The following is a 72,089-nucleotide window of genomic DNA, read 5'->3' as shown; positions in this document are numbered from 1 at the left end:
AGGAGAAAATAAAACAGCAGTCGGACAAAATAGTCATGGTGAAAAATGTTTCAGCTCAATTATCATATTGCTATTGGGTGTAGACATTTTTAGCATTTCTACCCATGTCTAAAACTTCACACTTTCTATAAAAGAAACATAAATATTTAGGCCCTGATTCACAAAGGTAAACTTAGACCAAAAGTCTAACTTTATTATGAGTGAAGTTAGACTTTTGGTCTAAGTTTAGACTTTTGGTGTATGTTTAGACCAAAAGTCTAATTTTACTATGAGTAAAGTTAGACTTTTGGTGTACGTTTAGACTTTCAATGTAAGTTTAGATGAAAAGTTTAAACTTGGACCAAAAGTCTAACTTTACTATGACTTTTGTTCTAAGTTTATCTTTGTGAATCAGGCCCTTAGAATTTAGAGACAGAATAAATTAAACTATAGAAACAGAAGCATATAATAATATAGTATGAAGAAAGTAGAAAAGTGTGAACTCATAATGTAAAGGATCTAGAAGAGTCTGAGGGGAAAAACTATAGTGTTTACCACATCCCTGGAAAATTCCCAAAGTAACCAGTAAAGACAGAGCAACCAAGTTTTCTTTCAGCCGCCTATTGAACATTTCTAAACTAAAAAAATGCACAAATATTTATCTATTATGAATGTGTTTTGCACAAATATTTATCTACTATGAATGTGTTTTGTCAAAACAGAAGAGCATGCTATAAACATTGCACATTTTCATGCAGAAATGAAAAAGGTCTGTGCATCCAAAAGCATGGGTTACACAAAAATACCCATATTTATCTCCAACAAAATGTTTAAGTCTACTTTACGAACTGGGTGGCTCTTTTGCTTGCCTTACCTGCCACCCCATTTCAATACAAATTTATACCTGTGAAGAAAGTCGATTTCTCGTAAAGGTTTTGGAAGGTCTTTGCTGCCAGCAAGGGTGGCAGGACTCTACTTTGCTGCCCGATGTTTTGGAGGCCATGGATAAGCTCTAGATGTGTTTTGAAGAACTGCTTGCTGTCCGGGGAGCTATGTCTAGACCAAACTGCTTGACTTAGTAGAAGGTCAAGCTCCATGGTGAACACCTACAGAGCACAGCCAAACCCTGCAACCAACCCAGTGCTTAATTTGAGCCGGTGCTAACCACTTAGGCCAGCGGTTTCTGCACATGGCCAAAGGTTGTCCACTGCGCTGAATAAGTACAAGGCAGCTGAATGCAGTATATCATAAAATATCTAGAAAATTACTGAAAAAAAGCTAAAGTTAGCTATGGTTCCATAAACCCATATTCAAAAAAGCATGACATTTATCAATTATGACGCACACTACAACACACCGTCCGCCATGCTCAATATGCCATTTTGCCAGTGGCACAGGTAAAGAGGCTTAATAGCACTATCGAAACATGGCTGACAGTGAATGTTATGATGTGTCTAATATGTAGTTAAGAGTGTCAAAATTTCAAAACAATATGTTTGTTTAAAAAAAAACATTCTGTCTGTAGAAGACAGAGATTGCACCTCTCGTCCGTCAACAATGGTAATACATAGCATTTGCTAGTACTGTTTACGGCTGCTGTGCTTTCATGTATATTAAGTATTACAGGTATTTAAGCAGACTAACAGCAGAATCCTGTTGTTCAGGGCCATTGTGTTAATCAGTTATGATCATGGGTATGGAGTAGGTCCTTAAAACCAGGATAGACAGACAGATAGATAGATAGATAGATAGATAGATAGATAGATAGATAGATAGATAGATAGATAGATAGATAGATAGACGATACTTACAGCTTGTGTAACAGAGATAAACCGATCGTAGGTGATAAGCAGAATACTATACACTGAAGATAAGCAAACAGTAGAATCCACAGCTAACCACAGTTTGCAGGCAAACCTTCCATTCGGCCACCTTCCTGTAAGTGTAGGGTATATATACCATGGGATAGAGAAGAAACCTGCAAAATAATACATTTCTTTTGATATTTTCAAACTCATCCGTTTAATAAAATATGTGCCGATTAATGCAATTTATTTTATGATTTTTATCTTAGAAAATAAAATCACAAAACTGCTTTCAAGCACAAGACTCGTGTATGAAAACGGTCATAGTTTGCCATGGTCTCGTTAGGCATATTTCCCAAAGTGTGAAACTTGTTTAAATAATTAAGTGCAAACCATTTTTGTTTATTGCACCTCCAGATACAATGTGCCTTATAATGCTCTGAGACTGCAGATTATTTTTGTGTGGGTAAAGTTATGGCAAATGTCAGAGTGCTACGTTTTTAATCCTTTTTCTTAGCCATGTGAATTGCAAATATAGGTCCATAGGAGATTCGTAACTGAAGGGTCATTTCATGTATACTTTTAGAAATCTGCACTCACATGTTTTAATATCTCACTTAAGCACATATTTCAGAATTTTAAAAATCCACAAAGGTAAGTACGAACACTCAGGGTAACCTGTGATAGTCAGAGCTTTCCACTAGTATGCCGGTAAACCTTTTGTCAGTTTCTACTTTTTTCTATGTGAAAGGCTTTCTGCTTGCACAGTTGTGCCAAGGATACCACTACACACGTTAAATAGCCTTCTTATTTTCGCAACTGCTCTATTTCATTTTCATATCACAAAGGGAAAACATTTTTTCAATTGGAGAAACCACTTACACTAGACCCCCTACCATTGTGATGGTATTCACTGCCCAATGCCACCTTTTAAAAAATGTTTCTCTTGCTCATAGCAGTGCTTAATTTGTGCTTGTTGTTTCCGGTGCTGAGCACCAGCACTTATTTTTGAGGTGCCGGGGTTATTCTTCTGCCTCAAGCATTTGCTGCGAGCAAAAGACACATATAAGAAAGACGGAGGAAGGGGAAAACGAAAAAACGTCACAAAGGGAGAAAGTAGAAAGCTGCAAGAGTGAGCTGAAGGGGGCGGAAGTGGCTTTATATGGATTGAAGAGGCCCGAGATCGCTTCAGGAATACGCCACCTCAATATTCCGCGTTCACACATTTAATTGCAGCGGCCGCGTGTTTAAGAGGAGGGCTTTGGGTACCGGCACCTTTTTAATTACAAATTAAGCACTGTCTCAGAGCAACTAATAGTATGAGTAGGGCAGAATGTAATTTACTCCTGCCCTTAACTGCAGTAATTTCGGACGGTTTCCAGTGTGTAAATAGGTCAGAAACAAATGCATTAATATAGAGATGTTTCCATACTTGCAAGGCAAAGGCAATCTCCACTCCCTCACCCTGGAATGAAAAGTCTGAATTTATGAACATCAGGCCTTGGTGTGCACTTGCAAAAACGACACTTTGGTGAGTGAAAGTGCTAATTTCTTTGGGGTGAGTTGGGTTTGCTGGCGCATAACAGGCATCAAACGTCAGAGCAATCCACCTGGACACCAATGCCTAGTCACAAACCTCAGCAGCTCCTCAAGGGCAACAGTAATACACTCTGATATTTCACTTCTCAGGATGGCCAAAAACAGAAAAAGTGTGTTTTACTTTCTCAAGTCCTGTGCGGTATCAAGATCTGTAAGTATATTGTGGTCAATAATGACTATTTATGTATTATGCAATAACTTTAAAATTATTTTTAATTTATTAGCTGTGGTACTGCAGCCTAGCTCAATGGAACCCATTTTATTAATCCCTAACAAACAAAAGTACGAGTTAAAGACATCAAGAATTTTAATTTATGCTTTCCAGTTTGCATGTAGATGTTTGCAGGTGGTAATACATCTGTTGAGATATTCTACCCATGACCAGCAGGCTAAATAAGGCTCTCTCTAACGCAAATTAACAGTGAAGCTTTCTTACATGGGACACAGATTTAACAGAGCCCTATTGCCACAGGAGCATCACTTTTCGCGACGCTCAGGTGGTGCTAACCAGTTCTCTATATTTACATGGAGGCGTAGCGCCACTTTTTGTGGCTTAACACCTTCTTCTAAGTTTTCTGTACCAGAGGGGTGTGCAATGGATGTTGCTGTGGGCATTCCATCACAACACCCATTGCTTTTGAAACTGCCCCAGATTTACGAGAAATTGTAAATCTGTGGCACTACCAAAAACTAATGCCACCCCTGGGGTGGCGTTAGCATGGCAAAACAAGAAGGAATGTTTTGATTCCTCCTAGCTTTTTGCGTTTTCTATGTGTGCTGCATTCTGCACTATGGTGCAAGGATGCCTGCATTGGCACAGGTAGTTTAATTTAGCACCCGTGCAGGAGGAAATGCAGAGCTGCTCTGTATTATTGTAAATATAGCACAACCCTGTGTTTCAAAACTGGCGCAGCGCGGCACTGCTGATTTTGGCGCAGTACCGCGCTGTGCCAGTTTCCTGTAAATCTGGCCCTTAGACTACAAACCATTGTCTTTCAGTTTGCAGCCAATGCCCTTAAGCAGGCCCTTTCGCCCCCTAGGCCACTTCACGATGATTCACACTTGACCATAGATGACACACAGTTGCAGGTTTCCATAGCAATCAATCACCCACCTGTACAGTCCTAAGTCTACAGCAGGAGCTGTAACTCTCCAAACACTTTTCAAATGTGTTCTGTTTCTGAACCATAAAGATAGCTAGAGTGGCCTTATTGTTGCATTTTTCCTTGATATCAATTTTCTTAGGGGGTGTACTTTGTTAAAATATTTCATGCATACTTCTATACTATAGACTGACTGTCAGTGGGATCTGCTATGCATGACTCCACCCCTCATAACTAAAACATTTTGAGCTTTGTCACCCCCCAATTTGTGACTTCCTAGAGTAAATGTTTTCCAATTCCTACACTGGCTCTATCTCCATTTTCTGAGTCCCATATGAGGCAAGCCACTATGAAAGTTTGATGTAATCACTACACATTTGGTAATGGTGTTAGCAGAGACAAAAGCCCAAACTGAAAACAGTAAAATAGGCATTACTCCTCTGTGACTGAAACCCCACTATAGATGTGCTGAAAATGTTAGCTTTCATTGCTGTTCTAGTTTCATTAGGAGGGGATACATTATGTAGAATCCCTCTGAAATGTGTCTTTCCGTGACAGATGACCTTGTATTTAGCATCTTCCTCTGCACTTTAGCTAAACATCTTTTTGATGTAGACTTCTCACTCCTGCTGCGATAGAAGGGCATTGTTTGACCTGGCAGCCTTGTGTAGTTTCCTCTGTATTTTTGCCTCTGCTTCCTGTGTTTTTGACTGTGTGCTGGACTTTGTTCAGTTGGTTTTTGGTACTCTAAGCACTTTACCACTGCTGACCAGAGCTAAAGTGCAAGTGCTTCCTTTGTAATTTGTGTTATGATTGGTTATCCCTGATTTGCATATTTGATTTACTATTAAGTCCCTAGAAAAGTGCACTAAAGGTGTTCAGGGCCTGTAAATCAAATGTTACCAGTGGGCCTGCAGCACTGATTGTGCCAACCCATATGATTAGCCCTGTAAACATATCCCAGACCTACCACTGCAATGTCTGTGTGTGCAGTTCTTCACTGCCAATTAGACCTGGCAAGTGTACCCATTGCCAGGCCCAAACCTTCCCTTTTACTACATGTGAGCCAGCCGTAAGGTAGGCCCTATCTACCCCTATGGGCAGCATGCAGTTATTAAAAGGTAGGACATGTACTGGTGTGTCTTACATGTCCTGATAGTGAAATTCCTCAAGATTCAGTTTTTACAGTTGTAAGGCTTATCTCTGTCATAGGTGAACATGGGGACTGCCTTTAAATATCTTTACAGTGCTGTTTCTCATTGGAGCAGATAGAGATATGGAGTTTTAAGCCTGTGAACTCACAAATTAAAAATATATCTTTTGGTAAAGTTGGTTTTGTCAGTTTTAAAATGCCATATTTAGAAAGTGGGCATTTGTTTGCATAACATTTTTGTGCCTCTGCCTCCTTGTGGGATCCACGTCTGCGTCAGAGTGACAGTTGGGCTGTTTGTGAATTTCCTCCAGACAGTGACACAAAGGGAGCTGAGGAGTGTCCTGCATATCCCGATGAGTCTCCTGGGCTAGAGTGGGGATGGAGGAGCTGACACTTACACCTGAAAGGGCTCTGCCTGTCCTCACACAATTCAGACTCCAACCTCCTGGTGTGTGTCTGGGGCCAGGCCTGGGCAAGGCAGGATCTTGACAACCAATTCACAAAAAGAGAGTATATGGGAGAGAGGGCAAAGGCAAATGAAGAACACAACCGTACTCAGCTCCCAAAATCACTACAAAATCACAACAAGCAGTACGGGGTTCTTTTAGTGTAACGAGGGATAGAAAAATGGTGTATCAATTATAACACCAGATCCCTCGTTGATCCTCAATCAAGGTGCTGAGGAGGGTCTGGAGGTCACGGTGGGGAACTCAAAGGGGAGGGGAATTTCCTTTACGGACTAGGTGGTCTCACACACTATATAGTGTCATGCTTCATCATATGACCACCTAGCTCCACCCAGGTAGAACAGTGCCACCTGGGTGGACTCAACCTCACTGTTAAAGGAACAGGAGGGAGTGCGTAAATTAATTCTGGTTCTGGAAATAGAGTGATCCAGCTAAACTAGGGAAATAAAAACACCTACACAGATACCTGTGTGAATATTTAATAAAAGGTTCTGTTTGATGTGGTTAAAAAAGTGGAGATTGGGACACCTCTGTGAGAGCAAGGACTCACAGGGTCACCTATCTAGGAGGAAGGAGCCAACACGTTTCTGCCCTCAGTAATGAGCTCTGGAAAGTCTCGGGGCATTCATCAGGGCAAAGGATCCCTGCTACCCATGCTCAGTTATGAATAAGTGCAGAAAAAATAATAATATACAGGGGGGCCTACCTTGCCAGGGTACTACCTGGGAGGGGGCCTGAAGGAAATAAAACAAACCAACAATGAGAATAACATTGTGACACAGCAATGCACAGCAAACCACAGCACACGTGAGGCAGAAGTAATGCAGCAAACAGAATTACTGGGTGCATAAGGCATACATCATATAATATATGGTCAAAAATCCCAACTGGGAGGAGGACAATAAAACTGGGACGAAAAGCAAGACGTTCTTACCCTGTCGATAAAGGCTACTAGCCTCTGATGTCCTGGAGAGTGAGTGTCCCCTTATTGTCGGACACTAAGGTTCAGGAGAGGGGGAAACAATAATAAACAACAAAGTGAAGATAAAAATAAAAATAGGAATAAGAACAGGACAAAGAGGAACGGCCTCTGAAGATGTGGTAAAAGGACACCTACTTGGATGCAAGACACGAAAGGCGCCTCACCTAGAGAGGAGGCAGAAGAAAGAAGAAGGAGGAGAAATGGAAGTAAAAGCAGTGGAGAAGAGAGAGAATGGAAGGAAGATTTAGAAGAAAAAGAAGATAAAAAGGAGGTAAAAAGGAGGATTTAGAAGATAAAGAAGTAAAAAGGAAAAAAGAGAGGGGAACAAGGGAGACAAGAGAGAAAGGACAGGCTAAGAAAGAGCAGAGGAAAAGGGGAGAAAACAGAGAAGAAGTGGGTGGAGGAAAACAAAATGCAAAGAAAAAGAAAAAGAAATGAGAGAGAAAAAAGGAATGAGAGAGAAGAGGGCTTGTTGGCATCTTATCTGTATATGTCCAGAGGAGGCCGAATCACTCACTGCATCAAAGGTGGGCGCTCACTATAGGTGTGTGCAGTTCTTCACTGCCAATTAGACCTGGCAAGTGTACCCATTGCCAGGCCCAAACCTTCCCTTTTACTACATGTGAGCCAGCCCTAAGGTAGGCCGTATCTACCCCAATGGGCAGCGTGCAGTTATTAAAAGGTAGGACATGTACTGGTGTGTCTTACATGTCCTGATAGTGAAATGCCTCAAGTTTCAGTTTTTACAGTTGTAAGGCTTATCTCTCTCATAGGTGAACATGGGGACTGCCTTTAAATATCTTTACAGTGCTGTTTCTCATTGGGAGCAGATAGAGATATGGAGTTTTAAGCCTGTGAACTCACAATTTAAAAATATATCTTTTGGTAAAGTTGGTTTTGTCAGTTTTAAAATGCCATATTTGGAAAGTGGGCATTTGTTTGCATAACCTTTCTGTGCCTCTGCCTCCTTGTGGGATCCACGTCAGGGTCAGACTGACAGTTGGGCTGTTTGTGAATTTCCTCCAGACAGTGACACAAAGGGAGCTGAGGAGTGTCCTGCATATCCCAATGAGTCTCCTGGGCTAGAGTGGGGATGGAGGCGCTGACACTTACACCTGAAAGGGCTCTGCCTGTCCTCACACAATTCAGACTCCAACCTCCTGGTGTGTGTCTGGGGCCAGGCCTGGGCAAGGCAGGATCTTGACAACCAATTCACAAAAAGAGAGTATATGGGAGAGAGGGCAAAGGCAAATGAAGAACACAACCGTACTCAGCTTCCAAAATCACTACAAAATCACAACAAGGAGTACGGGGTTCTTTTAGTGTAACGAGGGATAGAAAAATGGTGTATCAATTATAACACCAGATCCCTCGTTGATCCTCAATCAAGGTGCTGAGGAGGGTCTGGAGGTCACGGTGGGGAACTCAAAGGGGAGGGGAATTTCCTTTACGGACTAGGTGGTCTCACACACTATATAGTGTCATGCTTCATCATATGACCACCTAGCTCCACCCAGGTAGAACAGTGCCACCTGGGTGGACTCAACCTCACTGTTAAAGGAACAGGAGGGAGTGCGTAAATTAATTCTGGTTCTGGAAATAGAATGATCCAGCTAAACTAGGGAAATAAAAACACCTACACAGATACCTGTGTGAATATTTAATAAAAGGTTCTGTTTGATGTGGTTAAAAAAGTGGAGATTGGGACACCTCTGTGAGAGCAAGGACTCACAGGGTCACCTATCTAGGAGGAAGGAGCCGACATGTTTCTGCCCTCAGTAATGAGCTCTGGAAAGTCTCGGGCATTCATCAGGGCAAAGGATCCCTGCTACTCATGCTCAGTTATGAATAAGTGCAGAAAAAATCATAATATATAGGGGGGCCTACCTTGCCAGGGTACTACCTGGGAGGGGGCCTGATGGAAATAAAACAAACCAACAATGAGAATAACATTGTGACAAAGCAATGCACAGCAAACCACAGCACACGTGAGGCAGAAGTCATGCAGCAAACAGAATTACTGGGTGCATAAGGCATACATCATATAATATATGGGCAAAAATCCCAACTGGGAGGAGGACAATAAAACTGGGACGAAAAGCAAGACGTTCTTACCCGGTCCATAAAGGCTACTAGCCTCTGATGTCCTGGAGAGTGAGTGTCCCCTTATTGTCGGACACTAAGGTTCAGGAGAGGGGGAAACAATAATAAACAACAAAGTGAAGATAAAAATAAAAATAGGAATAAGAACAGGACAAAGAGGAACGGCCTCTGAAGATGTGGTAAAAGGACACCTACTTGGATGCAAGACACGAAAGGCGCCTCACCTAGAGAGGAGGCAGAAGAAAGAAGAAGGATGAGAAATGGAAGTAAAAGCAGTGGAGAAGAGAGAGAATGGAAGGAAGATTTAGAAGAAAAAGAAGATAAAAAGGAGGTAAAAAGGAGGATTTAGAAGATAAAGAAGAAAAAAGGAAAAAAGAGAGGGGAAGAAGGGAGACAAGAGAGAAAGGACAGGCTAAGAAAGAGCAGAGGAAAAGGGGAGAAAACAGAGAAGAAGTGGGTGGAGGAAAACAAAAGGCAAAGAAAAAGAAAAAGAAATGAGAGAGAAAAAAGGAATGAGAGAGAAGAGGGCTTGTTGGCATCTTATCTGTATATGTCCAGAGGAGGCCGGATCCCTCACTGCATCAAAGGTGGGCGCTCACTATACGTGTGTGCAGTTCTTCACTGCCAATTAGACCTGGCAAGTGTACCCATTGCCAGGCCCAAACCTTCCCTTTTACTACATGTGAGCTAGCCCTAAGGTAGGCCCTATCTACCCCAATGGGCAGCGTGCAGTTATTAAAAGGTAGGACATGTACTGGTGTGTCTTACATGTCCTGATAGTGAAATGCCTCAAGATTCAGTTTTTACAGTTGTAAGGCTTATCTCTCTCATAGGTGAACATGGGGACTGCCTTTAAATATCTTTACAGTGCTGTTTCTCATTGGGAGCAGATAGAGATGTGGAGTTTTAAGCCTGTGAACTCACAATTTAAAAATATATCTTTTGGTAAAGTTGGTTTTGTCAGTTTTAAAATGCCATATTTGGAAAGTGGGCATTTGTTTGCATAACCTTTCTGTGCCTCTGCCTCCTTGTGGGATTCACGTCTGGGTCAGACTGACAGTTGGGCTGTTTGTGAATTTCCTCCAGACAGTGACACAAAGGGAGCTGAGGAGTGTCCTGCATATCCCGATGAGTCTCCTGGGCTAGAGTGGGGATGGAGGAGCTGACACTTACACCTGAAAGGGCTCTGCCTGTTCTCACACAATTCAGACTCCAACCTCCTGGTGTGTGTCTGGGGCCAGGCCTGGGCAAGGCAGGATCTTGACAACCAATTCACAAAAAGAGAGTATATGGGAGAGAGGGCAAAGGCAAATGAAGAACACAACCTTACTCAGCTCCCAAAATCACTACAAAATCACAACAAGGAGTACGGGGTTCTTTTAGTGTAACGAGGGATAGAAAAATGGTGTATCAATTATAACACCAGATCCCTCGTTGATCCTCAATCAAGGTGCTGAGGAGGGTCTGGAGGTCACGGTGGGGAACTCAAAGGGGAGGGGAATTTCCTTTACGGACTAGGTGGTCTCACACACTATATAGTGTCATGCTTCATCATATGACCACCTAGCTCCACCCAGGTAGTACAGTGCCACCTGGGTGGACTCAACCTCACTGTTAAAGGAACAGGAGGGAGTGCGTAAATTAATTCTGGTTCTGGAAATAGAGTGATCCAGCTAAACTAAGGAAATAAAAACACCTACACAGATACCTGTGTGAATATTTAATAAAAGGTTCTGTTTGATGTGGTTAAAAAAGTGGAGATTGGGACACCTCTGTGAGAGCAAGGACTCACAGGATCACCTATCTAGGAGGAAGGAGCCGACATGTTTCTGCCCTCAGTAATGAGCTCTGGAAAGTCTCGGGGCATTCATCAGGGCAAAGGATCCCTGCTACTCATGCTCAGTTATGAATAAGTGCAGAAAAAATCATAATATATAGGGGGGCCTACCTTGCCAGGGTACTACCTGGGAGGGGGCCTGATGGAAATAAAACAAACCAACAATGAGAATAACATTGTGACACAGCAATGCACAGCAAACCACAGCACACGTGAGGCAGAAGTCATGCAGCAAACAGAATTACTGGGTGCATAAGGCATACATCATATAATATATGGGCAAAAATCCCAACTGGGAGGAGGACAATAAAACTGGGACGAAAAGCAAGATGTTCTTACCCTGTCCATAAAGGCTACTAGCCTCTGAGGTCCTGGAGAGTGAGTGTCCCCTTATTGTCAGACACTAAGGTTCAGGAGAGGGGGAAACAATAATAAACAACAAAGTGAAGATAAAAATTAAAATAGGAATAAGAACAGGACAAAGAGGAACGGCCTCTGAAGATGTGGTAAAAGGACACCTACTTGGATGCAAGACACGAAAGGCGCCTCACCTAGAGAGGAGGCAGAAGAAAGAAGAAGGAGGAGAAATGGAAGTAAAAGCAGTGGAGAAGAGAGAGAATGGAAGGAAGATTTAGAAGAAAAAGAAGATAAAAAGGAGGTAAAAAGGAGGATTTAGAAGATAAAGAAGAAAAAAGGAAAAAAGAGAGGGGAACAAGGGAGACAAGAGAGAAAGGACAGGCTAAGAAAGAGCAGAGGAAAAGGGGAGAAAACAGAGAAGAAGTGGGTGGAGGAAAACAAAAGGCAAAGAAAAAGAAATGAGAGAGAAAAAAGGAATGAGAGAGAAGAGGGCTTGTTGGCATCTTATCTGTATATGTCCAGAGGAGGCCGGATCACTCACTGCATCAAAGGTGGGCGCTCACTATACGTGTGTGCAGTTCTTCACTGCCAATTAGACCTGGCAAGTGTACCCATTGCCAGGCCCAAACCTTCCCTTTTACTACATGTGAGCCAGCCCTAAGGTAGGCCGTATCTATCCCAATGGGCAGCGTGCAGTTATTAAAAGGTAGGACATGTACTGGTGTGTCTTACATGTCCTGATAGTGAAATGCCTCAAGATTCAGTTTTTACAGTTGTAAGGCTTATCTCTCTCATAGGTGAACATGGGGATTGCCTTTAAATATCTTTACAGTGCTGTTTCTCATTGGGAGCAGATAGAGATGTGGAGTTTTAAGCCTGTGAACTCACAATTTAAAAATATATCTTTTGGTAAAGTTGGTTTTGTCAGTTTTAAAATGCCATATTTGGAAAGTGGGCATTTGTTTGCATAACCTTTCTGTGCCTCTGCCTCCTTGTGGGATCCACGTCTGGGTCAGACTGACAGTTGGGCTGTTTGTGAATTTCCTCCAGACAGTGACACAAAGGGAGCTGAGGAGTGTCCTGCATATCCCGATGAGTCTCCTGGGCTAGAGTGGGGATGGAGGAGCTGACACTTACACCTGAAAGGGCTCTGCCTGTCCTCACACAATTCAGACTCCAACCTCCTGGTGTGTGTCTGGGGCCAGGCCTGGGCAAGGCAGGATCTTGACAACCAATTCACAAAAAGAGAGTATATGGGAGAGAGGGCAAAGGCAAATGAAGAACACAACCGTACTCAGCTCCCAAAATCACTACAAAATCACAACAAGGAGTACGGGGTTCTTTTAGTGTAACGAGGGATAGAAAAATGGTGTATCAATTATAACACCAGATCCCTCGTTGATCCTCAATCAAGGTGCTGAGGAGGGTCTGGAGGTCACGGTGGGGAACTCAAAGGGGAGGGGAATTTCCTTTACGGACTAGGTGGTCTCACACACTATATAGTGTCATGCTTCATCATATGACCACCTAGCTCCACCCAGGTAGAACAGTGCCACCTGGGTGGACTCAACCTCACTGTTAAAGGAACAGGAGGGAGTGCGTAAATTAATTCTGGTTCTGGAAATAGAGTGATCCAGCTAAACTAGGGAAATAAAAACACCTACACAGATACCTGTGTGAATATTTAATAAAAGGTTCTGTTTGATGTGGTTAAAAAAGTGGAGATTGGGACACCTCTGTGAGAGCAAGGACTCACAGGGTCACCTATCTAGGAGGAAGGAGCTGACATGTTTCTGCCCTCAGTAATGAGCTCTGGAAAGTCTTGGGGCATTCATCAGGGCAAAGGATCCCTGCTACTCATGCTCAGTTATGAATAAGTGCAGAAAAAATCATAATATATAGGGGGGCCTACCTTGCCAGGGTACTACCTGGGAGGGGGCCTGATGGAAATAAAACAAACCAACAATGAGAATAACATTGTGACACAGCAATGCACAGCAAACCACAGCACACGTGAGGCAGAAGTCATGCAGCAAACAGAATTACTGGGTGCATAAGGCATACATCATATAATATATGGGCAAAAATCCCAACTGGGAGGAGGACAATAAAACTGGGACGAAAAGCAAGACGTTCTTACCCTGTCCATAAAGGCTACTAGCCTCTGATGTCCTGGAGAGTGAGTGTCCCCTTATTGTCGGACACTAAGGTTCAGGAGAGGGGGAAACAATAATAAACAACAAAGTGAAGATAAAAATAAAAATAGGAATAAGAACAGGACAAAGAGGAACGGCCTCTGAAGATGTGGTAAAAGGACACCTACTTAGATGCAAGACACGAAAGGCGCGTCACCTAGAGAGGAGGCAGAAGAAAGAAGAAGGAGGAGAAATGGAAGTAAAAGCAGTGGAGAAGAGAGAGAATGGAAGGAAGATTTAGAAGAAAAAGAAGATAAAAAGGAGGTAACAAGGAAGATTTAGAAGATAAAGAAGAAAAAAGGAAAAAAGAGAGGGGAACAAGGGAGACAAGAGAGAAAGGACAGGCTAAGAAAGAGCAGAGGAAAAGGGGAGAAAACAGAGAAGAAGTGGGTGGAGGAAAACAAAAGGCAAAGAAAAAGAAAAAGAAATGAGAGAGAAAAAAGGAATGAGATAGAAGAGGGCTTGTTGGCATCTTATCTGTATATGTCCAGAGGAGGCCGGATCACTCACTGCATCAAAGGTGGGCGCTCACTATACGTGTGTGCAGTTCTTCACTGCCAATTAGACCTGGCAAGTGTACCCATTGCCAGGCCCAAACCTTCCCTTTTACTACATGTGAGCCAGCCCTAAGGTAGGCCCTATCTACCCCAATGGGCAGCGTGCAGTTATTAAAAGGTAGGACATGTACTGGTGTGTCTTACATGTCCTGATAGTGAAATGCCTCAAGATTCAGTTTTTACAGTTGTAAGGCTTATCTCTCTCATAGGTGAACATGGGGACTGCCTTTAAATATCTTTACAGTGCTGTTTCTCATTGGGAGCAGATAGAGATGTGGAGTTTTAAGCCTGTGAACTCACAATTTAAAAATATATCTTTTGGTAAAGTTGGTTTTGTCAGTTTTAAAATGCCATATTTGGAAAGTGGGCATTTGTTTGCATAACCTTTCTGTGCCTCTGCCTCCTTGTGGGATCCACGTCTGGGTCAGACTGACAGTTGGGCTGTTTGTGAATTTCCTCCAGACAGTGACACAAAGGGAGCTGAGGAGTGTCCTGCATATCCCGATGAGTCTCCTGGGCTAGAGTGGGGATGGAGGAGCTGACACTTACACCTGAAAGGGCTCTGCCTGTCCTCACACAATTCAGACTCCAACCTCCTGGTGTGTGTCTGGGGCCAGGCCTGGGCAAGGCAGGATCTTGACAACCAATTCACAAAAAGAGAGTATATGGGAGAGAGGGCAAAGGCAAATGAAGAACACAACCGTACTCAGCTCCCAAAATCACTACAAAATCACAACAAGGAGTACGGGGTTCTTTTAGTGTAACGAGGGATAGAAAAATGGTGTATCAATTATAACACCAGATCCCTCGTTGATCCTCAATCAAGGTGCTGAGGAGGGTCTGGAGGTCACGGTGGGGAACTCAAAGGGGAGGGGAATTTCCTTTACGGACTAGGTGGTCTCACACACTATATAGTGTCATGCTTCATCATATGACCACCTAGCTCCACCCAGGTAGAACAGTGCCACCTGGGTGGACTCAACCTCACTGTTAAAGGAACAGGAGGGAGTGCGTAAATTTATTCTGGTTCTGGAAATAGAGTGATCCAGCTAAACTAGGGAAATAAAAACACCTACACAGATACCTGTGTGAATATTTAATAAAAGGTTCTGTTTGATGTGGTTAAAAAAGTGGAGATTGGGACACCTCTGTGAGAGCAAGGACTCACAGGGTCACCTATCTAGGAAGAAGGAGCCGACATGTTTCTGCCCTCAGTAATGAGCTCTGGAAAGTCTCGGGGCATTCATCAGGGCAAAGGATCCCTGCTACTCATGCTCAGTTATGAATAAGTGCAGAAAAAATTATAATATATAGGGGGGCCTACCTTCCCAGGGTACTACCTGGGAGGGGGCCTGATGGAAATAAAACAAACCAACAATGAGAATAACATTGTGACACAGCAATGCACAGCAAACCACAGCACACGTGAGGCAGAAGTCATGCAGCAAACAGAATTACTGGGTGCATAAGGCATACATCATATAATATATGGGCAAAAATCCCAACTGGGAGGAGGACAATAAAACTGGGACGAAAAGCAAGACGTTCTTACCCTGTCCATAAAGGCTACTAGCCTCTGATGTCCTGGAGAGTGAGTGTCCCCTTATTGTCGGACACTAAGGTTCAGGAGAGGGGGAAACAATAATAAACAACAAAGTGAAGATAAAAATAAAAATAGGAATAAGAACAGGACAAAGAGGAACGGCCTCTGAAGATGTGGTAAAAGGACACCTACTTGGATGCAAGACACGAAAGGCGCCTCACCTAGAGAGGAGGCAGAAGAAAGAAGAAGGAGGAGAAATGGAAGTAAAAGCAGTGGAGAAGAGAGAGAATGGAAGGAAGATTTAGAAGAAAAAGAAGATAAAAAGGAGGTAAAAAGGAAGATTTAGAAGATAAAGAAGAAAAAAGGAAAAAAGAGAGGGGAACAAGGGAGACAAGAGAGAAAGGACAGGCTAAGAAAGAGCAGAGGAAAAGGGGAGAAAACAGAGAAGAAGTGGGTGGAGGAAAACAAAAGGCAAAGAAAAAGAAAAAGAAATGAGAGAGAAAAAAGGAATGAGAGAGAAGAGGGCTTGTTGGCATCTTATCTGTATATGTCCAGAGGAGGCCGGATCACTCACTGCATCAAAAGTGGGCGCTCACTATACGTGTGTGCAGTTCTTCACTGCCAATTAGACCTGGCAAGTGTACCCATTGCCAGGCCCAAACCTTCCCTTTTACTACATGTGAGCCAGCCCTAAGGTAGGCCCTATCTACCCCAATGGGCAGCGTGCAGTTATTAAAAGGTAGGACATGTACTGGTGTGTCTTACATGTCCTGATAGTGAAATGCCTCAAGATTCAGTTTTTACAGTTGTAAGGCTTATCTCTCTCATAGGTGAACATGGGGACTGCCTTTAAATATCTTTACAGTGCTGTTTCTCATTGGGAGCAGATAGAGATGTTGAGTTTTAGGCCTGTGAACTCACAATTTAAAAATATATCTTTTGGTAAAGTTGGTTTTGTCAGTTTTAAAATGCCATATTTGGAAAGTGGGCATTTGTTTGCATAACCTTTCTGTGCCTCTGCCTCCTTGTGGGATCCACGTCTGGGTCAGACTGACAGTTGGGCTGTTTGTGAATTTCCTCCAGACAGTGACACAAAGGGAGCTGAGGAGTGTCCTGCATATCCCGATGAGTCTCCTGGGCTAGAGTGGGGATGGAGGAGCTGACACTTACACCTGAAAGGGCTCTGCCTGTCCTCACACAATTCAGACTCCAACCTCCTGGTGTGTGTCTGGGGCCAGGCCTGGGCAAGGCAGGATCTTGACAACCAATTCACAAAAAGAGAGTATATGGGAGAGAGGGCAAAGGCAAATGAAGAACACAACCGTACTCAGCTCCCAAAATCACTACAAAATCACAACAAGGAGTACGGGGTTCTTTTAGTGTAACGAGGGATAGAAAAATGGTGTATCAATTATAACACCAGATCCCTCGTTGATCCTCAATCAAGGTGCTGAGGAGGGTCTGGAGGTCACGGTGGGGAACTCAAAGGGGAGGGGAATTTCCTTTACGGACTAGGTGGTCTCACACACTATATAGTGTCATGCTTCATCATATGACCACCTAGCTCCACCCAGGTAGAACAGTGCCACCTGGGTGGACTCAACCTCACTGTTAAAGGAACAGGAGGGAGTGCGTAAATTTATTCTGGTTCTGGAAATAGAGTGATCCAGCTAAACTAGGGAAATAAAAACACCTACACAGATACCTGTGTGAATATTTAATAAAAGGTTCTGTTTGATGTGGTTAAAAAAGTGGAGATTGGGACACCTCTGTGAGAGCAAGGACTCACAGGGTCACCTATCTAGGAGGAAGGAGCCGACATGTTTCTGCCCTCAGTAATGAGCTCTGGAAAGTCTCGGGGCATTCATCAGGGCAAAGGATCCCTGCTACTCATGCTCAGTTATGAATAAGTGCAGAAAAAATCATAATATATAGGGGGGCCTACCTTGCCAGGGTACTACCTGGGAGGGGGCCTGATGGAAATAAAACAAACCAACAATGAGAATAACATTGTGACACAGCAATGCACAGCAAACCACAGCACACGTGAGGCAGAAGTCATGCAGCAAACAGAATTACTGGGTGCATAAGGCATACATCATATAATATATGGGCAAAAATCCCAACTGGGAGGAGGACAATAAAACTGGGACGAAAAGCAAGACGTTCTTACCCTGTCCATAAAGGCTACTAGCCTCTGATGTCCTGGAGAGTGAGTGTCCCCTTATTGTCGGACACTAAGGTTCAGGAGAGGGGGAAACAATAATAAACAACAAAGTGAAGATAAAAATAAAAATAGGAATAAGAACAGGACAAAGAGGAACGGCCTCTGAAGATGTGGTAAAAGGACACCTACTTGGATGCAAGACACGAAAGGCGCCTCACCTAGAGAGGAGGCAGAAGAAAGAAGAAGGAGGAGAAATGGAAGTAAAAGCAGTGGAGAAGAGAGAGAATGGAAGGAAGATTTAGAAGAAAAAGAAGATAAAAAGGAGGTAACAAGGAAGATTTAGAAGATAAAGAAGAAAAAAGGAAAAAAGAGAGGGGAACAAGGGAGACAAGAGAGAAAGGACAGGCTAAGAAAGAGCAGAGGAAAAGGGGAGAAAACAGAGAAGAAGTGGGTGGAGGAAAACAAAAGGCAAAGAAAAAGAAAAAGAAATGAGAGAGAAAAAAGGAATGAGAGAGAAGAGGGCTTGTTGGCATCTTATCTGTATATGTCCAGAGGAGGCCGGATCACTCACTGCATCAAAGGTGGGCGCTCACTATACGTGTGTGCAGTTCTTCACTGCCAATTAGACCTGGCAAGTGTACCCATTGCCAGGCCCAAACCTTCCCTTTTACTACATGTGAGCCAGCCCTAAGGTAGGCCCTATCTACCCCAATGGGCAGCGTGCAGTTATTAAAAGGTAGGACATGTACTGGTGTGTCTTACATGTCCTGATAGTGAAATGCCTCAAGATTCAGTTTTTACAGTTGTAAGGCTTATCTCTCTCATAGGTGAACATGGGGACTGCCTTTAAATATCTTTACAGTGCTGTTTCTCATTGGGAGCAGATAGAGATGTGGAGTTTTAAGCCTGTGAACTCACAATTTAAAAATATATCTTTTGGTAAAGTTGGTTTTGTCAGTTTTAAAATGCCATATTTGGAAAGTGGGCATTTGTTTACATAACCTTTCTGTGCCTCTGCCTCCTTGTGGGATCCACGTCTGGGTCAGACTGACAGTTGGGCTGTTTGTGAATTTCCTCCAGACAGTGACACAAAGGGAGCTGAGGAGTGTCCTGCATATCCCGATGAGTCTCCTGGGCTAGAGTGGGGATGGAGGAGCTGACACTTACACCTGAAAGGGCTCTGCCTGTCCTCACACAATTCAGACTCCAACCTCCTGGTGTGTGTCTGGGGCCAGGCCTGGGCAAGGCAGGATCTTGACAACCAATTCACAAAAAGAGAGTATATGGGAGAGAGGGCAAAGGCAAATGAAGAACACAACCGTACTCAGCTCCCAAAATCACTACAAAATCACAACAAGGAGTACGGGGTTCTTTTAGTGTAACGAGGGATAGAAAAATGGTGTATCAATTATAACACCAGATCCCTCGTTGATCCTCAATCAAGGTGCTGAGGAGGATCTGGAGGTCACGGTGGGGAACTCAAAGGGGAGGGGAATTTCCTTTACGGACTAGGTGGTCTCACACACTATATAGTGTCATGCTTCATCATATGACCACCTAGCTCCACCCAGGTAGAACAGTGCCACCTGGGTGGACTCAACCTCACTGTTAAAGGAACAGGAGGGAGTGCGTAAATTTATTCTGGTTCTGGAAATAGAGTGATCCAGCTAAACTAGGGAAATAAAAACACCTACACAGATACCTGTGTGAATATTTAATAAAAGGTTCTGTTTGATGTGGTTAAAAAAGTGGAGATTGGGACACCTCTGTGAGAGCAAGGACTCACAGGGTCACCTATCTAGGAAGAAGGAGCCGACATGTTTCTGCCCTCAGTAATGAGCTCTGGAAAGTCTCGGGGCATTCATCAGGGCAAAGGATCCCTGCTACTCATGCTCAGTTATGAATAAGTGCAGAAAAAATTATAATATATAGGGGGGCCTACCTTCCCAGGGTACTACCTGGGAGGGGGCCTGATGGAAATAAAACAAACCACCAATGAGAATAACATTGTGACACAGCAATGCACAGCAAACCACAGCACACGTGAGGCAGAAGTCATGCAGCAAACAGAATTACTGGGTGCATAAGGCATACATCATATAATATATGGGCAAAAATCCCAACTGGGAGGAGGACAATAAAACTGGGACGAAAAGCAAGACGTTCTTACCCTGTCCATAAAGGCTACTAGCCTCTGATGTCCTGGAGAGTGAGTGTCCCCTTATTGTCGGACACTAAGGTTCAGGAGAGGGGGAAACAATAATAAACAACAAAGTGAAGATAAAAATAAAAATAGGAATAAGAACAGGACAAAGAGGAACGGCCTCTGAAGATGTGGTAAAAGGACACTTACTTGGATGCAAGACACGAAAGGCGCCTCACCTAGAGAGGAGGCAGAAGAAAGAAGAAGGAGGAGAAATGGAAGTAAAAGCAGTGGAGAAGAGAGAGAATGGAAGGAAGATTTAGAAGAAAAAGAAGATAAAAAGGAGGTAAAAAGGAAGATTTAGAAGATAAAGAAGAAAAAAGGAAAAAAGAGAGGGGAACAAGGGAGACAAGAGAGAAAGGACAGGCTAAGAAAGAGCAGAGGAAAAGGGGAGAAAACAGAGAAGAAGTGGGTGGAGGAAAACAAAAGGCAAAGAAAAAGAAAAAGAAATGAGAGAGAAAAAAGGAATGAGAGAGAAGAGGGCTTGTTGGCATCTTATCTGTATATGTCCAGAGGAGTCCGGATCACTCACTGCATCAAAGGTGGGCGCTCACTATACGTGTGTGCAGTTCTTCACTGCCAATTAGACCTGGCAAGTGTACCCATTGCCAGGCCCAAACCTTCCCTTTTACTACATGTGAGCCAGCCCTAAGGTAGGCCCTATCTACCCCAATGGGCAGCGTGCAGTTATTAAAAGGTAGGACATGTACTGGTGTGTCTTACATGTCCTGATAGTGAAATGCCTCAAGATTCAGTTTTTACAGTTGTAAGGCTTATCTCTCTCATAGGTGAACATGGGGACTGCCTTTAAATATCTTTACAGTGCTGTTTCTCATTGGGAGCAGATAGAGATGTTGAGTTTTAGGCCTGTGAACTCACAATTTAAAAATATATCTTTTGGTAAAGTTGGTTTTGTCAGTTTTAAAATGCCATATTTGGAAAGTGGGCATTTGTTTGCATAACCTTTCTGTGCCTCTGCCTCCTTGTGGGATCCACGTCTGGGTCAGACTGACAGTTGGGCTGTTTGTGAATTTCCTCCAGACAGTGACACAAAGGGAGCTGTGGAGTGTCCTGCATATCCCGATGAGTCTCCTGGGCTAGAGTGGGGATGGAGGAGCTGACACTTACACCTGAAAGGGCTCTGCCTGTCCTCACACAATTCAGACTCCAACCTCCTGGTGTGTGTCTGGGGCCAGGCCTGGGCAAGGCAGGATCTTGACAACCAATTCACAAAAAGAGAGTATATGGGAGAGAGGGCAAAGGCAAATGAAGAACACAACCGTACTCAGCTCCCAAAATCACTACAAAATCACAACAAGGAGTACGGGGTTCTTTTAGTGTAACGAGGGATAGAAAAATGGTGTATCAATTATAACACCAGATCCCTCGTTGATCCTCAATCAAGGTGCTGAGGAGGGTCTGGAGGTCACGGTGGGGAACTCAAAGGGGAGGGGAATTTCCTTTACGGACTAGGTGGTCTCACACACTATATAGTGTCATGCTTCATCATATGACCACCTAGCTCCACCCAGGTAGAACAGTGCCACCTGGGTGGACTCAACCTCACTGTTAAAGGAACAGGAGGGAGTGCGTAAATTAATTCTGGTTCTGGAAATAGAGTGATCCAGCTAAACTAGGGAAATAAAAACACCTACACAGATACCTGTGTGAATATTTAATAAAAGGTTCTGTTTGATGTGGTTAAAAAAGTGGAGATTGGGACACCTCTGTGAGAGCAAGGACTCACAGGGTCACCTATCTAGGAGGAAGGAGCTGACATGTTTCTGCCCTCAGTAATGAGCTCTGGAAAGTCTCGGGGCATTCATCAGGGCAAAGGATCCCTGCTACTCATGCTCAGTTATGAATAAGTGCAGAAAAAATCATAATATATAGGGGAGCCTACCTTGCCAGGGTACTACCTGGGAGGGGGCCTGATGGAAATAAAACAAACCAACAATGAGAATAACATTGTGACACAGCAATGCACAGAAAACCACAGCACACGTGAGGCAGAAGTCATGCAGCAAACAGAATTACTGGGTGCATAAGGCATACATCATATAATATATGGGCAAAAATCCCAACTGGGAGGAGGACAATAAAACTGGGACGAAAAGCAAGACGTTCTTACCCTGTCCATAAAGGCTACTAGCCTCTGATGTCCTGGAGAGTGAGTGTCCCCTTATTGTCAGACACTAAGGTTCAGGAGAGGGGGAAACAATAATAAACAACAAAGTGAAGATAAAAATAAAAATAGGAATAAGAACAGGACAAAGAGGAACGGCCTCTGAAGATGTGGTAAAAGGACACCTACTTGGATGCAAGACACGAAAGGCGCCTCACCTAGAGAGGAGGCAGAAGAAAGAAGAAGGAGGAGAAATGGAAGTAAAAGCAGTGGAGAAGAGAGAGAATGGAAGGAAGATTTAGAAGAAAAAGAAGATAAAAAGGAGGTAAAAAGGAAGATTTAGAAGATAAAGAAGAAAAAAGGAAAAAAGAGAGGGGAACAAGGGAGACAAGAGAGAAAGGACAGGCTAAGAAAGAGCAGAGGAAAAGGGGAGAAAACAGAGAAGAAGTGGGTGGAGGAAAACAAAAGGCAAAGAAAAAGAAAAAGAAATGAGAGAGAAAAAAGGAATGAGAGAGAAGAGGGCTTGTTGGCATCTTATCTGTATATGTCCAGAGGAGGCCGGATCACTCACTGCATCAAAGGTGGGCGCTCACTATACGTGTGTGCCGTTCTTCACTGCCAATTAGACCTGGCAAGTGTACCCATTGCCAGGCCCAAACCTTCCCTTTTACTACATGTGAGCCAGCCCTAAGGTAGGCCCTATCTACCCCAATGGGCAGCGTGCAGTTATTAAAAGGTAGGACATGTACTGGTGTGTCTTACATGTCCTGATAGTGAAATGCCTCCAGATTCAGTTTTTACAGTTGTAAGGCTTATCTCTCTCATAGGTGAACATGGGGACTGCCTTTAAATATCTTTACAGTGCTGTTTCTCATTGGGAGCAGATAGAGATGTGGAGTTTTAAGCCTGTGAACTCACAATTTAAAAATATATCTTTTGGTAAAGTTGGTTTTGTCAGTTTTAAAATGCCATATTTGGAAAGTGGGCATTTGTTTGCATAACCTTTCTGTGCCTCTGCCTCCTTGTGGGATCCACGTCTGGGTCAGACTGACAGTTGGGCTGTTTGTGAATTTCCTCCAGACAGTGACACAAAGGGAGCTGAGGAGTGTCCTGCATATCCCGATGAGTCTCCTGGGCTAGAGTGGGGATGGAGGAGCTGACACTTACACCTGAAAGGGCTCTGCCTGTCCTCACACAATTCAGACTCCAACCTCCTGGTGTGTGTCTGAGGCCAGGCCTGGGCAAGGCAGGATCTTGACAACCAATTCACAAAAAGAGAGTATATGGGAGATAGGGCAAAGGCAAATGAAGAACACAACCGTACTCAGCTCCCAAAATCACTACAAAATCACAACAAGGAGTACGGGGTTCTTTTAGTGTAACGAGGGATAGAAAAATGGTGTATCAATTATAACACCAGAACCCTCGTTGATCCTCAATCAAGGTGCTGAGGAGGGTCTGGAGGTCACGGTGGGGAACTCAAAGGGGAGGGGAATTTCCTTTACGGACTAGGTGGTCTCACACACTATATAGTGTCATGCTTCATCATATGACCACCTAGCTCCACCCAGGTAGAACAGTGCCACCTGGGTGGACTCAACCTCACTGTTAAAGGAACAGGAGGGAGTGCGTAAATTAATTCTGGTTCTGGAAATAGAGTGATCCAGCTAAACTAGGGAAATAAAAACACCTACACAGATACCTGTGTGAATATTTAATAAAAGGTTCTGTTTGATGTGGTTAAAAAAGTGGAGATTGGGACACCTCTGTGAGAGCAAGGACTCACAGGGTCACCTATCTAGGAGGAAGGAGCTGACATGTTTCTGCCCTCAGTAATGAGCTCTGGAAAGTCTCGGGGCATTCATCAGGGCAAAGGATCCCTGCTACTCATGCTCAGTTATGAATAATTGCAGAAAAAATCATAATATATAGGGGGGCCTACCTTGCCAGGGTACTACCTGGGAGGGGGCCTGATGGAAATAAAACAAACCAACAATGAGAATAACATTGTGACACAGCAATGCACAGCAAACCACAGCACACGTGAGGCAGAAGTCATGCAGCAAACAGAATTACTGGGTGCATAAGGCATACATCATATAATATATGGGCAAAAATCCCAACTGGGAGGAGGACAATAAAACTGGGACGAAAAGCAAGACGTTCTTACCCTGTCCATAAAGGCTACTAGCCTCTGATGTCCTGGAGAGTGAGTGTCCCCTTATTGTCAGACACTAAGGTTCAGGAGAGGGGGAAACAATAATAAACAACAAAGTGAAGATAAAAATAAAAATAGGAATAAGAACAGGACAAAGAGGAACGGCCTCTGAAGATGTGGTAAAAGGACACCTACTTGGATGCAAGACACGAAAGGCGCCTCACCTAGAGAGGAGGCAGAAGAAAGAAGAAGGAGGAGAAATGGAAGTAAAAGCAGTGGAGAAGAGAGAGAATGGAAGGAAGATTTAGAAGAAAAAGAAGATAAAAAGGAGGTAAAAAGGAGGATTTAGAAGATAAAGAAGAAAAAAGGAAAAAAGAGAGGGGAACAAGGGAGACAAGAGAGAAAGGACAGGCTAAGAAAGAGCAGAGGAAAAGGGGAGAAAACAGAGAAGAAGTGGGTGGAGGAAAACAAAAGGCAAAGAAAAAGAAAAAGAAATGAGAGAGAAAAAAGGAATGAGAGAGAAGAGGGCTTGTTGGCATCTTATCTGTATATGTCCAGAGGAGGCCGGATCACTCACTGCATCAAAGGTGGGCGCTCACTATACGTGTGTGCAGTTCTTCACTGCCAATTAGACCTGGCAAGTGTACCCATTGCCAGGCCCAAACCTTCCCTTTTACTACATGTGAGCCAGCCCTAAGGTAGGCCCTATCTACCCCAATGGGCAGCGTGCAGTTATTAAAAGGTAGGACATGTACTGGTGTGTCTTACATGTCCTGATAGTGAAATGCCTCAAGATTCAGTTTTTACAGTTGTAAGGCTTATCTCTCTCATAGGTGAACATGGGGACTGCCTTTAAATATCTTTACAGTGCTGTTTCTCATTGGGAGCAGATAGAGATGTGGAGTTTTAAGCCTGTGAACTCACAATTTAAAAATATATCTTTTGGTAAAGTTGGTTTTGTCAGTTTTAAAATGCCATATTTGGAAAGTGGGCATTTGTTTGCATAACCTTTCTGTGCCTCTGCCTCCTTGTGGGATCCACGTCTGGGTCAGACTGACAGTTGGGCTGTTTGTGAATTTCCTCCAGACAGTGACACAAAGGGAGCTGAGGAGTGTCCTGCATATCCCGATGAGTCTCCTGGGCTAGAGTGTGGATGGAGGAGCTGACACTTACACCTGAAAGGGCTCTGCCTGTCCTCACACAATTCAGACTCCAACCTCCTGGTGTGTGTCTGGGGCCAGGCCTGGGCAAGGCAGGATCTTGACAACCAATTCACAAAAAGAGAGTATATGGGAGAGAGGGCAAAGGCAAATGAAGAACACAACCGTACTCAGCTCCCAAAATCACTACAAAATCACAACAAGGAGTACGGGGTTCTTTTAGTGAAACGAGGGATAGAAAAATGGTGTATCAATTATAACACCAGATCCCTCGTTGATCCTCAATCAAGGTGCTGAGGAGGGTCTGGAGGTCACGGTGGGGAACTCAAAGGGGAGGGGAATTTCCTTTACGGACTAGGTGGTCTCACACACTATATAGTGTCATGCTTCATCATATGACCACCTAGCTCCACCCAGGTAGAACAGTGCCACCTGGGTGGACTCAACCTCACTGTTAAAGGAACAGGAGGGAGTGCGTAAATTTATTCTGGTTCTGGAAATAGAGTGATCCAGCTAAACTAGGGAAATAAAAACACCTACACAGATACCTGTGTGAATATTTAATAAAAGGTTCTGTTTGATGTGGTTAAAAAAGTGGAGATTGGGACACCTCTGTGAGAGCAAGGACTCACAGGGTCACCTATCTAGGAGGAAGGAGCCGACATGTTTCTGCCCTCAGTAATGAGCTCTGGAAAGTCTCGGGGCATTCATCAGGGCAAAGGATCCCTGCTACTCATGCTCAGTTATGAATAATTGCAGAAAAAATCATAATATATAGGGGGGCCTACCTTGCCAGGGTACTACCTGGGAGGGGGCCTGATGGAAATAAAACAAACCAACAATGAGAATAACATTGTGACACAGCAATGCACAGCAAACCACAGCACACGTGAGGCAGAAGTCATGCAGCAAACAGAATTACTGGGTGCATAAGGCATACATCATATAATATATGGGCAAAAATCCCAACTGGGAGGAGGACAATAAAACTGGGACGAAAAGCAAGACGTTCTTACCCTGTCCATAAAGGCTACTAGCCTCTGATGTCCTGGAGAGTGAGTGTCCCCTTATTGTCAGACACTAAGGTTCAGGAGAGGGGGAAACAATAATAAACAACAAAGTGAAGATAAAAATAAAAATAGGAATAAGAACAGGACAAAGAGGAACGGCCTCTGAAGATGTTGTAAAAGGACACCTACTTGGATGCAAGACACGAAAGGCGCCTCACCTAGAGAGGAGGCAGAAGAAAGAAGAAGGAGGAGAAATGGAAGTAAAAGCAGTGGAGAAGAGAGAGAATGGAAGGAAGATTTAGAAGAAAAAGATGATAAAAAGGAGGTAAAAAGGAAGATTTAGAAGATAAAGAAGAAAAAAGGAAAAAAGAGTGGGGAACAAGGGAGACAAGAGAGAAAGGACAGGCTAAGAAAGAGCAGAGGAAAAGGGGAGAAAACAGAGAAGAAGTGGGTGGAGGAAAACAAAAGGCAAAGAAAAAGAAAAAGAAATGAGAGAGAAAAAAGGAATGAGAGAGAAGAGGGCTTGTTGGCATCTTATCTGTATATGTCCAGAGGAGGCCGGATCACTCACTGCATCAAAGGTGGGCGCTCACTATACGTGTGTGCAGTTCTTCACTGCCAATTAGACCTGGCAAGTGTACCCATTGCCAGGCCCAAACCTTCCCTTTTACTACATGTGAGCCATCCCTAAGGTAGGCCCTATCTACCCCAATGGGCAGCGTGCAGTTATTAAAAGGTAGGACATGTACTGGTGTGTCTTACATGTACTGATAGTGAAATGCCTCAAGATTCAGTTTTTACAGTTGTAAGGCTTATCTCTCTCATAGGTGAACATGGGGACTGCCTTTAAATATCTTTACAGTGCTGTTTCTCATTGGGAGCAGATAGAGATGTGGAGTTTTAAGCCTGTGAACTCACAATTTAAAAATATATCTTTTGGTAAAGTTGGTTTTGTCAGTTTTAAAATGCCATATTTGGAAAGTGGGCATTTGTTTGCATAACCTTTCTGTGCCTCTGCCTCCTTGTGGGATCCACGTCTGGGTCAGACTGACAGTTGGGCTGTTTGTGAATTTCCTCCAGACAGTGACACAAAGGGAGCTGAGGAGTGTCCTGCATATCCCGATGAGTCTCCTGGGCTAGAGTGGGGATGGAGGAGCTGACACTTACACCTGAAAGGGCTCTGCCTGTCCTCACACAATTCAGACTCCAACCTCCTGGTGTGTGTCTGGGGCCAGGCCTGGGCAAGGCAGGATCTTGACAACCAATTCACAAAAAGAGAGTATATGGGAGAGAGGGCAAAGGCAAATGAAGAACACAACCGTACTCAGCCCCCAAAATCACTACAAAATCACAACAAGGAGTACGGGGTTCTTTTAGTGTAACGAGGGATAGAAAAATGGTATATCAATTATAACACCAGATCCCTCGTTGATCCTCAATCAAGGTGCTGAGGAGGGTCTGGAGGTCACGGTGGGGAACTCAAAGGGGAGGGGAATTTCCTTTACGGACTAGGTGGTCTCACACACTATATAGTGTCATGCTTCATCATATGACCACCTAGCTCCACCCAGGTAGAACAGTGCCACCTGGGTGGACTCAACCTCACTGTTAAAGGAACAGGAGGGAGTGCGTAAATTAATTCTGGTTCTGGAAATAGAGTGATCCAGCTAAACTAGGGAAATAAAAACACCTACACAGATACCTGTGTGAATATTTAATAAAAGGTTCTGTTTGATGTGGTTAAAAAAGTGGAGATTGGGACACCTCTGTGAGAGCAAGGACTCACAGGGTCACCTATCTAGGAGGAAGGAGCCGACATGTTTCTGCCCTCAGTAATGAGCTCTGGAAAGTCTCGGGGCATTCATCAGGGCAAAGGATCCCTGCTACTCATGCTCAGTTATGAATAAGTGCAGAAAAAATCATAATATATAGGGGGGCCTACCTTGCCAGGGTACTACCTGGGAGGGGGCCTGATGGAAATAAAACAAACCAACAATGAGAATAACATTGTGACACAGCAATGCACAGCAAACCACAGCACACGTGAGGCAGAAGTCATGCAGCAAACAGAATTACTGGGTGCATAAGGCATACATCATATAATATATGGGCACAAATCCCAACTGGGAGGAGGACAATAAAACTGGGACGAAAAGCAAGATGTTCTTACCCTGTCTATAAAGGCTACTAGCCTCTGATGTCCTGGAGAGTGAGTGTCTCCTTATTGTCAGACACTAAGGTTCAGGAGAGGGGGAAACAATAATAAACAACAAAGTGAAGATAAAAATAAAAATAGGAATAAGAACAGGACAAAGAGGAACGGCCTCTGAAGATGTGGTAAAAGGACACCTACTTGGATGCAAGACACGAAAGGCGCCTCATCTAGAGAGGAGGCAGAAGAAAGAAGAAGGAGGAGAAATGGAAGTAAAAGCAGTAGAGAAGAGAGAGAATGGAAGGAAGATTTTGAAGAAAAAGAAGATAAAAAGGAGGTAAAAAGGAGGATTTAGAAGATAAAGAAGAAAAAAGGAAAAAAGAGAGGGGAACAAGGGAGACAAGAGAGAAAGGACAGGCTAAGAAAGAGCAGAGGAAAAGGGGAGAAAACAGAGAAGAAGTGGGTGGAGGAAAATAAAAGGCAAAGAAAAAGAAAAAGAAATGAGAGAGAAAAAAGGAATGAGAGAGAAGAGGGCTTGTTGGCATCTTATCTGTATATGTCCAGAGGAGGCCGGATCACTCACTGCATCAAAGGTGGGCGCTCACTATACGTGTGTGCAGTTCTTCACTGCCAATTAGACCTGGCAAGTGTACCCATTGCCAGGCCCAAACCTTCCCTTTTACTACATGTGAGCCAGCCCTAAGGTAGGCCCTATCTACCCCAATGGGCAGCGTGCAGTTATTAAAAGGTAGGACATGTACTGGTGTGTCTTACATGTCCTGATAGTGAAATGCCTCAAGATTCAGTTTTTACAGTTATAAGGCTTATCTCTCTCATAGGTGAACATGGGGACTGCCTTTAAATATCTTTACAGTGCTGTTTCTCATTGGGAGCAGATAGAGATGTGGAGTTTTAAGCCTGTGAACTCACAATTTAAAAATATATCTTTTGGTAAAGTTGGTTTTGTCAGTTTTAAAATGCCATATTTAGAAAGTGGGCATTTGTTTGCATAACCTTCCTGTGCCTCTGCCTCCTTGTGGGATCCACGTCTGGGTCAGACTGACAGTTGGGCTGTTTGTGAATTTCCTCCAGACAGTGACACGAAGGTAGCTGAGGAGTGTCCTGCATATCCCGATGAGTCTCCTGGGCTAGAGTGGGGATGGAGGAGCTGAAACTTACACCTGAAAGGGCTCTGCCTGTCCTCACACAATTCAGACTTCAACCTCCTGGTGTGTGTCTGGGGCCAGGCCTGGGCAAGGCAGGATCTTGACAACAACAGAGACTTTCCTTTGAAGTTTGCCTACTTCAAAGGCAGAAATGGGTATAAGTAGTGGACCCAAAACCCCAGACTTTTAGAATACTTCTGGATCAAGAGGAACCTCTGTAAACGAGAAGAGCTGAAAAGCCGAAGGAGGAGTACTGCTCCTTCGCTTGTGAGTGTGCTTTGCTGGTTTGACCTGCAATTGCTGCTTCTAACTGAGAGAGGACAAAGACCGGACTTTGTGGTGTTTCCTGCTTGTGAAGTGTCTCCAAGAGCTTGGACTGAGCTTGCCCCCTGTTATGAAGTCTCAGGGCCATCAAAGACTTCCTCTGCCAGCACATGGACCCTCTTACTGAGACTCCTACCCTGCCAAGTGGTGTCCTATCCAGTCCCTTGAAAGGAGAAGCTGGTGGAACCAAAGCTGAAATCTATGTACCAGAGCTGTGCGCGAAAAAATCGATGCAGCACCTGCCTTGCGGCTGAAAAATCATTGCACCGCCTGCATCTCTGTTGGAAAATTGAAGCAACACCTACTTGCGGCTGCTGAATGTGACGCATCTCCTCAGCAGTGAGGCTCTTCACCACAGTGTGCCAGGATTTTGCACACATCATTGCTATGTGTCAAAACCACAGTGATCCTGCACACACCCAAGGTTGCCCATCTGGAAATAGATGCATCGCTTTCTGCGGAAGACAGAAATTACGCATCACCTATCAGACTGGAGAAGAATCAACGCATGGCCTCACTTGCGAGCCAATAATCAACACATCGCTTACTTTTCTGATACACACTCGCCTATGCGGCTTTATTTTTAACGGATACGGAGTACTTTGTGTAAAAACAACATATTCCTTTGATTTCTATGGATTAAGACTTTTTAATTTTAAAAATTCATAACTTTGCTTGTGTATGTGGGATTTTTGTTGTTTTGGTCTTGTTTAATTTAGAGAAATATTGGCTCTTTTTCTGAACTGGTGTTGGGTTCATTTTGTAGTATTTGCACTGTATTACTGTGAGTGTTGGAACAAACACTTTACACATTGTTTCTGAAATAAGACTGTCTGCTTTTGCCAACCTACCAAAGGGGTGAGCAGGGGTTGTCTGAGGAGTGTAGCTCCCTTACCCTGACTAGAGTGGGGGTCCCTGCTTGGACAGAGTGCAAACTGACTGCCAACCAGAGACCCTATTTCTAACATTACTGATCAGCGGTGAGGATTGAACTTGTATTTGTACTTGACATACAGAGATTGGTGTACACAACTGTTATCAGTGCAGACCATTACGTGATCACATACTGCTTGCTTTTCTCTCTGTGGATTTTTTTCTTTTTTTTTTTTTTTTTTCCTTGGGATCTCTCTGCCTTTTTGAAACTCTTGCGTCTTTATTGAACCACACCCACATGCAAGTCTCTACCTGGGGATGCACCAGCTGTTGCTACAAAAGTTGTGTTTGATTTGGAGAAACTGGAGGAGTATACAGTGGCTCAGCTTAAACAATTTTGAAAAAATCGTGCCTGCCCAATCAAAAGCTCCCCTTTGAAGGAGGAGCTGCAAAAGCCACTGAGGGCATGGTTGGCTGCTAAGGAGACTGGGGGGTACACAGAGGAGGAGAATGTGGATGAGGCGGTGCATAGCATAAATTATGTTGTGTTCGGTAACCCTGACCACCCTGGGGGGAGGACCTTCAGGGGAGGCAGTAGTGTTTCTTCCAAAGGTCTGACCCCTGTGGAGTTGCAGGACAGACAAGCAGAGAGAATGCACCAAGTTGAGTTAGAAAATCCTAAAATGATAATGGAAGAGAAAGGATTAGCCATGAAAGAGAAAAATATGCTTTTGACTCATGACTTAAGTTTGAGGGAGCTGGATCAAAGGAGCCAGTCCAGCAGAGAAGATGGCAGCAATACCACAGTTCAGCATGAATGGCAGGTACACATGCCAAAGAATCGCAATTACCCACTCGCAAATCAGAATGTACGTACAAATAGAAGACCAATTTTGCGATACGGTGCTGAGTCGTATCGCAATTTGCGAAATCGCAAATTGCGATTACCTAAATTGCGTGTGGGGGGTGTAACCGAATCGGAATTTGCAAACCGGAATCACAAATTGCGACTGAGTCGCAATTAGCGAACAGGTGCAAAAGAACAGATAAATTTCACTTTCTGGTGCAGGGTAATGACCTTAGAACCAGGAAGTGCCTCCCATGGAAGTGGGAGACTCTAGACAGCACATACAGCACAGGCACACCCATCTGAGAGGAGCAACTGCAGCCATGGCTAGTCAAACAAAGGAGGGAAACACAGCAGGGAGGAATAGGAAGCTAAAATTGTCAGACAAAGAGCTGAAAGTCCTCACTGAGGAGTGCTGCCTACATCATGAGGTCCTGTTTGGGAAGGCAGCAATGAGTGTACCTGACTCACAGAGAACAAAATCTGGCTGAACATACAAAGTAAAATCAATGTCATTGGAGTCAGTCACCGATCCATCGAGGAAGTACGCAAAAGATGGTATGACCTCAGGTCAAGAACTAAGGAAAGGGTTCCAGAGCGGATGAAGGAGGTGCATGGAACAGGTAGAGGACCATCCACAGTACCACAACCCACAGCAATTGAGAGTATGGTAGAGACCACGCTGGAGCTAGAGGTTGTGGTTGGAATCGGGGACCTGGACAGTTCAGCAGCAGGCACCTCCAACAGTAAGTAGCACATCTCACTTATTCAAACTTTTTCAAGGCACCATGCACACAACCACAGTTCACAAAAGCATGCATCATCCAAATATTTCCATGCCTATAAGCCCACCTCAAGTTTAGTGAATTATGGGTAATGTAGTACAGTAGTCCAAATTTTGATGAACTTTTATTTTGATAAGCCACACATCTGAGAGGCACTGACAGTGTATCCCCTGTGTCCCACAGGTTTCTCCCTCAGGTATTCACTGATGACCCCAGTGTGGAGGGAGGTGATAATGCCACCATGGCAGCAGAGGAGGCAGTCAGCATTTCCGCTGAGCATGCAACACACCAACCATTGTTCCCAATGCACCGGAAACAACAGAGGACACAGATGTGGACAATGACGGTGTAAACCTGGCTCCCGGGCCACAGATGGGTGATAGCCAGCCACATAGATTAGCAGGGCATGGGCGTAGAAGGCGTCGTCTGACACATGATGCAGGTGAGGAGGATGCCAGTACACAACTACTCCTGGGACTGGAGGCATCCCTACTCATCAGTCACTGCCTACCAAACAAACATACGCGGTTGATGAACAGGAATTTACACCGTATGAAACAGACTCTCACACAGGGTTTTGGTAATGTGGGAACACAATTATCCACCCTGAATAGTAACAGGGTCAACCTCACCATTGCCATCACTGACCTATGTAGGGAAATGGTGTCAGATCTGGCCCATGTAAGGCACAATGAGTGCAGCACAGCTGCACGGTTGGACTGGCTTAGTCAGTCCATTGGCCGTCTAGCCACCACAACAACATGCCTATCAAGACGCACTGTCACTCTCCAGGTTGAACTGGGACATTTTGCTGGAGATGTGGCCAGGGGACTAGGCCACATAACTGCTGCTGTGGACCTACCTCATACCTCTCAGACAGCAAGAGGCACTGGTGACACCTCTCAGGACAGTGAGGACATATTGAGTGTGAGCAGTATTTCTGCCTCAGATGCCCTCATCCTGCATAGTAGCATTGCCCGCCAGACATCTGTGGACCAACCAGGCACAGGCCATGGTGTTCGTAGCTGTAGGAGGGTGTGATGTTATGTCTCTAGGTTTATCTTAAGGCACATGATTGGAATGTGTTAGGTGTTGTTACAAACTTTTTGTTCACTGCTTGGTATAAGCGACAAGTTACATAATGCACTCCTGACATTAAAGGATATTTTTTTTTCACCACCTGGCTATGTGTGTTTTACATTGGTGAGTGCAGTTATGGTTGGCACTTACCTGCCAAAGTAATGAGTTGCTATGTGATCCCGTCACCGTCTTCCCTCCATTGCGATACTACCATCCCCAGGCTGTCGTAGTGGTGGCTCCTGTGTCATCTAGAGTGAGATGTAGCCAACGCCTGTTTGCAATGTTGTGTAGGATGGCACATGTTGCCACAATCTTGCATACAATCTCTGGGGCACACTGGAGTGCACCACCACTGTGCAGACATCTAAAACGTCATTTCAACATGCCAAAGGTCCTTTCAATGACGGTTCTGGTGCACCAATTACCAATGTTGTATCGCCTCTCATTCTGATTAGCAGGTGTTAGGTATGGGGTGAGTATCTGTAGGAAAGTACCATCTTCCTTGGCATGCTACCCTCATTTTTATCTGTATGTCAGTATGTTTTTCCTGTCTCACTGGGATCCTGCTGGTCAGGACCCCAGTGGTCATAGTTCATGGCCTAATGTGTGTGTCTGTATAGTGCTCGACCGTGTCAGTGAGGCTCTGCTAATCAGAACCTCAGTGCTTATGCTCTCTCTGCTTTTAAATTTGTCACTGTAGGCCAGTGACTTCATTTACCAATTTCAATTGGCACACTGGACCACTCTTATAAGTCCCTAGTATATGGTAACTAGGTACCCAGGGCATTGGGTTCCAGGAGATCCATATGGGCTGCAGCATTTCTTTTGCCACCCATAGGGAGCTCAGACAAACCCTTGCACAGGCCTGCCATTGCAGCCTGAGTGAAATAAGGCACACATTATTTCACAGCCATTTTCACTGCACCTAAGTAACTTATAAGTCACCTATGTGTCTAGCCTTCTCTTGCTGAAGGTTAGGTGCAAAGTTACTAAGTGTGAGGGCACCCTTTCACTAGCAAAGGTGCCCCCACATAGTTCAGGGCCATTTCCCTGGACTTTGTGAGTGTGGGGACACCATTATACTAGCCCACTACATATAGGTCAATACCTATATGTAGCTTCACAATGGTAACTCTGAATATGGCCATGTAACATGTCTAAGATCACAGAATTGTCCCCCATTCCAAATCTGGTACTGGGGTGCCAATTCCATGCATCCTGGGGGCTCCACCATGGACCCCCAGTACTGCCAAACCAGCTCTCTGAGGCTCGCACTACAGCTACAGCTGCTGCCACCTCACAGACAGGGTTCTGCCCTCCTGCGGTCTGGGCATCCCAGTCCCAGGAAGGCAGAACAGAGCATTTCCTCTGACAGCAGGGTGTTACACCCTCTCCCTTCGGAAATTGGTGTTACAGGCTGGGGAAGGGTAGCCTCTCCCAGCGTCTGGAAATGCTTTGAAGGGCACAGATGGTGCCCTCCTTGCATAAGCCAGTCCACACTGGTTTAGGGACCCCCTGTCCCCTGCTCTGGCGCGAAACTGGACAAAGAAAAGGGGAGTGATCACTCTCCTATCCATCACCACCCTAGGGGTGGTGCTCAGAGCTCCTCCCTTGTGTCCCAGACTTTAGCCATCTTGCTTTGCAAGGTTTGGGGGCACTCTGGAGGCCTCTGAGTGCCCAGTGCCAGCAGGTGACATCAGGGACCCCTCATAATAGGTCCATACCTGATAAGGTAGCCAATCTCCCTCTCAGGGATATTTAGGGTCTCTCCTGCAGGTTCTCTTCAGATTCTGCTTGCAAGCTTCCTTCAGGACTCCTCTGCAACAACTTCAGCATCCTCTGACCTCGGATCAACCGCAGCCTGCGCCAAGAAATGCTGTAACTGCAACAAAGTATCCACAGGAGACACTTTTCTTCTGCAACCTCAGCTCCAAGTCAGCAACTGCAATAGTTTCCATAATGTGCACGCTCTGGGCACTCCCTGTCTTCATCCTGCACCAGAAGGGCTGATGAAATCTCCAGTGGAGTGATGGGGTCACTCCCTTGCTCCAAGCAGGCACCTTACAAGACGACGACTGGTTCCCTTAGACTCCTCTCACAGCGACGAGCGAGCTCCTATGGACACAGAGGGTGGACAGCATCAACATAGACTGTCCTGAGGTCCTGCTGACACAATTTGGAGGAGGTAAGACCTTGCCTTCCCCGAGATCGACCGTATCCCTGTGTACTGCGTCTTCTTCACCTCCTGAGGCCTCTGTGCACTCTTTGCAAAATTCCTTCGTGCACAGCCTGGCCTAGGTCCCCAGCACTCCATCCTGTGACGCTCAACTTGCTGAGTTGTTCTCTGGTGGTGTGGGTCCTTCCTTTGTTGTGCTGCATCAACTGCATTTTGAACATACTTTGTCCCCGTGTCCTGGGACCTCCAGGGGTGCTGGCTGGCATCCTAAGGGCTCTCTAAAGTGCTGAGAACCCCCTCTACCTCCTCACACTGAGTTGAGGCCCCCAGGTCCTCCTGGGTCCATCCAGTGCCATTTTGACTCAAAATGCACTTTGGTCATAGCCAGGCTTGTTGGCAACTTCCAACACAAAATCTCATCTGCACCGATCTTTATGTCAGGGGACATCTTTTGCATCACACAGGAACCCATTGCATCTTCCGAGGGTGTATTCCTGCAGTCTTCAACTAACTGGGGACACTTCTTTTGCACCCTCTTCTGGGTTGACAGGGGCTCCTGTCCTTCCTGGAACTTCTTTTGACTTCTGGACTTGGTCCCCTTCCTTTGCAGGTCTTCAGGTCCAGGAATCCAGCAGTTTTTCTTTGGAGACTTGGTTGGTTGCTGCAAAATCCCAATCACGAGGTGTAGTGTGTCCTCAGGAAACTTGCAGTACTTTGCACCTGCTTTTCTGGGCTCTGGGGTGGGATAATTTACTTACCTTTACTGTATTCTTACTCTCCCAGTGATTCTTCACACACTACACTTGCCTAGGGGGGAATTTGTGTTTTGCATTCCACTTTCTTAGTATATGGTTTGTGTTACTCCCAGACCTATTTTCTCCCATTGCATTCTACAGCATTTCCTACTGTTTGCATTGTTCTATGACTATTTACTTGTCTAATTTTGGTGTCTAGTGTATATATTGTGTATAATACTTACCTCCAGAAGGAGTAATGTCTCTAAGATATTTTTGGTACTGTGTCACCCAAATAAATACCTTTATTTTTGGTAACACTGAGTATTGTCTTTACTTGTGTATAAGTACTGTGTAACTATAAGTGGGATTGCATGAGCTTTGCATGTCTCCTAGTTCAGCCTAAGCTGCTCTGCTATAGCTACCTCTATCAGCCTAATCTGCTGGAACAGTACTACATTTCACTAATAAGAGATAACTGGACATGGTATAAGCTGTAAGTACCCAAGGTACCCACTACAAACCAGGCCAGCCTCCTACAGTATCTATGGCCTCAAAGCATATGCACTGTCACCTGTGTAACAAAACAGCAAATATGAGCATGGCTTAACATGGTTATGCACTGACATGTATTTCTGACATTGGTGTGTACTACACAGTACCTAATATACATCCATCATCAAACTCTCCACGTTCTAGGCATTGGTATATCCAACTGTGCCTAAAAATGTACGCATCATGTGCGCTCCCTGGGTATTTTGCCACTAAATCAGTTATGACATTGTGGGCATCACATACCACCTGGATGTTGAGTGAGTGAGTACATTTCCTATTGTGGAACACATATTCTAGATTTTCAGGAGGACATATGGGTACATGTGTCCTGTCCACACACCCTATTACATGGGGAAAGTTGTCAATTCTGTAGAAGTCCAATTTAGTGTTGTGTATTTCCTCCGCATTTCTCAGAGGGTAAATGTATCTGGACATGTGTGTGAATATGGCATCTAAGAACAGTCTAAAGCAGGGGTCTTCAAACTGGGGGGTGGGCCCCCCTAGGGGGACCTCAAGTGATCCCAGGGAGGGCGCCAGTCTGTGGCCAAAATAAGCATTACACAGATAACAGTGTTTTGTTTTAAGCAGAAACATGTTATTGCATTTTTTAAAAGGCAACAGTACTTAACTGCAATCTTTAAATACGTCTAGACTTATTTAAACATTGCCATCTTTATAAAATAATTGTGAAAAATTCTGAGGGGGGCCCAATAATATTTATTTTTCAACTGGGGGGTGCAGCATTAAAAAGTTTGGAGACCACTGGTCTAAAGAATCGTGACAGGGCACTTTGGGACTCCCCACTAGCAACAGCAATCACCTCCTGGTAGCTACCCGAGGCCAAGAGGCTCAGTGAGCACAGCACTTGCACGTGTGAGGGGATGGAGCAGCTGCACAGTGTTTGGCTTTCTAGCTGAGGTTTCAGCAGTTCAATGATCTCTAAGAAGACTGTGCTGCTCAGTCTATATTTCTCATATATTTCCTCCTCAGTCTGTTGAAATATGGTCTCCCTGGTTCTGTGTATCCTCTCCTGTCTCTGCCTCCTCCTCATCTGCTGGGCAATCTGGAATCGCCTCCTCCATGAAATCACGTAGAGTGCAGCCATTGTGGTAAACCCAGATGCCTTCTGGGTCTGCTTTTATACTTTGGTTCTGCTTACCACCTGTTTGGAATCAGTGCTAATCTGTGTGTGCAAAATGGCCTATTTCTTATTTGCGAGTCGCAAAACCCCAATCGGTAATTGGTTGCATCGTTATTTGGAACTCCGAAATGGCATTTGTACATACCATTTCGCGTTTTGCGCTGCCACAAATAGCGCTGCTAGCCATTTGCAAGCCGCAAAACGTACGTACATGTGCCCCTTAAAGAAGGATTACAAAAGGGAGGATGACATATACCTGTGGTTTAAGGCGTACAAATCAGCTCTCCACATGAACATGGACCCTGAGGTACACTGGGGTGCGGGTCTGTGGAAGCACTTTGAGGCAGAGGGGAGGGAAACCCTGACATCCTCAGGGACTCACCTATTCTATCACGAAGGACACCCTACTCACTAGATATGGTCTCACCCATAAGCAGTAGAATAAAAAGTTTAGATCCTATAAGAAAAAGGAATACCAAACTTGGTTGGAATGTGTTGATTCTTTCTGCAGGTCACTGGATGGTTGGGTGAAGGGCAGTAAGGAGAAAACGTATGAGGGGCTGTACAATTTGATTGCCTGGGAGCACCTGTGTAGCCTTTGTTTTCCAGAGCTGCACCAGCATCTAATTTACAGCAAGCTGACTGACCCCCTGAAGCTTGCAGAGGAAGGAGACCGGTGAGAGAACACTAGGGTCCAAAAGAGGTATGGGGAAGACTCTGCCAAGGGTGGGCAGGGTCCCCATCAGAAGAAGTGGGGGGGGGTAAGGGTAAACAGTGGGAGTTCTCTAAAGGGCCCCAACCTAGTTTCCAGGGTAAGGATACCCAGCCTCCTAGTGAGAAGAAACCATGGATCACCACAGGGAAGCCTGTAGAGAAGGGTGTAGGAAAATACCATATTGCCTGGCAGGTTATCCCCATTTTTACATGTATGTAAGTTTGTTTTTGCCTGTCTCACTGGGATACTGCTAGCCAGGACCCCAGTGCTCATAGTTTGTGGCCTGAATTTGTGTATCTGTGTAGTGACTAACTGTGTCACTGAGGCTCTGCTAATCAGAACCTCAGTGCTTATGCTCTCTCTGCCTTTAAAACTGTCACTATAGGCTAGTGACCATTTTTACCAATTCTGATTGGCACACTGGAACACCCTTATAATTCCCTAGTATATGGTACCTAGGTACCCAGGGTATTGGGGATCCAGGAGATCCCTGTGGGCTGCAGAATTTCTTTTGTCACCCATAGGGAGCTCAGACAATTCTTACACAGGACTGCCACTGCAGCCTGAGTGAAATAACGCACACATTATTTCACAGCCATTTTCACTGCACTTAAGTAACTTATAAGTCACCTATATGTCTAGCCTTCACTAGCTGAAGGTTAGGTGCAAAGTTACTAAGTGTGAGGGCACCCTTGCACTAGCAAAGGTGCCTCCACATAGTTCAGGGCCATTTTCCTGGACTTTGTGAGTGCGGGGACACCATTACATGTGTGCACAACATATAGGTCAATACCTATATGTAGCTTCACAATGGTATCTCTGAACATGGCCATGTAACATGTCTAAGATCATGGAATTGTCCCCCCATGCCAAATATGGTATTGGGGTGCCAATCCCATGCATCCCTGGGGCTCCACCATGGACCCCGGGTACTGCCAAACCAGCTCTCAGGGGATTTCTCTGCAGCTACCGCTGCTGCCATCCCACAGACAGGGTTCTGCCCTCTTGGGGTCTGGGCAGCCCAGTCCCAGGAAGGCAGAACAAAGAATTTCCTCTGAGAGAGGGTGTCACACCCTCTCCCTTTGGAAATAGGTGTTAAAGGCAGGGGAGGGGTAGCCTCTCCCATCCTCTGGAAATGCTTTGAAGGGCACTGATGGTGCCCTCCTTGCATAAGCCAGTCTACACCGGTTCAGCGAATCCCCAGTCCCTGCTCTGGCGCGTAACTGGACAAAGGAAAGGGGAGTGACCACTCCCCTGTCCATCACCACCCAAGGGGTGGTGCCCAGAGCTCCTCCAGTATGTCCCAGACCTCTGCCATCTTGGATTCAGAGCTGTGGGGGCACTCTGGAGGCCTCTGAGTGGCCAGTGCCAGCAGGTGACGTCAGAGACCCCTCCTGATAGGTGCTTACCTGACTAGGTGGCCAATCCTCCTCTGAGGGCTACTTAGGGTCTCTCTAGTGGGCTTTTCCTCCGATAACGACTTGCAAGAATTCATAAGAGTTCCTCTGCACCTCTTCAACTTCTGCCAAGGATCGACCGCTGACTGCTCCAGGACGCCTGCAAAACTGCAACAAAGTAGCAAGAAGACTACCAGCGACATAGTAGCGCCTAATCCTGCTGGCTTTCTCAACTGTTTCCTGGTGGTGCATGCTTTGGGGGCTGCCTGCCTTCATCCTGCACTGGAAGCCATGAAGAAATCTCCTGTGGATCGACAGAATCTTCCCCCTGCTACAGCAGGCACCAAACTTCAACGTCACTGGTACTCTGGGACCCCTTGGATCCTGACGAGCGTGGCCGCTGGAACACAGGTGGTGGATCCAAGTGACCCAGACTGTCCAGTGGTCCAACTGTCCAAATTTTGAGGAGGTAAGTCCTTGCCTCCCCTCTCCAGACAGTAATCCTGAGCACAGTGTGAACTGCAGCTGATAGGGCTTCTGTGCATATTTCCAATAAATCCTTCAAGCCTAGCCAAGCCCAGGTCCCCAGCACTCTGTCCTGCATTGCACAACTTCCTGAGTTGACCTCCGGCTTCGTGAGACCCTCTTTTGCAGTGTTGAGATGACTGCCATGTTCAGTCTTCTTGAACCCATGTTCAAGGACTTCTGTGGGTGCTACCGTCTTGTGTATGGGCTCTCTACGTTGCTAAGGGCCCTCTCTGTCTCCTCTCCCAAGTGGTGACATCCTGGTTCTTCCTAGGCCCGGGCAGCACCCTTTTTCTATAACTGCGACTCTTGCAGGTAGCAAGGCTTGTTTGTGGTCTTTTGCCAAAGAAACAACTCTGCATCCCCAGCATCCCCATCGGTGGGACATCTTCTGCTTGAAGGAGAAGTTCCTACCACCTTTCGTTGTCGCAGAATCTTCAGCTTCTTCCATCCAGAGGCAGCCATTTTGTACCTTCATCTGGGGTTTAGTGGGCTCCTGCCCCCCAGGACACTTTCAATGCTTTTGGACTTGGTCCCCTTCCTTTGCAGGTCCTTAGGTCCAGGAATCTGTCTTCAGTGCTTTGCAGTCTGTTGTGGTCTTTGCAAAATCCTCTATCACGACTTTAGTGTGTTTCTGGGGAATTAGTAGTACTTTACTCCTACTTTCCAGGGTCTTGGGGTGGCGTATCTTGGAGACCCTTACTGTTTTCTTACACTCCCAGAGACCCTATACACACTACACTAGCCTAGGGGTCCATTTGTGGTTCGCATTCCACTTTCTTAGTATATGGTTTGTATTGACCATAGGCCTATTGCATCCTATTGTATTCTACAGTGTTTGCACTACTTTCTGACTGTTTTACTTACCTGATTTTGGTTTGTGTGTATATTTTGTGTATTTTACTTACCTCCTAAGGGAGTATATCCTCTGAGATATTTTTGGCACATTGTCACTAAAATGAAGTAACTTTATTTTTAGTAACTGAATATTGTGTTTCTTATGATATAGTACCTATATGATATAAGTGGTATAGTAGGAGATTTGCATGTCTCCTAGTTCAGCCTAAGCTGCTCTCCTATAGCTACCTCTATCAGCCTAAACTGCTAGAACACTACTAATCTACTAATAAGGGATAACTGGACCTGGCACAAGGTGTACGTACCATCAGGTACCCACTATAAGCCAGACCAGCCTCCTACAAATGGTCTTAGCAAGTGTTTTCCATGTGATCAGGTGGGACACCTGCACCCACTGGTGCTCAGTCACAGAGTTTGGCCAGTGTAGCGCTTGGGGAGAAGTTGGTTCTAGGAGGACGGTTGAAGCCAGCTGAGATGACCCTTGTCTCACTAGGGGACAGTGAGATGGTCTAGAGGCCCCTCATGCCTGGGAACACTAAGAAGTACAGGCAGTGGGTGACCAGCAATGGACAGAGGGTGGAGGCTCTGAGAGACACAGTAGCCAGTGTGACTACTGTGAGGTTTCACTTGGTGTATGAAGAGCAGGTAGTTCCCCATGTACTTCACCAAGTAGTTGCCATAGACAACTCAGAGCACCTGTGTAAGGTGGCGCAGGTTACCTTTGAGTAGTGGGCGGGGGGTGCAGGTTCCTTGAGGGTAGCTGTGAGTCCAATCATGCCTGTTGGTTGTCTGCTGAGCAATGACCTGGAGGATTCCCCTTGGATTTAGGTGGAACGCCGGTTACATCTGGAGATGTTGGGTCTGCCTCAGTAGGCATGTCTGACCACCCGGTCTATTGAAGCCCGTCAGGATGACAAGGTGGCCCTGGAGCCTTAAAGAGTGGCCAAGGTGCGTGCCAGGAAGAGGAAGGGCAAGGGGCATAGGAAACCTACCCCAGAAGTTCCCACAGTCCGGGAGGAGGATGAACCTGAGGGAGATGCCAGGGAGCCTACAGGGGAACAAGTGGCTGAACTGTGGGGGTGCCCGAGCTCACTTATTGGCAGCAGGAAGGAGATCCCACCAGGGAAGAATTCTGTGAGGCACAGAAGACATGCCCAACTCTAGAGGGTCTGCAGCTTCTGGCAAGGAGTCTAGATCACACTGGATCTATTCTGTGGATGGTATAGGAGGCTGGCCTGGTTTGTAGTGGGTACCTAAGGTACTTACCCCTTATCCAGGTCCAGGTATCCGTCATTAGTGAAATGTGGGAAGTGTCTAGAAGCCAGGCTCTCTAGAGGTAGCTGTAGCTGAGCTGCCAAGGTTTATCTAGGAGACATGCAAACCTTATGCAATACCACTGTAGTCACAAAATACTCAGTGTTACACAAATAAAGGTCCTTTATTTTGGTTATACAAATGCCCAAAATACCTTAGAGACTATACTCCCTTAGGAGGTAAGTAATATACACAATATATACACTAGTATGCAAAAACAGGTGTAAAATCAGTTAGAAATCAGTACAATTAGTGAAAATCACAATAAAGAAATGGGCCTAGGGGGAACACAAACTATATAGTGTATAGTGTAGTGTGTAGAGGGGCGATGGGAGTATTAGAAAACACCAAAGGTAAGCAATAGAACCCACCCCACAGCCCAGGAAAGCAGGAGTAAATCACAGTAACTTTCCTAGAACACACAAGAACCTGAGAAAGAAGGTTATGCAAGAACCAGAAGAGAGTGCAAGACACCAACAGTGGATTCCTGGACCTGAAGACCTGTGGAAGAAAGGGAACAAGTCCAAGAAGCATAGAAGAGTCCAGGAAGAACAGGAGCCCCTTCTAACCCAGATGAAGTTGCAAAAGAAGAACCACCGGTCAGTACTGCACCCAAGAAGACAGATGCGGGTTCCTGGTTGGTTCAGATGATGTCCCACGCCGGATGGAAGATTGTAGTCTGGTTTGGGCGGGACTGAGAAGGACCAGGTGAACTCTACCCATGAGCGGGAGCCAGAGGGGGCTGTCAGCAACTCAGAGAGCCAACAGGAGACCAGGCAGTATGCACAACACGGGGACAAAGGAGGTGCAAAAGGAAGCCCACGCAGTACAACGATGGATTCCACGCCTCTGGAGAATGACTCAGGAAGCTGTGCGTCGCAGGATAGAGTACTGGTTGCGGGAGCTGCACGGTGCATGAAGAACTTTGTGGAAGGATGCTAACAGGCCTTGGCAACTGCAGAAAACATGGTGCACGGGGGTACTGTCTTGCATTGGGAGGCAAGCTCTTACCTCCACCAGAGTTGGACAGAAGAACTTCAGGACCAACAAGACCACTTCAGTCTACCACCTGTGATACAGGATCCATGCAGCTCATCAGGAGAGGGGATCAACGCAGTCGGTCATCGATGCAGTGAGGTGCCTGCTGAAGCAGGGGAGCTACTCCTTCACTCCAAGGGAGATTTCTTTGCTCTTCTGGTGCAGGTTGAAGACAGGCAGTCCTCAGAATGCACGACTGGGAAACAGTTGCAGTTGCTGGCAGGAGCTGAAGATACAATGTTGCAGAAGTCGTCCTTGCTTCTTTGTTGCAGTTTGTAGAGTTCCTGGAGGGTCCAGATGTAGAGGATTCCTGCTGGAGTCTTGCAATCTGAATCTGAAGAACCACCCAAGAAAGATACCCTAAATAGCCCTTGCAGGGGGATTGTTCAGCTAAACAGGTAAGCACCTATCAGGGGAGGGCTCTGATGTCACCTGTTGGCAATGGCAAATCAGACGCTCCCAGCGTTCACTACCAACTTGGAATCCAAGATGGCAAAACCCAGGGACCCTCTGGAGGAGCTCTGAGCACCACCCCTGGGGTGGTGATAGACAGGAAATGGTCAGTCCCCTTTCCTTTGTCCAGTTTTGCACTAGAGCAGGGACTGGGGGTCCCTAAACTGGTATATACTGGATTATGAAAGGAGGGCACCATCTGTGTCCTTTAAAGCATTTCCAGTGGCTTGGGGAGGCTACCCCTCCCAAGCCTGTAACACCTATTTCAAAAGGGAGAGGGGGTAACACCCCTCTCCCAAAGAAAATCCTTTGTTCTGCCTTGCTGGGCTTGAGCTGGTCAAGCAACAGGAGGGCAGAAACCTGTCTGAGAGGTGGCAGCAGCTGGGGCTGCCTGGAAAACCTCAGAAGGCTGCAATGGCAATGCTGGGGGTCCTTTAAGGAGCCCCCAGAGTGCATGGAATCATACAACCAATGTTTGCAAAAGCATTAGGATGTGATTCAAACATGTTTGATACCAATCATGCCCATGTTCGGAGTTACCATTATGTAGCTGGACATAGGTAGTGACCTATGTCCAGTACACGTGTAAAATGGCATTCCCGCACTCACGAAGTCTGGGAAAATGGTCCTGGAGGTTGTGGGGGCACCTCTGCTTATTCAGGGGTGCCCTCACATAGAGGTACTTTTCACCCTGCCCTCAAGGCTGAAGGGCCTGCTATGAGTGACTTGATACAGTGTAAATGGCAGTGAAAGGGTGCATGCACCTTTTCACGCAGGCTGCAATGGCACTCCTGCAGAAGCCTTTACATGGGCTACCTATGGGTAGCAAAATATATGCTGCAGCCCATAGGGATCCCCTAGAACCCCAATGCCCTGGGTACGTAAGTACCATATACTAGGGATTTATGAGGGGACCCCAGTATGCCAATTGTGGATGAAATACTGGGTTACCAATATGCAACAACAAATGTTAGAGGAGTGAGAGTATAATCACTGGGGTCCTGGTTAGCAGGATCCCAGTGAACACACTTACATCAGGCAGAAAATGGGGGAAACCATGGCAAAAACAGGGTACTTTTCTACACATGGCCTCCTGTATACTGAACCTAAGGTTGATGAGCCTGGAGCAGCAGGTGTGCTAGTGGTTCCCAGCCCTTCAGAGCCTTCTTACTGGGTCTGGCTCATTTTGTTCCTTTAGGAGGACATTTGGGGCAGGACAAGACCTTTGAGAGGCTTGTCACCCACTTTTACTGGCCCCAAATGTGCAGGCACTCTGACTCACATTGCAGGTCATACCAAGCTTGTCAGGCAAGTGGCTAGAGTGGGGGGAAATACAAGGCCCCCCTCCAACCTTTTCCTGTCATGAGTACCCATTTCGAGAAGGTGGACATTGACAGTGTGGGGCCTCTGGACCCCGAGACAGCCATGGGCAACAGGTTTATCATAGTCTTGGTGAACCATGGCACCCGGTACCCAGAATCCATCCCTCTGAGGTCAATGACAGCCCCTGTGGTGGGCCAGGCATTGATGGGAATTTTTACCGGCATGGGGTTCCCTAAGGAGGTGATATCCGACAGGGATACCAACTTCATATCTACCTATATGAAGTATCTGTGGAAGGAGTGTGGGTAACCTGCAAGTTCACCAATCCTTACGATCTTCAAGGAAATGGGTTGATTGAAAGGTTCAATTGCACCCAGAAGGGCATTATTATGGGTCTGTCAGAACACCTGAGGCGTAAGTGGGACGTCCCCTTGCCATGCTTTCTCTTTGCTTACAAGAAGGTACCCAAGAAGGGACTTCATTTTAGCCCCTTTGAGCCGCTGTGTGGCCACCATGTGAGGGGACCTCTGAGCCTGGTAAAGGAGGGCTTGGAAAAAACCTCCAGTAAAGCCCTCACAGGAATTGTTTAGCTACATGCTAGCATTTAGAAACCAGACCGCGTGCTTCAGAAAACTCACTCAGGCAAATCTAGAAGCCATCCAGGAGGACATGAAACTGTGGTACGACCAGAATCCCACTCTGGTTGAGTTTCAGCCTGGGCAGAAAGTGTGGGTCATGGCCCTAGTGGAACCTCATGCTCTCCAGGACAAGTGGACTGGGCCTTTTGAGGTGGTGGAGCGCAAGAGTGATGTTAACTATCTGGTGAACTTGTAGACTCCCAGGAACTCTTTGCGGGTCCTGCGTCTGAACCACCTCAAACCTCACTTTGAGAGGTCTGAACCGACTATGGTCTTGGTAACAGATGATGGGTTGGAGGAGGAGACTGAGCCTCTTCCTGAACTCCTGTCTGCCTAGGAGAAAGATGGGTCGGCGGAGGGTGTGAACCTCTTCCCAACACTGACACCAGAGCAACAGAGGGACAATTTACCTTCTTGTTTTCCTTGACCCCAGGGGTCACCCATCTGTGTACCCATGATGTGGACACTGGAGGTAGTCCACCTATAAAATACAAGATTTACAGGGTGACTGACAAGGTCAGAGCCAGTATCAAGGATGAGATTTCCAAGATGTTAGCGTTAGGGGTAATTGAGGTCTCTAGCTGTCCTTGGGGTGGCCCAGTGGTCTTGGTCTCAAAGGCTGCTGCCCCCGGTGCCACCACAGAACTTAGGTTCTGTGTTGACTACTGTGGACTCAACACCGTCACTAAGACTGATCCGCACCCCATCCCCAGAGCTGATAAGTTTATAGATCAAGTAGAAACTGCCAATTTCCTCGGCACGTTTGACTTAGCGTCAGGGTACTGGCAGATTGCCTTAACCAATGGGGCAAGGGAGAAGTCAACATTTTCCACAGCATAGTGGCACTACCAGTTCGGGGTTATGCCCTTTGGGATGATAAATGCTGGAGGATTTCAGCTCAGATTACCTGGATGACATTGCAGTGTTCAGCTCCAGCTGAGAGGAACACCTGCACAACCTCTGTGAAGTGTTGAAGGCCCTGCAGAAGGCAGGCATCACTATTAAGGCCAGGATGTGCCGAATAGGGCAGGGATCTGTGGTTGATCTGGGACACCAGATGTGGAGTGGACAGGGGGCAGCCCTGCCACCAAAATTGTACACTATTCTGGCTTGGGAGCCCCACCAAGACCCAGACATAGGTGAGAGCCTTCCTAGGTCTCACCAGTTACTACTGGAGGTTTGTCAAAGGGTATGGCATCATTGTTGCCCCCTTGACAGAGCTGACCTCTAAAAAACAGCCCAAGAAAGTGATCTGGACTGAGGTTTGCCAGACCCATTTTTATGCCTTGAATGCAGCCATGTGCATGGACCCATGCTAAAGGCACTCAACTTCTCCAAGGAATTTGTTGTGCAGGCCGGTGCTTCAGAGCATGGTGTGGGGGCAGTTCTAGCTCAGCTAAATGAAGAGGGCCTAGACCAGCCTGTAGCCTTCATTAGGAAGAGGTTACTTCCACAGGAACGGAGGTGGAGTGCAATTGAGCAAGAAGCTTTTGCTGTGGTCTGGGCACTGAAGAAGCTGAGGCCCTACTTGTTTGGGACTCACTTTCTGGGTTCAGACAGACCACAGGCCCATCAGATGGTTAATGCAGATGAGGGGTGAGAACCCCAAAGTGTTGAGGTAGTCAATCTCCCTACAGAGAATGGACTTTACGGTGGAACACTGCCCTGGTACAGAACACGCCAACGCTGATGGTCTGTCCAGATTCTTCAACCTTAGTGATGAGAATTCCCATGAGGATGGGTAGTTCTTCCTTCTTTCAGCTGGGGGGAACATGTGCTAGTCCTTGGCGTAGTTTCCCCTGTCTTTTTACCTCTGCTTCCTGTGTTTTTGGCTGTGTGCAGGACTTTGTTTTGCTGCTTTTTGGTACGCAAGGCACTTTACCACTGCTGACCAGTGTTAAAATGCAAGTGCTCCCTGTGTAAATTGTATGTGTAATTGGTTTTTCTATGATTGGCATATTTGAGTTACTAATAAGTCTCTAGTAATGGGCACTAGATGTGCCCAGGGCCTGTAAATCAAATACCACAAGTGGGCCTGCAGCACTCATTGTGCCACACACATGAGTAGCCCTTTAAACATCTCAGACCTGCCTCTGCAGTGACAGTGTGTGCAGTTTTGCACTGCCAATTCGACCGGGCAAGTGTACCCACTTGCCAGGCTCAAACCTTCCCTTATATGATATGTGAGTCAACCCTAAGGTAGGCCCTTGGTAGCCCAAGGGGCAGAGTGCTTTGTATTTAAAAGGTAGAAAATGTATTAGTGTGTTTTAAATTTCCTGATGGTGAAATACTGCCAAATTATCTTTTCACAGTTGTAAGGCATAGCTCTCTCATAGGTTCACATGAAGACATCCTTCAAATATCTTTTAAATGCAGTTTCCCATTGGGTGCAGATAGAGATGTGGAGTTTGGGGTCTCTGAACTTTTGGTAAAGTTGTTTTTTAGATTGTCAGTTTTAAAATGCCACTTTTAGAAAGTGGACATTTTTTGCTTAACCATTCTGTGCCTCTGCCTGCTTGTGGAATCCACGTCTGGATCAAAATAGTTTGTGAATTCCCTCTAGACAGTGACACTAAGGGAGTTGAGGAGTGTACTGCATATCCCGATGATTCTCCTGGGCTGGAGTGGGGAGGGATGAGCTGACACTTACACCTGTAAGGGCTGGGCCTGTCTTCACACAGTGCAGTCTCCAAACCCCTGGTGCGTGTTTGGGGCCATGCCTGGGCAAGGCAGGATCTTGTCAACAGCAGAGACTTTCCTTTGAAGTTTGCCTACTTCAAAGCCAGAAATGGGTAAAAGTAGTGGACCCAAAACCCTAGACTTTTAGATCACTTCTGGATCAAGAAGAACCTCTGTCAATGAGAGGAGCTGAAGAGCTGGATAAGTAGTACTGCCCTTTTGCCAGTGAGTGTGATTTGCTTGGTTGGTCTGCAGTTTCTGCTTCTACCTGAGAGAGGACAAGGACTGGACTTTGTAGTGTGTTCCTGCTTGTGAAGGTTCTCCAAGGCTTGGACATAGCTGACCCCTGTTGTGAAGTCTCAGGGCCGTCAAAAACTTTCTCTGCCATCACTTGGACTTTCTTGCTGAGACTTCTACCCTGCCAAGTGGTGCCCTATTCAGACCCTGGGCCCTTGAAAGGAGAAGCTGGTGGAGCTAAGGCTGAAATCCACGCTCTGGAGTAGAGCGGGAGAAAAATTGATGCAGCACCGGCCTCGAGGTTGTGAAATTGGTGCACCAACTGTATCACAGCTGGAAAATTGACACAACACCTGCATGCGGCTGCCAAAATCAATGCATCACCCACGCAGTGCGGCTCTTCACCACTGTCCTCCAGGATTTTGCATGCATCGTCGCTGGGTTTCAAAACCATAGTCAACTTGCACAGACCTGAAGTTGCCCATCTGGAATTGACGCATCACTCTTCTGCAGTAGAGAGAATGATGAATCTCCTACCTGACCGGAGAAGGATCGACACATAGCTTCACTTGCGAGTCAGGAATCAACACATCTCTTACTTTTCCGACGCATGCTCGCCTGTGCGGCTTCATTTTTTACGCATACCAGGTATTTTATGTAAAAACAACGCATCCATGGATTTCTATGGATTAAGACTCTTTTTAACTTTAAAAATTGATAACTTTGCTTGTGTATGTTGGATTTTTTAAATTTTGGTCTTGTTTAATTTAGATAAATATTGGCTACTTTTCTAAACTGGTGTTGTGTCTCTTTTGTAGTGTTTTCACTGTATTACTGTTTGTGTTGGCACAAATACTTTACACATTGCCTCTGAGATAAGCCTGACTGCTTGTGCCAAGCTACCAAGGGACTGAACAGGGTTTGTCTGATGAGTGTAACTCCCTTACCCTGACTAGAGTGAGGGTCTCTGCTTGGACAGAGTACAAACTGACTGCCAACCAGAGACACCATTTCTAACAGGCATTTAATGTTGCAGTGAAAAATTATGTACATTGTGCTTTTCCAATGAATGTTATGGCTTCAACCATACCATGATTGTCCCAGATGCTGTGTCAGACAGACATAAGTGTCTGATTTGGCCAATTCGCTGAATTCTCCTTTAGAGACTTTTGAGAGGTTGTAGAGTCCAGTTTTAGAGTTGTTCTTCTTCATATATAGGGCATAATTATGAGAGACTTGAGCTGCTGGAACCTCACTTTTATTTGATGCTCCTGCAGCACAAGCCTCTCAACCATATCTATGAGGCCTGCAAAGCCACTTTGCATGGCTCTTCATGGCCTCATAGATATGAAGTAAGGCAAAGCCGCGCAAGTCTCTGTGTTGTCTTCCTCTGCGTCAGGAGGGCATTGCATGGGCGTTGCAGTGGGTTTTCCTGCGCAACACCCATGGATTTTGATGCTGCCCCAGATTCACTTAATGACAAAAACCTGGCTCTGTTCCAAAATGTTACCACTCCCCAGAGGTGATGCAACAAGGAGAAATTCTATAGCACACATGTAAAGAGGGAAATGTCTCTCTGGATTGTTTTTGTGCAGGAAGGTGCATCATCATATACGAAAACAATCATGCATGCAACTCAGACACCTTTGCACCATGGTGCAAGGGTGCCTCCATTGGCACTAAGCAGCAAATTGTGCCCTTGCATAGGAGAAAAGAACAGGATTGCACTGTATTTCCTGAATACTGTGCATTTCTGCGCTTTCACATTGGCGTAGAACAGTGCAGCAGGAAGAGTTGCGCAATTGCCCATAAATATGGGATATAGGAGGTCATTATGACCCTAGGAGTTGGTGTTAATGTGGCGGTAGTACTGCCAACAGGCTGGTGGTACATACCGCCACATTATGACATTGGTGGGTTGGCTGAGGCCAACCCGCCAATATACCACACCGACCACCATGGTGGTAGCAGCCACAGGGCCGGAGATACCAATCTCCAGCCCAGAGGCCGCTAATGTACCACCGGAGGCATTTTGACCCTGCCTACTGCCATGGTTTTCGTGGCATTCGTAACACCACGAAAACCATTGCGGTAGGCCCTACCAGTGACAGGGAATTCCCTCCCTTCACTGGTAGGAGGCAACGCTCCCCAGACGCCCCCCACACCACCTCCAACCACGTTCCCCCTTCCAATCCCCCATAAACCCCCATAAACACACACTCGCAGACACCCACCATGCATTCACACACTCACTCACACAGGCATACTCGCATTCATACACGCATGCATCCATTCATTCACGCACACATCCATACACACATCCATACTGACACACAGACACGCATTCACATTTCCATTCATAAACGCATTCTCACACACACTCAAACAACACTACACACACATTTGCATTCACGCACACACTCACACATTCATGCACACATCCCCCCAAACACACACAACACCTCCCACCCCCCTCCACTGTCAAAAACCCAACTTACCTGCATCCAGGTGGTCTTCCGGCAGGGGACGGGACGGGGCGCTGCTACTGCCACTAGCGCCTGCCAGCAGAACACCGCCAGGCAGTTTTAAGCTGGAGGCGGTCTACTGTTGTGGCGCTGCTGATGGTAGCAGCGCCACCTTCACACCATCTGCCAGTATGGCCACAGACGGATTTCCGCCCTTCTAGTGGTGGAAATCAGGCTGTGGTCTTAATTTGGCAGACAGATGTTAGCCGTGGCAACGGTCTTTTAGTGCCCGTCGCCGCAGCGGTAGGCAACATTTACAGCCATACTGAAAATGTGGGCCATAGTGTGCAGTGGCTAAATACACTTCTGTGCATAGCGTCTTCACTCAGAGCAAGAATGTATGTGACTGCATTTTCCTCACTCCCTCGAGCTGCTGCAGCATCAATCACTTTATTGCCATGAGATTCACAAAGAAACAAGGCCTTCTTGTCAGGTTCCTCTGACAAACATATCAGTGCAGAGGGAGTCAAAGGACTGTACTTGATAATATCTTTTGTGCAGAAGATCCATTGCATTTTTTGCCTAATGCTGAGCCTGACACAGGTCCATCACATCATCAATACAAGGCAGATCAAAATCAACATCCTACAGAAACTCTTCCCAATCTGCTTTCTCTGAGGTTAATGAAAGTCTACGTCTACATATTTTTACCATGCTGTTCCATAGGTATTTGTTCATTACATTGCACAACAAAAATTACAAGTTTTCTTTGCAGACATTTGGACTCAAGTCGGTCCCATGCATTCTCCTGGAGGTTCTGGACTGCAAGTTGCTCTCCTTCATCAAAGAGGTTCCACTATACCTGTACCTGGATGTCTGGTTGCTGCACAGCATTCTCATGCAGAACTGATGAAGCAAACAGAGTCACTAATCATTAGGAGAAGAAAACATGATCAGAAGCACGTGGTATCAGACTGGACCTGCAGGTTGCCTCTACTGGAGTTAGTCCTGGCCCTTCAGTGCTGTCCCTGAGGTCCTGCCAGCCCTAGAAGTGACTGAGAGGAGCTCATCTCAAAACTCTGAAAAGTTGTGTGGAAAGTTGTAGGACTTCCAAGATCTCTGGAGAGTCAATGTGCTCTCGTAAGAAAGGTGTCCAATTTCTATGCCACATCATTGGCTAGAACCTCAGGCTTGCCCTGCTGGAGGATTTTCAGCTCCATAAAAAAGACTAGGGGCCATATTTATGGCAAAGTGATGGAGTGGCACACAGTAGATCACCTTACTGCACTGCGTCACTGGGAAAGGGCAGAAATGTGATTTCAGCATATGGCGCAATCCTGTCCTTTCCCTCTGAGCAGGCACACAATGGGCTGCCTAGCACCAACCATGGTGCAGGATTGTTTTTGTGCAGAAAGGGGTACCTTCCTGCATAACAACAATCCTTAGCAGCATATTCCTCTACATGTGTGTGCTGCAGAATGAGGGAGTAGCAAGGAAAAATAAAGATATTTTTCTTTGTTACGCCTCTCTTGGGAAGGCTTGTCTTTTTGGTGCATTCCCAGGTGTACCAGGTTTGGCAAATCAGTGAATTCATCAAAAACAACAGGAGTTGTGTAACCCATGAGACACCCATGGTGTGCCTCCCATATACAGTGTAATGCAACGCTGCAATGTGCACTGCGTTGCATTACTCCAGATTTTTTAAGCCATTCAAATCCATGCAAAGTGCCTTTGCATGGCTTCAAAAATCTGACTTAGAGGTTTGCGCCAGGCATGAAGCACATTGCATGATGAGAGTATGACACAAAGCTCTCATAAATATACCCCTATGTCCGAAGGTAGAAATCTTGACTGGGTGAACGTGCAAAAAGTATCCAACAGGCACAAGGACTTTGTTACCTCCTAAACTTGAATTTCTTCCACTCTGAGCCTTTCCTGCCAAAACCATTCAGCAGGGCCTCGTCCTGTGGCTGTCTGTCCTTTAGAGGACATCAGTGGATACAGCCTGCAACCTTGCCCCACTGAAGGATTTTGACTTCTAGTTCCTAGACTAAGGGCCTGATTATGAGTTTGGTGGTAAGGTCACTGGTGTGGTTCTCCCTGAATGCCAATTCTGCAGTCCATATCCTAATTATGAGTTAAGCAGTGGCATAGATGAAAGTCCGCTAGTGTAGCCCCCATGAAATTCACACCACGATGATGGAGGTTGAGGTTAATGCATATGTCAGAGGGCGGACTGCCAGTTCCACCACTGGTCCAATCATGATGCACCTTGCTACTTATGTGACTGTGGTGGCTAAACCTCCACACCGGAGCTAGTGGAAAAGGAGGGATAAAAGGCAGAAACTCACCTTTACTTAGCTGCCCATGTCCTCAGCCATTATGGAGCTGGTTGAAAACGTCTTGCCACTGCTGGTGCTGCTTGATGACCGCCAAAACATACGCCATCGTGGGCGCAACCGAAAGTAAGTCCTCATTTCACCCATTTCATTCCAGTAAATAGATGCACAGACAGGTGCAAGATAAGGTTCAGGGGGCCTTGGGACAAAACAATTTTGTGGGTCCCTTTCCGGAACAGCTAATAAAGTTTTCTCCCAAGTCACTTCTCTAATGTCCTCTTTGGCTAGCTCACTGACACTGCACAGGGACTCTCCTTCAAAGTTTAAATGTATACCCTAAAAAGTGATAGAGATAGTGATGTGTGTCCACAATATAGTAACGCAACAGCAGGTCCACACTAATACCACTGCATATGACGCCCTCCAGCTTCTCAGAGGCTAGGTCCAGTATTGATGGACAACAAACTGAAGTAGGGATGCTGCATGAAACTGAAACAAACCTTCTATGCTGCATTACTGTAATAGACTCTCACACATCAAGGGCATCAAACAATTCAATTTGTAAAATGCTACCCTATATAATACACCTAAGGGGTAATTTAAGCACACCCTGGAAACACCTTCTGTAGAACAGGGTCGTCTCAATCAGGGGGCACACTGAAAATCTGGTTTCCTGGGCCACATACCACTTTGCTCATGCCCCAAAACAGTCTCTGTGCATATAGGATGGACAACCAATAGCATCACTGAGTGCCATGCATATGTGTTCAGTGTGGATGTGCAAGATATTTTAACAATCACATCATTAACTGCATTCCTCACATTGAACTAAAGTAGGTGTAAGCTACACAGAAAACAATGGACACATGTCACAAAAAGAAGACAAAAAGCCATGTCCACCAACCACCCTCCAGGTGTGAATAAATACATTACTAACCTGCCCACAGTCAACATTCATCATAGGCAGAGGTGCAAGGCACATGAGGGTGACAATACACAAGACTAGATGAACCCTTTAGCATTTGAAATACCACACAAAACAATGTCTGGCTCTATTTGGAGACATCCCATATGTGTACATCTATGCAACAGTGGCCCTTAGCCTATATAAGTCCTGTACTGGTTGCAAAATCAATATACAAAAACTTGGTCATATTGATCACCATTAAGGGGGGAAATAACACACATCGAGTCCCACATACCAATGTCACAAAGCACAGAAATTAGGTGGGGCAGGTGCTCACCACCATGATGAATGCCTGCCCAGAAATGTTCATTCTCAATACATACCATTAGAATTTGTGCATGTCCACACCAAGGTACACCATATATATACGTGGAACATAACATGCCATAATCTGTAGACACAATGACATTGTGTCACAATCAAACTATTGTAAAGCACTCAATGTTCATGGAGGAATCATTTGCATACAAATATTTCAGCAATATGAAATACTATTAATGTTGTAATTAACCATAGATCACATTCTATAAATTAATGAATCTTCAAACAGCATGTAATTGGTTTCTGGATACATGAAGAATTTTTATATAGTCACTAATAATATATTCATCATTATAGCAAAGCAACAAAGAGATTGTTTAGTGTTTTTATGCAAATGCACTGGTGACTCCTCTAGTCCACAATCCCTTTACATCCAAGGGACAGAAGGAGAGCACCAACCCTCCTGAATCTCCAACCACAAAAGGTTTGAGTCCTATATGCAGTCTTTCAAACAATCAGAAATCACTTCTTATTGACTCCAGCAGCTCATGCGAAGAAGTGCGTCATGGAGAGTATAAGGTCGACATTTCGGTCTCCCAAGGCTCCAACTGTCCATGAGACCTCTTCAGGACAATGTGTCAAAGTGGATTAAATCACAATAATTGTTGCTCTACAGCACAATAAATAACCAACTTTAATAAAATGCTGAACAACACTAAAAGGCTGCAGAAAACCAAACCACGCTGTACATGCAAGTGAATCGCCCACTTAAAAGGCACCCTAAAAAACAGCCTGCATAAACCTCAGTGTAAAATGTGAATTTTTCACATCGTACACACCAAATTTACACTAAAAGTGTATATATATATATATATATATATATATATATATATATAGCTATATATACACATATATATATATATACATACATACATACATATACACATATTTAAAATAAAATAAAATCATCCACCAGTGCTCCTCAAACAACTGACAAAAGTTAAATATCCCCAAGCAAAGTCCACCAACTAATACCCAAAACCCATTACAAAAATAAAGCAACACAGCATATTAATACTTGCTTCAACATCAACTTCCTAGAACAGCACTGCTTAATCCTTTTAATCCGGCACACCCAACTAAACAAAAACCATAGCAAGTCAAGAGTAAAGTTCTATCATCCGATCTACAGTAGCAGGACTCTGACAGGACCATGCTTACAGCTAGTCAGTTACTCTAGTAGAAAGAAAGGATGATGTAATCTACATGTAGACAAAATAAATGCCAATCCATCAACCAGAATCCCACAAACACACTCCAAGTCACTATGGAACATAAATCCATTAGACACAAATATTATTTGTCTTATTATTAATAATTATTAGTCTTGGGAGACCGAAGCGGTGACCTTATACTCTCCATGACGCAATTTTTTGCATGAGTTCTGGAGTCCATTAGGAGTGATTTCTCAGTGTTTGAAAGACTACATATAGGACTCAAACCTTTTGTGGTTGGCGAGTCTGGAGGGTTGGTGCTCTCCTTCTGTCCCTTGGATGTAAAGGGATTGTGGACTAGAGGGGTCACCAGTGCATTTGTATGAAAACACAAAAAATTATCTTTGTTACTTTGTTATATTGAGGAATATATAATTAGTGAATATATAAAAATTATTCATTTTTCCAGAAACAAATCAAACGCTGTTTGAAGATGTATTCATTTATGGAATTAGACCTATGGTTAGTTACAATATTAATAGTATTTAATATCGCTGAAATATTTATATGCAAATGATTTCTCCAAGAACTTTGTGTGCTTTACAGTTTAGACTACTCCGTTCTGTGGGGAATATTGGGTTACCCTGTTTATTTGTAACAATATGAGTGCAGGTGTCCACCTGCAAGGCTTCTGTTTAAAGTAACTGTTAGAATTATTTCTTTGTTTGTTTGTGTCTATGTTTAACGTAACATTTATGTTTTTACATTTTTTTGCTCACATACATGTGTTTAATTTTTCAGATGTGATTGTGCCCTGTTGTTTTTCAGGTATATTTAGTCACGAGTATTGTATCACAAATGTCTGAACAGGAATCAGTCACCTATAGTGATGAGTATATAGCTCAAATTGCCAGTGGTCATTCTCTGCTGGGTCAACACAAAATATCCTCTGTAGGTATTCCACAGGACTCCACTAAAGCTAGTCTTGAGAGGCTGCATAAAAAGTTAATAAGGACAGAATTACATACAACATTTTTGACTGATTGTTTAAACGCCAATATTATTCCAGTGGGTTTGCAGGTACGAAATATCTCAGTAATCTTTTTGAGGATGATATATTTGAGACCGGTTTCAGTTTTACATCCAATAAATGCTCCCACAGTTGAATGGTTTTAAGTATTGAAACTGTGTTGAAGCATATTGAATGAATTGAAAAAGAGATTGCTGAATTGTAGAAGAAAATATTACAGGATCAAATGATTTCAGATGCTAAAGATTTTTTAAAAAATCTCAAAGTCTCCACTGCGGAATTCCTTAGAATAAATAAATTTAAAAAGACAGACAGGCTTCAGAAATACATTAGAGAGTACAATAAAGAACATACTTATCCTTATTTGAGAAAAGACTTCTATCAACAAGGTCCAAATTCTGGAGGATTCCAACACAAAAGGCTCACATTTTCTGAAAATAGTTTGTCAGGCTCTAACAGTAATAATACTTCGGAGGGTGCTACGAGCCTTAGATTTGACCCTGATCCATCCACTACCAATCAGTCTTTTTTACCCCAGGGCCAGAGACCCCAAAGGGGCAGAGTAAGGAACACAAAACGAGGATGGTACATGAATCAATACACTCTAGGTTTCTGCCAGACACGGAACCAGTATTACGAAAAATCGATGCTGAGTCATTTACTAAGTATTCTGAAATGATAGAGTCTCAGTTTTCTATTAAGGATTTTGAAACAGTCCCCATCTTCAATTTATCATCACATGATCATAGTTGTACTGAAATTGAAGTTGGAAGCTTGGGCTTTTCCTTTGTTCCTATCAGACGGAATGATTATTTTACACACAAATTGAATTGAATACATTTTTCAGAGTTTTGAGATTTAAATATTTGTTTCTTTTTTTCTTGCTACACCGATTAATGAACATCAAGATATTACAGATTTGAATTGTCCTTTGACTTTATCCACCAACAAACCTCATGCCTAAAGAGCTGATAACCTTTGAAAATGTAGTCTTTGCTGAAGTGGAACAGGTTTTGAAACAGAATAGATATGTGAAACACAATTTCTCCAAAATACAGCAAGCTGCTTTGGATTCGCTGGCTTGTCAAAAAGATATCATAATAAAGCCAGCAGACAAAGGGGCTAGCAATCCTGTGCAAGATAAGAAGGATTACCATTCAGAAATAATGACACAACTACTACACCCTAGTCATGATCAGAGATTACCTTGGAATCCTACTCCATTTTTCAGAAAAATAGATGACATTATGACTGACCTTGACAGGGTTACATGGGAAGATGTTGAGTCAGAAAGAATTTGACTACTTGACTACTTGAATAGAGAAGATTATACTAGACCAGCATTTTATGCTCTCCCTAAGATTCATAAAGATGAGTAAAAGCCCCCTGTAAGAGCTATTGTGGTGGGTTGCCAATCTGTTCTACAACCCTTAGCTGAATATGTGAATTTTTTCATTAAACCACTTGTTACATCTACAAGAACTTATACACAATATAGTTTGGAAGTGATTACGAAAATAGAGAGACTGGAGCTGGACATTTCAAACAATACTTTGGTTACTACGGACATTGAAAGTCTTTACAACAACATTCCACAAACAGAGGCTTTAGCAATCATTGCTGCAACATTAGATAAGAGACCATATCCCTATAAAGTGCCTACTGACCTCATAAAAAATTGTGCCTGGATCGGCATAGAGCATAATTTATGTTTAATGAGAACGTTTTTGGCCGGATTAAGGGAGTGGCTATGGGGGCTATTTTTGCCCCAGATATTGCAAACCTGTATGTAGCCGAATTTGTAGAAAAAGTTATATAGAGAGGATTCAATTGTTATTTGAACAACATCAAACACTGGCTATTGATATGGCCTGGTACGATGACCTATCTTTTGGAATTCCATAAGTGGCTTAATGTACAGAACACTAATCTTTATCTTACAATAGAATTCAACGATTGTTCTATTACTTTTCTTAACTTGAACTTTTTTCATGAAGATTGTCATTTGTTTGTGAGTTTATAAACAAAACCAACTTCAAGGAATGCTGTTCTCAAATACACTAGCTATCACCCTTGTAGTTTGAGAGATGATTTCCCATTTGGGCAGTTTTTACATATTAGACGTAACTGTACCAAAAAAGATGATTATTTCAATGAAGCAAAAGAGTTGCGTTCTAAATTGGTCAATGGAGGGTATCCCTTCCAATTGGTTAAAAGATCATTGAAAAGAGCATGGTATTATGATGTGAGGCCCTATGACAAGTGAAGGAGAAACAAGTTCAGTCTAAGCTCACATGTGTTACAGCCTTTGGTACAGAGTCTAATATGATCAAACAAATTATCCTAAAAAATTGGCACTTTTTAAGTACAGGTCAGATTTATCAGGACAGACCCTTATTTACTTTAAAAAGAGGCAATAATTTAAGGGATCGACTGGTCAGAGCCTACAATGATCCTGAACCGGTTTCACTGTACCAATTATGAAGTTTGGAACCTGCTATTGGACATTACCCATGTGGTAATTGCAATGCATGTGACACAACTGAAATAGTGAAAACGTATAAGATTAATGATGTTAACTGGACTATCAATCATCATTCTAACTGTGATTCTAAAAATGTGGTGTGTTGTATTGAATGCCCATGCACATTATTTTACATTGGAAAAACTACGCAGGAGGTAAGGAAACGTATTACACAACATCAGTCGCACATTCGATGCAGAGTACAGAATGCAAATGTCTCATGTACCAAATGCAATGAAATGGTTTGTATTAGAAGTTGTGAAATGCCCTAAATGCAGACATGATGTGGATCACCTGCTTACAATGTGCAAAAATTGATAGATTTGGATGATCAATATTGTGAAGGAAGGATTAAATCAACAGGTGGAATAGCAGGTTTTAGCAACCTTGTAGTGTTTGACTGGTATCTTGATGGTATATGATTGTAGGGACGGGCTGCATTTCTTCTTCTTCCTTGGTTGGATACCTTTAGGCTGTGGGGTTATGAGGGTGCATGGGTTGAGTGTGACGACTCTGGCTTTACTTACTGGTAGTTTCCTTTCTTGAGTGAGATCCAGTATTTATGTGTTCCAGGGATGTGGTCCTTTATGGGGCCCCATACAAAGGTCTCAGTATTAGGAATTGGACTATTTGGCCACTGAGGTAGGTATGACTGCATTGCTGTTTGTAATAGGATCTACATTTATTTTGACGTTTGAGAGGCCTCTGGCTGATATAGGTTTGATTTGTGTATCATATTGTTAGCCATTTATGGTATGGAATGTTTTGGACCGATTAGAAATTAGTTAGCGGTCTAGCCTGATTAGATCTGATGAAAGACACTCAGTTCCACGATGGTCGCCACAGGTTTGTGGACTGGTCTTGTAATTTTTAAGGGGTAAGGCCTTCCGAGCATTGGGTTAAGAGGGACTATTTGACCACAGAGGTACTTATGACTGTATACTTGTGTTTGCTAACATCTGGATTCACTTTGATGTTTGACTGCATCATATTGTTGCCCATTTTTTGTATGGAATGTTAGGACTGATCAGGAATTCAATAGGCTTGATGAAAGATTTTCTGTTCCAAGATGGCCACCGCAGTTGTGTGGATAGGTCATGTGATTTCTAAGGGGCTGTGCCCTCCAGGCATTTGGATAAAAGGGACTGTTTGTTAGCGTGCCTGAGCTTTATGATTGATTCGGGTCTGGTGGAAGTTTATGTATCTGTGATGAAGTAAGTAATATTTGTGTCTAATAGATTTATGTTCCACAGCGATTTGAAGTTGAGTCTGTTTGTGGGAATCTGGTTAATGGATTGGCGTTTTTTTTGTCTTCATGTAGATTACATCATCCTTTCTTCATGCTGGAGTAAATGACTAGCAGTAAGCATGGTCTTGTGGGAGTACTACTACTGTAGATCAGATGATAGTGTTTTACTCTTGACTTGCTATGTGTTTTTGTTTAGTTGGATGTTCCGGACAAAGTGGATTAGACAGTGCTGTTCTAGGAAGTTGATGTTGAAGCAAGTATTAACATGCTGTCTTGCTTTATTTATGAAATTGGTTTCAGGTATTCGTTGGTTCACTTTCCTTGGGGGTATTTAACTTTTGTCAGTTGTTTGAGGAGCACTAATGGTTGGCTCTATTTTATTTTATATATGTGTATGTGTATGTATGTATGTGTATGATTGTATTTATGTATGTATACCTGTATATATGTATACATGTGCATATGTATGTAAATGTATATATATATATATATATATATATATATATATATATATGTGTGTGTATATATATATATATTTATGTATACATATATACATTTATATGTATATACACCTTTTGGTGTAAATTTGGTGGTGCATGTAATGAGGATGTGAACAATGCACGTTTTACACTGAGGTTTATGTTGGCTGTTTTTTGGGGTGCCTTGTAAGTGGGCGATTCACTTGAATGTACAGCGTGGTTGGTTTTCTGCTGTCTTTTAGTGTTGTATAGTGTTATATTAATGTGGGTTATTTATTGTGTTGTAAAGCAACATTTATTGTGATTTAATCCACTTTGACACATTGTCTTGAGGATGGTGTCATGGACGGTTTGAGCCTTGGGAGACCGAAACGTCGACCTTATACTCTCCATGACGCAATTCTTCGCATGAGCTGCTAGAGTCCATTATGAGTGATTTCTGATTGTTTGAAAGACTGCATGTAGGACTCAAACATTTTGTGGTTGGAGAGTCAGGAGGGTTGGTGCTCTCCTCTGTCCCTTGAATGTAAAGGGATTGTGGACTAGAGGAGTCACCAGTGCATTTTTAGAAAAACACAAAAAAATCTCTTTGTTGCTTTGCTATATTGATGAATATATTATTAGTGAATATATAAAAATTATTAATTTTTTCAGAAACAAATTACACGCTGTTTGAAGATTTATTCATTAATGGAATTTGATCTATGGTTAGTTACAACGTTAATAGTACTTAATATCGCGAAATGTGTGCATGCAAATGATTCCTCCATGAACATTGTGTGCTTTACAGTTTAGATTACCTAGTCCTATGGGGAATATTGGGTTACCATGTTTATTTGTAACAATCAAACTGTTGTCACATTTAGATGTTCCAAAAAGTGGCTAGAGAAAAGTAAAACAAGGATCAATGTGTTCCAGCAAAAAACTCTTTATAATTGTGAATTAAACTAAAATAAACCCATGATGGTCAGTCCAAAAAGAATGTTGTGTTCACAGTGCTGTGCCACATCAGACACTGACAGGTAACCTCCTCACAAAGGGTCATCCAGTGGGCAGGGCAGGCACCTCTAAGATCTGATTTTGATGGGGGATGTTTGGGGGGTGGACTTGTTATATGAAGTGGTGAGTTAGGAAGAGAAAGGTGTGAATCAATGCTTACGAGGGGTGTCTGGGAAGTGGAAGAGGTGGAAACTCTGGGATGGGGTAACGTGGGACCTGGAAGGGGTTGATAGGGGGATACTAGGGGTGGTTCGGGAGGTGGTAGAGGTGGTCTCGGCTATGGGAGGGGCGGGAACCTTTTTGGGAGTAGGGGTTTGAGGATTGGGAGAGTTCAGGGGCAGGGAAATGGAAGGATCTTCAATAGGGAACTTAAGAGTAGGTTTGGAAAGGGGTGGGCTCTTGGAGGGAGAGGGAGTGATCGGGTCTGAAGTTCTCGGGTCTGTTGTGGGTGCATGTGCAGTGGTATCTGATAAATATGCTACACGTATTGGTGTGTCTACTAATGTGGTGAGGGGTTGGGTACTTGCTTGTGTGTGTCTGTGTTTGGTGTGTATGATGTGAATGTTGAGTCAGTGGTGTTTGCGGTTGTGGAAGTGGTGGGTGTGGTGGATGTTGAGTGATAGACTCTCTGGTAGTGGTGTTTGTAGTGACTGTGTGGATGTGTGCCTGTTTTTTTCTAGTGTTTTGTCAATGTGTGAATGTGCTGCTTGGATCTGTATGGGTTTGTGACTATAAATGTGTGTGTGTGTGCTTTGGACAGGTAGGGGAATATGGTTTTGGTATGAGGAAAAGGCAGGGGGAGGGAGAATAGGTTGGGGAGGATGTGAGCCTGCACAGAGGGAGAAGGCCAGAGCCTGAAAAGGTCTCTGTAGGCTTGACATTGCACTATGAATACCTTCCAGGAAGGCCACCGTCTGCTGCAGATGACCTCCTTGCCCCTGGATGGCAATCAGAATGGCAGTCTGAAACACAGAGATTATCCTCAGGAGGTCAATAGCCTTCTTACTCTGCGCAGGGGAACAACAGGGAGGGTGCTGATTGAACTGATGGTTGCAGACATGAATGAAGATGGCAGAGATCCTGTGGGGTCTGTCACCACTTTGGAGTGTCCACTAGAGGAGGACTCAGAAGATGAAGAGTTTGAGCTCCCATTCTCCATTGCACTCCCTGCACCCTCTCGTTCTCTGGGTCACTTGGTGTCCTGACACTCGTAGCGGGACCACTGTGCCCAGATGCTTCCTTAACAAGATTGGCACTTGCTCCTTCGCTTGCCCTCGAAGAGCCTGAAATTGTTCATTAAAAATGGCTGAATGAATCTGCGTAAACACACCTGACCAAAAGATTCAATCACAAGATATTACAGAAGGGCACAGAATATTGCAGCAGCATGGCTCACTACATGGCCTTTAACATGAGCAGAAGCACATGCATGCATACTGGATTAGCAGAAAATAGTTGGTCCCAGTGAAGCCATAACCCCCCAAAAAACAAATACCATGAATTCACGTATAAACACTCCCTCCTCATGAAAATGGTTGGATTTCTGACCACCTTGTATACTTTGGCCTTTGTAGCATAGCACTCTGAACTGATGGCACGAGATATGATAGCTAACATTGAAACAACTCTACAGTGTCGACACAAGCCCCAGATTCCCCATAATAACCATTTCCCTGAAACATCATGATGTGATGATAGGCAAGTTGTTGAGCAAGGTAGATGCTATAAGTGCTGTGGCAGAAATCATGTCACATGCAAAGGCTCAGTTCACAGTGATTTCATTTTTTCTGGTGATAATTCATCATATTTCCAGTTTCAAGATAGTAAAATCAAAGCTGTACTGAGGTAGCTGGACTACCTATCACATGTAGCATAGAAACATAGACTGGAGAGAATCATGGCCTAGTCATTGTTGGGCGGTATCTACTACAAATACACACATCATAATGGTACATATGGCCTTATGAATATCCCCAGTCACGATTGGTACTACTGACAATATCATTCTCAGATTACATTCCTAGAAGCCCATACACCTTTGATGTTTGTTGTATGTCAGTGAAAATCAATGACAAGAAGAGGTGGACACACTTCAGTCTTGTGGAACGGCACAACACTGCACTATTTGGTATTTGAAACACTAAAGGCTCTGTAAAACTAAGTTCAAGCACACACATATAATCCCAACATTGTCACATATCACTCTCTGATACATGTCACCAGTCAGTGAATGGACCTTGAAACACTATTGCTGATGAAACAAGAACAGGGAAAGGAACCCTGGATAACCTGTAGGCAGTAATGCTGAAGCCACCAGTGAGGTTTGCACACTCATGTCACTGTAAAATCAACACTTATCAATGAGAAATACAGTTTAGTCACTGCAGCAAATGTACATTATAGGCTATGGCACGTGTGATATGGCTCCCATTACTTGAGACACAGTAGTGGGGGAGCATCACTCCTGAGACAATGAAGATAAGTGGTCTGTCTGGTACAACCTTCTCCCAGAACATCAAATAATATGAGGTGATCATATCCTTTCTCAGCCATGTGTCTGGTATGAACAGAAAATTGGCAGTGGATTGGACTCTGCTGGCCTCCTGGTCATAAAAACATTAGCAAAGAAATTCACCGTACACCTACAGCCAGACCTACACAATCCAGAACTCTTCCTGTGTGTTGAACATGGCACACCCACAAGGTTGTTTGACAAATGGCTACCAGAAAGAAAATATAGCTTCCTCTATGCTGATGTGTAGATATGTAGACAACTAAACTTAATATCATAGTATGTCTGTTTGAGTGTGTGTAGTATGTATCAACTTTCCATTTTTGTCTTTGGTGTAGATCAATGTTAATAAATTGTTGATACATACATCAAAGCACTTCTAACCCAAAAAATAACTGCACTGTAAATGTATAACATGTGCAATAGACCTGTTCAGTGCAATCATTACTTATGAAAAATAGAATCCAGACCAGTAGGTGTAAGGGGGCTGTCATTATGACATGAGCCACATTGCCAAGGTGGGTCAGTGGAATGAGGTATCACATCAAAGGGATTACCTCAGTCACCATTCCAGATGTATTCCCTGTAAAACCAATCATGGCTACTAATGTGTCATTAGTCAATGTTCATTTAAGGAGTAAGATATTTAAGGGAAAATACTCTTGCCATTAGTTGCACTACCACACAAACCCTGCCCTAGCCTTGACCATGGTACTGACTGGACACAACCCAATCTCAGGCCTTGCTAACTGCAGGCAGAGCATAGTAATCCCACCGGAACATGACGTTTCAAGCATTTCAAAATATAACTTTGGAACTTGAGGTAATCCCATGTGTGTGCTCAAGGCTGTGTGGAACTCTGAAGATGTCTGTGAGCTGTTGATGGTTTCCAGACTACAATATTTTTGAGACATGATCTACACTGAGTGATAGGTGGGAACTTACAACTACCTAACATCATTCTAAAAAGTTTAGTCCAGAATACATTGCCAGTTCTTGCAGTAAGGGCCAGATGTGTTTGCAGAGTTAGTATGTTCTGAATTCTAAATTAGTCATAGGTACTGTGAAAGCTATTCATGCATATATGTCTATATACACCACAAATGGAATATGGGGCTTTACACAATTCACCCATCCTAGTGATGATGTTCGTTACAAAATGTATTGTGCTGGCCAGTCTCTGACATTATTGCCCTATGTTGGGAAAACAATACTTTACTCAATTAATCAGTCTGTACAGTTGGAGTTGGAGGCACAATGTTGCCTGTGGGAAGGAACATTATGGAGTAACACATTGAAACATATGCATGTGGGAGAGTTACCTGTACCTCTGGTGAGTCATAGAGCTGCCTATACAGGGAAAGGACCTCAGTTGCCAGCAGCTCCAGCTGCTCTGCTGAGAAGGCACAGGCCCTCTCACCTGCTTGGACTGCCATGATTGCTCCCACAGGTGACAAACAGCAGCTAACATAGAAGAGGTCTTGTTAGAAGCAGTGTCAGGAGGCAAGTGAGTTTTTTTCCAAACTGCGGCATACATGTACGTGGCGTACACGGTCGTCTGCATATATGGACACAGTCATTGTCCCTTGAGCACCACAGTCACCAACGTTAACCTATGGCTGTGTCTGTTTTGCACTCATCCACCCACTGCATGGTCGATTTCCGCAGGCTTGCATTAGATGCACAATGTCCAGTGTGTGAGGTCAGGCAGCCACCATTTTAGCTGCTGAAAATGCTGTAATGGAGACTGTTAACTGCGTCGCCACCACTACAAATGAGGGGTCACATCTCTTAATATGTGACTAACCATTGACAAATATGTTTACTGAACTTTTCATCTGTATGGTCCATTAGTGTGCTTTTAAGCTTGTTTAGCGCTGTGCACTGCACACCACCATTGACGGTATTTTCCACAATAACAAAATTTTACAAGATATGAAAAGGTGTAAATAATACATCAGTAATGTATAATATACTTATCCATGAACAAACAACATGCCAAGGCAACAATGTGGATTTTTTATGGGTATTGCACAATACACAGTTTAGATGGAAATGTCTATTTTGAAATTGGAAACAGTTATTTACTGTCACATGAGTTTTGGCTTACTCTTCACATATGTTACTGAGGGCATTGTGACCAAAGTTCATATACTTTTTCGATTCTCTAAATAGGTACTTTGGGCGAGGGAAAAGATGACATTCTTCTTTGTACCACCCATTTCCAGACCTACACAGAAGGGAAGAGAGGGAAAAAGGGACATCATTTAGAAGTTTCGATTGAATGGGCAAACCATACTGGATCTATGTCATCAGTTAGAGCCTAATCTCCTGCCTCAAAGCGCAGATCACACATGTGTAATGCCAATAGTAGTATTGATGGCAGTATTGCATTTCCTGGCAACAGGTTTCAATACACAGTAGCAATATGTGGCGGTATGTCTCAACCAATGTTCTGCAATGTGCTGAGAGATGTGTTTTCAGCAATGATGAGGCACCCGGACAGCTACATCAAATTCCCCAGGCACGAGGATTTAACCAATATGAAAGCTGGATTCTAAGGAGTTGCAAGGATACCACATGTTGTTGGAGCCATGGTTGGCATACGTTAGTACCACCACATAACAGGGAACAAGTTTACAGAAACAGGAAAAACTTCAGTTCTATCAACGTCCAAGTTGTCTGCTTGGCAGCTTTGAACATTTCCAACATTTGTGCCCACCTCCCAGGAGTCCTTTGTCATGCGGAACAGCACCGTATCCCAGCTGATGTCCTAATTTCAACTGAATAGGGCCTGGCTTGTTGATATGTATGATATGAGCTAACTTTGGGGGGCATGTCGGGTAGTATAAACAGAAACCATGTACCTTATTGTTGCACCGCTGACTGTCTTCCATCTAAGAGACTCAGCCTATCCCAACAGGCCATGGTTGTTGGCCTCACTGAGAGGAAACCCACTTCAATGAGGCCCACAGAAGGACATGGCAGCCAGTGGAGTGGGCTTTTGGACTCCGGAAGGTCAGATTTTGCTCTCTGGACAAAACTGGAAGAGCCCTCCTCTGCTTACCTGAGAAGGTGTGCCAGATCACTGTGGCCTGCTGAATGTTCTACAACCCAGCCCTGCGACAGAACATCACTTACATCACAGTAGATGATGACCCTGAAGTGCCACCAGGTGAGGATCCTGGAATGCCAAATGATGATGATAATGTGAGGAGGAAGGAACTGACTTGAGGCAATACCTCATCAGCAACTTCTTCTCATGAATGTAACTATTTTGGTAACATGTTATGAAATGTACTGTAACAACAATCTTGTTGTGTTGATGAGAGGAGTACATCATGGGAAACAAATCATGGAGGGCAAGCTCTAGTTAATCCAGGTGGAAGGCTTTTGATGAACAAGGTTATGGCACATGGTGATGATGTTTGTATTGCTTTGTTGTACTCTGATATTTTGGCATGGACTGTGTACTCCAGGAGTTGACTATGTGAATTGTCTCACCTGTATGGGTTGAGAGCTAATTGTAATTTCTTATGTTTCAGCTACCTTCACCATGGCATCATCTTTTGGACATTTCAGAGTTGTGACAATTGTGAGTATATGGTGCTGTTTAGCTGTACTATGGGAGCTCGTTGTTCTTGGGTATGACAAACACAGACTTTTGGTGTATAAATCCTGTACCAGGTAAGCTTGCACAGTGATAGAATGGAAGTAATGACAATTTATTCCTTGTCATGTAGTCATCCTACTGCAATATGTGTGCCATTATGTGCTACAACAACATTTTGTGATGGAGGCAAAACATACTGCTCGCCCTCCAGAATGGCTAATTCTTCATTGTGTGTGATGTGTATGTAGCTGCTGGTGTGTCTCATCATTGTAGGTCAAGGTGCTCATAGCACAACACAGATATTTGTTGTTGACATTCCACCAGACACTGGGAATCTGGGGCCAGATGTAGCAAAAAAACAAATTGCGAGTTGCAATTTGCGAGTCCTTCCGACTTACAAATTGCAACTCGCAATTTGGTATGCAGAACGGTGTCTCAGACACCGTCTGCAAGTCGCTATGGGGTCGCAAAGACTCACCTCATTAATATTAATGAGGTGGGTCGCAAATTGCGGCCCCATAGCGACTATGGGCACTCGCTAACATGGAGGCCTGCAGTAGTCAGCAGACCTCCATGTTCGTGACTGCTTATCAATAAAGCAGTTTTTGTTTTTTTAAGTGTAGCCCGTTTTCCTTTAAGGAAAATGAGCTGCACTTAAAAAAAAATCCGAAACCTTTAGTTTCGGAATTTTTTCAGGGCAGGTAGTGGTCCCTTGGACCACTACCTGCCCTGAAAAAATATTTTGTGGTCCATTCACAAAGGGGAAGGGGTCCCATGGGGACCCCTTCCGATTTGCGAGTGGGTTACCATCCACTTCAAGTGGATGGTAACTGCGACTCCATTTGCGACCGCACACGCGGTCGCAAATGGAATTGCATACCACTTCGAATCGCAAATAGGAAGGGAGCACCCCTTCCTATTTGCGATTCGGAAATGCATTTTGCGAGTCAGTCCCGACTCGCAAAATGCATTTCTGCATAGGAAACTCCGGTTTGCGACTCACAAACGGCAATTTTTGCCGTTTGCGAGTCGCAAACAGTTTCCTACATCTGGCCCCTGGTTTGGAATCAATCCTGAGATCAGACAATGTAAAACTGCCATGTCTATGTCTATTGGTGTTATTGATGAGGGATTATTTTAGTGGGCTAGGTGATATGGTTCCAGCTATTGACATAGACCAATTAAAGTTTGCCTATTCACAATTAAATTGTCAGATTTATTCCCTCCTTCGGTGTCGAACATGCTTGCATAATATGTTTTGAACACTGCTCAAAATTATTGGTTCCATGTTTGAATTGCTAAGTTTCTGATATGATGCCTGGCTATTCGTGTTTATCTAAGCTGGTATGTGAGTACTCACTTGTATGCATGTGTGGGTGAGAGATGGTTGTTATCCTGAGCTAAACATTGTACCTATCAAACATATCCATACTTATGCAAGTAGATCTTTGTGCCATTGTCAAGTTCATGTTGAATTATATGCAGACATTGCTAGACGTGAGATTTACAACAGCAGGCAATGAGGTCAATATGCTGGATTTATTTTAGTGCACAGGGATAAAAGAGCATTGGGTAATACAAACATGAAAAAAATGAAAAGTAAAGAAGTCAATCATGATGAATGAAACCATAGTTGAAGTTGTCACATTATTTGGAATCCAAAGTCCAAAATACTGCTGCCGACAGAAAGGTAGATGTGTCCAGAAATAGTTTCCAGGGTAAATGTGTAACACACACTGGAGGAAATTAGTTTTCAGGTTTCTTGGTGGTGGAGGTCTTGCCATCCTCACTTCTAGTAATTTGCATGGATGTCCCCACTTGGCAGTGCTTGGGGGATCCACAGCTGCAGGGACAAAGGTGTCTGAAGGTGTTTCTTCCTCTGGCAGGGCCTCCCTTCCTGTGGCTGCTGCAGATGTTGATGGTCCAGATGTACTTGAACCATATAAAAATGTAGATGGTGCTAGGAAAGCCCTGCACAGGTGGGTATGGATGTCCATCAGCACTGATATTTGTGAGCCCATGTTGGAGTTATGGGCCTCCAACTGATTGTGTATGTCCCTATGCAGCTGCTTCATCTCCCTCAGTTCGGTGAGTACCTGGCCCATCAAACCTTTGGACTCCTAGTAGACTCCCAAAACTTGGCCGATGGTGTCCTGGTTGTGAGTGTCACAGTGGCCTCATTCTGCCTGCCCACAGTTACCCTTCCATGACTCCTCCCACCAAGAGCCTGTTCCCTTGGCCCAGGGTTCCCACTCCCACTGGTTCTTGGTTCCTCTGTAACTGCGGTGGTGATCGTCAAATCAGGATCCAGGACTACGGGGCACACAGTGGTGGTTACTGTGCTTGTTTGGATGCTGATGTGTTGTGGATGGGGTGGGAGATATTGTTGTGGGCCCAGTGGCACTCACAGTTGATGTTTGCCCAGTCTGACTAGATGGACCAGTACTGTCCTCCTCATCCAGATCACCAGTAGTGTTGCCATCCCTGAAGGCTTGTTCCTGGGTGGTGTCTGAAGGCTCGTTCCTGGGTGGTGTGGGTGCCTCTTCTGTCTGCAAGTTCTAGCCAGATAGACCTGTTGTGAAATAGAGAGCAAAGTAATGGTGGAAGTGTGTTATCTACCTCCTAACCTTTTGTGACACAGTAAGTAGACACCTAGGAGGGGAAAAATATATAAGGGTTACTTTTGTGATATATTTCAGTGGTCTTAAAGTTGTCAACAGAAAACTTGTAGACATAAAATACATATCCTTGAATTATGCCGCTCATTAGATCATTAGATTTCTGAGGTTTTCACCTTTTCGTCTGAGGAATGAACATGGCACCACCCCATCATTCTAGCCAACACAGTGGAGAGTTAACAAGTATATATGACCATTCCAAAAGCCTAGCTGTGTACTAATCACACAACTTAGTTGAATATTTCA

The sequence above is a fragment of the Pleurodeles waltl genome, chromosome 2_2 (genome assembly GCF_031143425.1).
Source record: "Pleurodeles waltl isolate 20211129_DDA chromosome 2_2, aPleWal1.hap1.20221129, whole genome shotgun sequence".
Classification (NCBI taxonomy): Eukaryota; Metazoa; Chordata; class Amphibia; order Caudata; family Salamandridae; genus Pleurodeles; species Pleurodeles waltl.
Note: the sequence above shows the minus strand (reverse complement) of the source record.